This window comes from Gopherus evgoodei, chromosome 4, assembly GCF_007399415.2.
Source record: "Gopherus evgoodei ecotype Sinaloan lineage chromosome 4, rGopEvg1_v1.p, whole genome shotgun sequence".
Lineage (NCBI taxonomy): Eukaryota > Metazoa > Chordata > Testudines > Testudinidae > Gopherus > Gopherus evgoodei.
In genome coordinates this window covers 46,581,641-46,653,729 of record NC_044325.1, presented here as the reverse complement: position 1 = coordinate 46,653,729, position 72,089 = coordinate 46,581,641, and the positions used below count along the sequence as shown (strand labels likewise).

Here is a 72,089-nt window from a genome sequence, read left to right as displayed (position 1 = left end):
ATAATGGCTATTAGCCAAGATCATCGAGGATACAGTTGCATGCTCTGGGTATCCCTAAATATCTGACTGCATGACAGGAGATTGATCACTGGATAATTGTCCTGTTCTGTTCATTCCCTCTGAAACATCTGGCTCCAGCTCCTTTTGGAAGACAGGATAGTGGGCTAGGTGGACCATTGATTTGACCCAGTATGGCCATGAAAACACATCAGTTCTCACCAAGAAGCTTTCTTACACCAACAATCTTCAGTCATGAAAGTTATTCACCTGTATGAAAAAAGTGCCATATAGAGGAGCAAGTTACTTGTCTGATGCTGCTTACTTTTCATGTTTCATTTAATTTTTCTGATAAGTAATATTTTATGACTCAGAGGAAAGTGGGCAGCTGCTGCATCATACATGGCTTCAGCTCAGCCTGTACAATCACTTATCTCTGGAGAAATCTAATGAGTCCTTGCGTATAGAAGAGATGAAAGGGGTACAGAAGCTGAACACCAAGTATATTATTAACAAATAATAGGTTTAACCTGAGAAACCACCCCCAAAATAATATTTACATAATGTGAGCAAAGAGGAGAGAATTAAGGCACTAGTCACATGTATACCTTTGATGTTTGTGAGCTAGGTGTGCTTCATTTAGAGCTTTTTAAGGTGTTAATTTTCGATCCACATCATTTCAGTCAGTTTATCATATGCTTACAGATGTCCATCTATTTTTTAAATGGATACCTGATCGTGCTGTAATATAATAGTACTTGGACCACAATTATTACTAATATTAAGGCCTCTGGCTAACATGGGCAGACTTATTATCCAAATCATAGTGTTTCTTACAAGGTGCGGAGTATCCTCAACTTCTGTTGACTTCAAAAATGTTCAGCATCTTTTCTCTAAGAAGAACAAACAGATGCTACATTTTTAAAGGCTTTTTGCTTCAGATATCTTATGGCCATGAAAGTGTTATACCAATTATATTAGACCAGTAAAAAAAAACCAGCAAGATCTTTTTAAAGGGGATAAGACAAAGATGCCACATTTATTATGATAACAATTTATGACTAATAAGTAATATCTTAATTCTTATACACACACACATTATACCTATTACCTATACACACACACACACACATTCACATTATACCTAATACCTATACACACACACACACACACACTTCCACATTCATCAGGTGTTCTGCAGCTGCTGCATAGTTACCAGTCCTGAAGATAGCTTAAGTTCATGGCTTGATTTTGCAGCTTGGGTTCGTAGCTTGTGGCAGCTAACTGGCCAGGAAAGCTGGGCACAAAGCTGAGCTGGATCTGGGCAGGCACCGATGTTCTTCCATGTTGGCAGCAGAATGTTACCCAGAGTCTCTCATCTCACCCTTCTTTTTTATAGGCTTTTAGTTTGGATTCAAAGTCTATAGGTCTTGCTGTGTCACGCTGCCTCTGGGTTTAGACTGATCACCCATCAATTGCAGGCGTGACTTTCAGCCTTGGACCTGGCTTTGATCTTCCTTCTGTTGTTCTGTTGTCCTTTTCTTTTTAGGGTGGATGCTTCTTACTTTGTTTAGGGCTGTTGTCTAGGTCTTCAGCCATTGGTATTTGAACTTTATCTCATCAAGACAGGCTGGGGCTGGAGATTGATTCCATCATTCATACATACCTCATTCACACATCTAAACTAAACTAATAAGATTACAGCAGGGTTTGCAAAAATGAAGGTTGGAGGAAGCTTTTACAAAATGGAGTGAGTGTTTTAAAATGGGGTTTGAATTACAATATGGAACAGAAGTTACAGTATAGGCAAGTGTAGTGAATGGTGAACAGAAGTTACATTAATAAAGTGAACAATTGAAAACAATTTCATTTATCAGTTCTACATTGTCCCCCTTTTGACCCTTCAATCCAGGGGCATTGAATGGGTCACACTTTCTGTAATTGTTTTAAGGCAGAACCAACATAACAGTTAGGATTACTAATAGGACAATGAGGGGATGAAAAATTATGTTTAGAACTGCTGACCAGGTGGGCTGCTTCTACAACACTTTGCCCCTTGATTTATGACGATTACAGTAGTTGTTGACATTGTAGGACAAGGTGATCTGTTGCAAATAAACCAAATAATTATAACTAGGTGAATATAACTAAACCTATTACAATTGACTAAACACCAGATATAACCTACACATTAATGAAAACAATTATAGTTATAATAATTGGGAATACAAGAAAACCATTACAATCATTGGGTACATTGACAAATAAAATGAGGACCAAGTTTGATGCTGCAATAGCCATTAAACAATAAAAGTTACTGAGTTCAGGACCTCCTTAAGCACACACAACAAATAAGATTTTGTAGGAGGACCACAGTTGTTATGCAAAGTTAAGCTGATTTGGACCTAAACTAACATTTTGTTGCTAAAATGTTGCAGAATCCCCTATTTTTAACAGTTGTTTTCAAGAGGTTTCTGGGGACCTGAAAGATGGGGCCTTACAATTATGGGCCAAGGTCTTACAGGTTATGGGGGCCCAAGAACTACCCTTTAGGGCTTGGGGGAGTAGAACCAGAGTGCATAGAGGAAAGTGTGGAATTAACAGTATAAGCAAATGTAACTAACAATACAAATGTATCAATAACAAAAATTAACAACAAAATGATTATTAGATAACTTAACAAAAAATAAACCTGATGCACTGGGGACCAAAGTTTTTTGGACACAAGTGGTGATTGCTAAGTTGGATGAACTTGGGGGAAGTAGAGAGAGGAAAAGACTTTTGTCCTGTTTAGTGTAGTATTTCTTTTCTTTCTTTTTTTTTTCTGGACCCAATGCTAGCACAGGACACCACTAGAGACAGACACAGAACATGCAACACAGAACACTGAACACAGACTTTGTCGCGACACTATAACCATGGTATTTTATAACTCTTCAGCTGGTACCAGCTCTCCTGATGTTCTGGTTCAGAGCCTGAAAAATAGAAGCTTAGAAACAAATTAGCACAGTGCCCCCACATGGCAGACCCTGCTCAGTCTTTGCCACAGTGTGTTTGGTACTTGGGGCTGCACAAATGCTAATTAAGTGGTGCATTTCTTTGAGTTTAAATTTTTTATTTTAAAATCCCCAGCCACCTTGCCATGGCCTGGAGGTTTGAGGCAGAAGCAGGCACTGTTGTTACTGTTGCAATGGCATTTTGGCCCTGGGAGGAGGAATCTACCCAAATATCCCCCTTCCCACTCTCCAGAGGGGTCCCAAAAGTCTGCCCCTTCTGGGGTCTCAAATGTTCCCTTTTTTTTTCTTCTTCTTTTTACAGACTGTTAGGTGGAGGTAGCTGTTATTACAAGCCTCCCACAGCAGCCAGATCCCTGCAGCGTCTCTTTTTGTTGCATTTGGGGGTTTACATATGAGGATATATTAGGCCAACCTATCCTCTAGGTCCGAAATGGTGCAGATATCTGCAAGGGCTTGTTCAGTCCAAGGACTGTGCCCATATCTTTGAAGGGTTTGTTGAAAAGGCGTTATCTCTTTTATAAAAGATGAGGTAGAAGCTACTTTTGACTTCATTTCTTCCTCTAGGACTGTTTTCCTTTGCCTTTTCTTAAACATTTTTAATTTTGTTCAGCAAGCAGCACTGTCTGGTCCCTGAGACCCTCTTGTTGCCCCTGATTTGATTTTTTTTTTCTTTCTTTCTGCTACCTATGCGGAGGCCAGCAGGTTTTGTTAACAAATTTTTTTTTTTCTACTACCTCTTTGGAGGCCAGCAGATTTTGTTAACAATTTTATGTTTTCTGCTACCTACGCGGAGGCCAGCAGGTTTTGTTAACAATTTTAAGAGCTCTTTATTTTCCTGCTACCCACACAGGGGCCAGCAGGTTTTGGTTAACCAAGAATAGAACCGTGCTCTGTAGAGCCGGTTGTGTGCACACAGATTGGTTTACAATAAGTGAGGCAAAAATACCAATGATCCCCCTTTCGCTATTCTCCACCAAAATGTTATACCAATTATATTAGACCAGTAAAAAAAAAACCAGCAGGATCTTTTTAAAGGGGATAAGACAAAGATGCCACATTTATTATGATAACAATTTATGACTAATAACTAATATCTTAATTCTTATACACACACACATTATACCTATTACCTATACACACACACACACACACACATTCACATTATACCTAATACCTATACACACACATTCACACACACACTTCCACATTCATCAGGTGTTCTGCAGCTGCTGCATAGTTACCAGTCCTGAAGATAGCTTAAGTTCATGGCTTGATTTTGCAGCTTGGGTTCGTAGCTTGTGGCAGCTAACTGGCCAGGAAAGCTGGGCACAAAGCTGAGCTGGATCTGGGCAGGCACCGATGTTCTTCCATGTTGGCAGCAGAATGTTACCCAGAGTCTCTCATCTCACCCTTCTTTTTTATAGGCTTTTAGTTTGGATTCAAAGTCTATAGGTCTTGCTGTGTCACGCTGCCTCTGGGTTTAGATTGATCACCCATCAATTGCACGCGTGACTTTCAGCCTTGGACCTGGCTTTGATCTTCCTTCTGTTGTTCTGTTGTCCTTTTCTTTTTAGGGTGGATGCTTCTTACTTTGTTTAGGGCTGTTGTCTAGGTCTTCAGCCGTTGGTATTTGAACTTTATCTCATCAGGACAGGCTGGGGCTGGAGGTTGATTCCATCATTCATACATACCTCATTCACACATCTAAACTAAACTAATAAGATTACAGCAGGGTTTGCAAAAATGAAGGTTGGAGGAAGCTTTTACAAAATGGAGTGAGTGTTTTAAAATGGGGTTTGAATTACAATATGGAACAGAAGTTACAGTATAGGCTAGTGTAGTGAATGGTGAACAGATGTTACATTAATAAAGTGAACAATTGAAAACAATTTCATTTATCAGTTCTACAAAAGTAGGATTTAAAAAGCAATGATTAGCAAAAAATGCTTTTAAATGAGATCACTGAGTGACAGGAAAGCAAATAATGACATGAAAATATTTTGAACAAGATGCTTCAGCATATTAACAAGGGATCATTTCCCAGAGAAGTAAAGTAACAGGGAAGTTACATTCATTATTAGTGCTATTCATGAACTGAACAGAACAAGAGATTCTATGGTGTTACAGAATTAAGTTGAGGCACTGAACTGAAATGTTGCCTAAATATAATTATTTTTACTCTATAGGGAACTGTCAGTATCAAACAAAACAACCTTGTAACCTCTCTACTGTACAGCAAACAGGAACTAATATTCAAGTCTTTCTGTAATAGTAGTTTCAGAGAGGAAGAATGACTGTGTGGTTAAGGCTCTAGGCTAGGATTCAGGCGATGTGAGCTCAATTTCTGACACTACCATGACTTTGTGTTGATTGTGGGCAAGTAGATTAACTTCTCATTTCCCTTATCTGAGAAATAGAATAATAATTCCCTACCTTAAAACAGGGAAATGAGGATAAATTCATTAATGTTGATGGAAGCCCTATGATGTCTTTTGATGACAGTAGACTGATTGAGCAATGAATGAAATGGATATAGAAAGATTCCAATGTTAACTCTGAAGGATTTAGCTCTGACACATTAGATCATGCCTTAGTGTGCTCCTGTGTTATATTTTGAAATTTTTGCCTTATCTCATTCACATATCCCCACTGAGGTGTTTACCAGCGTGAATTGGAGTTTATTAAGCAAATGTATAACATTATATGTGAAATATTTCATTGACTTACACTAATGGTAGATCTGGCCCAGAGATATTTAGCTCTTGCATATTTGGCAGGAGTCACCAGGTGGTTCTGTTACACAGTCTTCTTACAAGTTTTTTTCTTAGCATGCAATCAAATCTCTGAAGAAATACTGCATTGGTGTTAGTTTTGTTACCCAATATTCCTTTGAGAGAAGCTGTGGTAGACAGATTGCTCTCTGCTTCATTCTCTATATTTGGAGACCATTCTTGTGAGAGTAGCTTCCTTTGTATAATTAAATAGTGTGGCTGGGTCAAAGTGGAATAATTTCAGTGGGAAAGACTGAAACACACCCCAGATTAGAATATCCAACAGTCCGGTGGCTTGGGCACTAACCTAGGATGTGGGAGAGCTGGGTTCAGGTACTCGCTCCATGGCAGTGATTTGAACTTGCATTGCAGGTGAATGCCATAAGCACTGGGCATTTAGATATAAGGGCAGCTGCACCACTACCATTTTGTAAATGGTGCTTAAGGCCTGATTTACAAAAAAAATTGTGTCCACATCCCGAGCAACATAGTTAAGCCAACCTAACCCCCAGAGTTGACAGTAGTAGGTCAACAGAAGGATTCTTTGATTGATCTAGCTACTGCCTTCCAGTGAGATAGATTACCTACGCCAATGGGAGAACTGTCAGCACAGGTAGTGTTCACATTAAAGTGCACAGAGGCACAGCTGCAGCTGCGCCACAGCAACATTTCAAGTGTAAGCAAACCCTAAGTCTCCTTGGGAAGCTAGCCTGAAACACTTAAATGTTTTGGAAATATTGAAGCAGTTTTTTTAACCAAAACAACCCAGATCAACATGAATTTATGAACTGTGATATTGGGCCAAATCTGCGTTTTTTAGCAAAAAGTTTGTCAAAAAAAGTTTCATCCAGCTCTATCAGTAACACAATGTTTTAATAACAACTGGCAGTGAGAGGGGGGTAAGAAATAGATTACACCACATACCCCCAACCTTGCCATAATACGCTAGTTAATTTTTTGGACACTACTTTGGAAGTTGCTTGTGACAACTATTGTCATCTCATGCCAAATATTGGATGACACTATATATGGCTGTTATGTATGAGATGAGTTATAGTTGTATGTTACATTTACAATAGGTAGAATAAATAGGCTGCTTGTCTACATTGCTGCACTTCTTTTTCAAAACTGAGTTTTAGAAATCTTTTCACCAGTAATGGGAAGCTGTGAAACTAGTTAATGTTGGACTACTAATTGAATGTGACATAAGAAAGGGACAGCTCAGTATTAAACAAACTAAAGATCCCACACAAGGAAACGACTGCAGAAATTAAAGATACGACTTGTAGTCAACATGAAACAAAACTCATTGGAGCATCCTGATCTGCCCTTAGTAAATGACAGCTATCTAGATAATTCTTAGAGCACTATTACATTCTCTACAACTGAAATGCAATTTTTGCAGCTGGAAAAATATTAAAGCAGAGCAGCACAGAAAGTTGAGCTATAAAAGAACAATATGTCCCATTCCCAACTTAGAAGCCTGATTTTCCGCCTTCTTACACCAGTTTTACTGCACTAATTTCACTGACTTCAGCAGAATTACTCCGTTGACACTGCTGTAAAGACAATTAGAATCTGGCACTAGATCGCTTGCCACAAAATTTGTTCTTGTGCTGCTCTCAATTATATTTGTATGTGCTTGCATGTTATTCAAAGAATAAATGTAACAGTTCTAATACCTTCATCATTCCATGCTTTCATTTAGCCTGCCTTTAATTTACAGCCTTGTCGTCAGAATATGATTACTGCATTATGAAACTGATTTTTCTGCTGCCATTTTGCATGACCTGTCTGGGAGCTGAGATGTAAATTAAGACTTCATGTAATTAAGGCTGCTTTTGCCTTGATCAGATTTAACTTTCTTCTGCAAGAGATTTCATTAACTTTGATTCATTGTTATTTTATCTCATTACTTCAGTTAAAGTAGTGTGGAAACTTTTCCTGGTTTTATTACACATTTATACCAAAGAACTAATTCTCAAGATTTAACATGACAAGGTGACAGATGTTTCATTCCCTGTAAAGTGTCAGCTTCCAGTATATAAATAACTATGTCTAAGTGTAAGAAATAGACTTCTACACATTTATCTAGTGTGCCAGTTTGCTGAGCATTTGCTCTCAAAAAACAAGTTTATTCAATTATATTCCACATAAAACATATACACAAGGCTTGTCTAACATTAGAAGACATAACACTTTAACTACACCAGTATAATTAAAGCAGTACAAGCCCCAGAGTGCGGATGCAGTATACTCATATAAAGGTAATTTATAGTAATATAGGCACCCCCATATAGGAAGGGAAATAAGCTATACTGGTGTAAAGGCACATTTTAACTAATATAACTACATACATGCTGGGGTTGTACCACTAACTATTAAATGGTTAAAAAACGTATGCAGAGTTAAGGTTGTCCAGTCATAGTTTGTACCATTCCAGAATGTTAAGTTCAGCAAAACTCAAGCTTCGGGGAAAAAAAACAGGAAATACAGAGTTAAGGTAAACCCCCATGCAGCCTTAATTCTGCCCTCTTTGAGCAGTGCCCCACAACACCCATACTCACACTCTGCCTTTTCTCTGTAATGGACTGACACAACCTGCATACACTGTACACTCTCAGACCCTTCTCCCCCAGCAGGAAACCACCCTAGAAAGAAGAGTAAGAAGTGGCTACAAGGTAAATAATAATTCCCTGTACGTCCTGGGATTTTTTCTATTACATGATTCTCTAATGAGATTTATTCTGAGCTAAAGTTTTCTATCCCTTGAAAGATAATATTTTTCTGACACTACTAGTCCCAATTTGATTATGTTTCTGGGGAATCTTTGTTAACTTCAGTAAAGGTACTAATACATAAGTTCAGACTTAGAGATATCCATCCTTTAGTTTTCTCCTTTTATAGAAAAAATACCATCCTAGTGCTATGCATCTACACACAAATCTGTCATGGTACATAGACTTTATTTCGTATACTGTTTTTATGATGGGGCTAAAAGGGTGAAAATATTTAGTTTTCACAACTGTTTATTTGGACACTCAGTAATTCATGGAAAGTTTGGGATTTATTTTTAAAATGGCTGTTTACATTTAAGTTAGTTTTTCTGTTTAATCTGTTATAAGAAGAGAATTATATTTTTCTCTGTAGTTGCTCTTGCCAGTTAATTTCATGGCACACCAAGAATGTAGCTATGGAATTTCTCCAACAGACAGAAGGTGAATTACTTTAAATGGTGATCATATTTGTTTCTGATCATTAATGGCATAATAACCAGTAAGGAAAATGGAGGGGGGAAATAGCTGTGTTTTCTAAATGGAAATGAATTGTACTCAAATACTATAAGGCTTGATTCAGATCTTACTTACACCAGTGTAAGTCAGGGATAAAATGCAACAACTTCAATAATTACACCAGTCCTTTGCGTAACTAGGATCTAAATCAGACCTATTATTCAGCTACTGCCCTCTTGAGGTTTACCAATGATAGTGCCCCAATTGAAATAACCCCACTGATCAAGTGTTGCAATGCTTGTCTTTGCACTTTAAAAGGAGTCTAAATCACTCCTACAATGACGTACTTTATGTTTCATGAACTTTCCCATGGACTTCTATGGGACTACTTATGGCAAGTAAAATTAAGCAAGTGTATAGTCTTTGCAGGATTAGAGTCCAAGTCTGTACATCTCAAAAGTCCTATTTTGATAAACTGGCATGTTGAGATGCAGTGCCTTTTCCAATGCTAACATAACATTTTGCTAAAAAATATGATCAAGTCAGAACAGTGGTGTCTAGGGATAACAAATTAGGAATATGACAAAATAAGAGCACCCAGATTAATTTTACTCAGGTCTGCTATTCCAAGTTACTTCCAGTTCTACCTAAAGGGGAAGTCATGTGGTCTAGAAAGGGAAGCAGACAAGAGTCATATGCTGAGGTATTTTTCCCTTATCAATAATTACATCACAGTTTATTAAAATTATATCTAAAGTCTATTTATCAATACTTGTTATGCTATTTAATTAGTGTGTATATTTCATTCACCTACAATGGTGAAGCTGGACTGACATATTTATAGGACTTTTCACTTCCTGGTTCTCATGTACTTATAGACAGAGATCAAGTTACGCCAGAGCCTGCTTTACCCACTATGAACCCCAAAGACAACTTCACTTCATTGTGACAATGTAGTTGGATAGATTGAGGCACTAGACTATCCAGCACTGGGAGCAAAGGTTTTTCGGTTGGCTGGGCAGCAACTGTGGAACATTTAGCTAGACTGAGCTCCAGAATTATATTACCTTTCAATGAGAGATAGGCACCTAACTCCTTTCTGTGCCTTTGAAAATCTTCCCCTTGTCTTTATTGAAAAGGTGTAGTGTATCTCCCAGAATTAATGTTGTTAAAAGTAATCATTAAAACAAAAAAACTCTCCACACACAAAGTCACAGATTTGAAATGGGAGTTGAGAGCACTCAGCAGCACCCCACAGTAGGGCCTCAGTGCCTCATGATTGGGCTCAGAGTGTTACCCCCAAAAATCAGACTCCAGGTATCCCTACAATGGCCTGCCTATATTCATAACTTGATCCTCAATTTGTCTGTTTTTGGTAGGTAAAATGGGAAATAGTTTTACCAGGAGGTTTCCCTCCAACCTGTGGAGAACTCCCCAGAACAGACTACTGTTAAACCTTGGGAGGACACAGATATAGCCTTCCACTCAAAGGACTGACACTCATGCAGTAATTCTTTGAAAACAAAAATATTCTTTATTGAACACAATATTTCCTAGTACAGTAACTCTAAAACATAATATTATGAAAACAAACATAGCAGATCATTCACTCTAGCACCTTCCCCTCAGTCTGACTCAAGCCTCTCAGCTCTCTGCTTTATATACAAATTTTGGCTTGTTCTGATCGGTTATCTTTACAATCCTAAACATTTCCACCAAGCCCTCTATCTGTCAGTCAAAGACAGACCTGATTGAAGACCTGTGATATGCTTACCTGACCCCTTCCTTTAGGTTTTGGAGTGACCTTTGTCTCACCTCAGCCTGCCTGCTTGCTCTTGGCCGAATTTCTCCCAGACCTCCATTTTGGATTTCTCTGACTGCTTGCAACTGCCAGCTTGTTATCGCTGACCATAACCACCCAAAACTATCTTAATTATTAAACCTTTATAATTAATAAACCATTCAATAGCTAAGAATACCCTAACTCTATGATTCGCTGTCCCACTCTATTATTTTAAACAAGTTTAATTTCAATCTCTCTCTGTTTCAGCTAGTGGTGACATAATAGTGCTCTCAGTGCTATATTTCTTACAAAGGCAGAGCAGCTGAAAAATCTCTTGTATCAAGAGGATCTGATTCAGAGTCCATTGCAGTCTATGATAGTCTTTCCATTGACTTCAGTGGGATTTGGATCAGGCCTACAGTTGTGCTGTATAGCAGTTAGCCTATACAAGGGGTACCTCTGCTTGGTAATGAAATATCTTCGCAAAAAAAGGAGTTGAAAGTAGTGGTTGAGCTAATGAGTCTTTGAGAACCTTAAAAGACTATCTCCTTAGATCTACTGTAGTTATTAAATGTATATCTGAATCCATGTTAATCATTCCCGTGTACTCTGTTCCTCCTACTCACACCCCTGGTCCCTAGGACACAGAGAGGCATCAAAGCCACTTTGGGTGTGTCTTCACTGTGCAATTAACCACAGACCTTACCTAGATTTTAGCTCCAGCTCCCTTGTGAAGTTCAGCCCTGGCAGAAGCTGGCAGAGTCTCTCCCCTCCACTTGCCATTCTTACAGGAGGGGAGGAGGGTGCAAAGAGCCCTGTGAGGCTTTGCTCCCTCCTGTGAGAAAAACAGAGAGAACAGCACCTCTGCTTCTCCCCACTCCACCCTGCAGCACCCAGCATGGGAAGGGGCAGACAGAGGTGGAGAGCCCCTGGAACTACCCCCTCAGCATGGAAAAGGGAAGACAAAAGTGGACCTGCTGCAGCCCCAGGAGAGGATGACCCTACAAGGAGCAGAGAGTAAGGCTGGGAGAGGGGGACCTGAACTGATGGTGGGGGATGAGAAGTGCTGCAGGGCTCGAGGGGGAGAGGCCTTGAAGGCAGCAGGAGGGAAGAATACACTATAATAAAATAAATTATTTTTAGCTATTTGGACAATTATGAGGTTTTTATAAAAAGAAACTAAAATCATTTATTGTTATTACTAAATTATGTATATATTATGTAATTATCAAATTTATACAAAGAAAGAAAAGTTATTTTAAATTATTTTTGAAGTGTTTTCAATGTGACTGCATGGATTTAAGAAATATTTCAGAATTATAAATACAATTAAAGAACTGAAATATATAAAACCCTAAAAGCTGGTTGATCTTTTAACGATATTCTTGCATGTAAAATATTTGCAGCTCACATACATCTTTACTGAAAAATTAATGGAAAGTTTGATACATAGCGAGTACACTTTGTGTTCCTTGGATGTTCATTTTCCAGCTCCATTTTATAACCCTTATATGATATATTTCTAAATATGTGTGACTTACATTTTTCCATCATATTTTAAACTTTACCATACCATAGAGCTCTCCATGGAGTACTTATGTTATACATACACAAAAAATGAAGTAGTACCCTGTGAAATGGGTCTGCTCACCACAGGAACACCTCCTCATGGCCTGGCATAGCATAGCATCTCTCTCCCCTTGAATCCCCCTCCCCATGACTCCATCTCTCTGTTGGTCCTTCATCACAAACTTGGCCTCCTGGCTAGGTCACAATTTATTCCTCCCCTTCCAGAGTAACAGAAAGCCCAATATAAGATAGTCCAATGTCCTCACCGCAAGTCTTTGGCCCCAACTTCAGGCTTATGCCATTTTGCCAGTAGCTGGTATGGTAACTTAGGCCCCCCTACTACACTGGGGTCTAGTCCAGACCTCTACAACCAGCACAGTCCCACTCCTTCCTACTTTTCATACCCAGTCTGTCTCAGGAGCTTCTTTTCCAGAGATTCTCTAGGTTGACCCTTCTTTTAGGGATAGAATCCCTGAGCTTATCATTTCCACTCTCCCAGTTTCTGCCTCATCACTTCTCTGTTCCCAGAGCATGACTACAGACTCTCTCCCTACAGCCCAATTTTAGGACAAACTTACTTTCTTTATACTTACCAGCCTGCTCCTGCCCAGCTGGACTGCATGATCAGTTAAGCCTGGCTCGAAAGTGAGTGGCCTGCTACTTAGGATGAGCCCAAATAAAACAAAGATTTACCATTTTGTATCTTCTCCATTCTAATTCTCCTTAAATAGGTTTGTGTACCTCCAATATAGACTACCTCGAGGTGCAGACAGATAACAACCAGGCTCTCAGGCCCACGTTAACCCCTCATGGCCTATGTGGGGTACACATCTCATCGCATACCCCTTTTTCCCACCAGCATGGATGCCTTCCTTTCATTCCATCTCCATTTTTGAAGAAATACTTTTGAGGGGACATCCATCCAATAAATGAGACATCATTAACAGAAGCATTACAATTATATGAAAGTGAGTGGCCTGCTACTTAGGATGAGCCCAAATAAAACAAAGATTTACCATTTTGTATCTTCTCCATTCTAATTCTCCTTAAATAGGTTTGTGTACCTCCAATATAGACTGAGGGATGGTCTACCCTACGGGGGAAAATCGATCTTAGATACGCAACTTCAGCTACGTGAATAACGTAGCTGAAGTCGAAGTATCTAAGATCGAATTACTCACCGTCCTCAGGGCGCGGGATCGATGTCCTCAGTTCCCCCTGTCGATTCCGCAACTCCGTTCGGGTTGGTGGAGTTACGGAATCGATATAAGCGCGTTCAGGGATCGATATATCGCGTCTAGATGAGACACGATATATCGATCCCCGAGCAATCGATTGCTACCCGCCAATATGGCGGGTAGTGAAGACATACCCACAGTCTCCATCTGAGCAGCCAGAGAGAGGCACGTGTGCATTAAAGGTTGACTTTTCAACCTGAAATTATCATGCACATCTTGCCAGAAAAGTAGAGGGGAGTTAAAAAGTCAGAAGAGACTAAAAACTGTGGTTTGATAATGTTTTATAGGGCCCGTGATTTTTTAGGATCTGACGATTATTTTTGATCTCTTGAGGTTGGGAATACGGCAACTGACAGGGAAAGAATCCTGGAGTAGCTCAGCACAAAGTAGCATGAGATACACCCCAGACATATACAAGCAGGTGCAGAAACAGTGAGGACACAGTAAAGCAGGTGCAGCTTTTCTTATACCAATATAATAAAAACCAGCAGGATCTTATTAAGAGGGATAAGGCAAAGATGCCACATTTATTGTAAATATAATAATAAAGCAAAAGATAAAAGCAAACAATGTTGTTTAACTACTTATTCCTATCACTACTTATTCCTTACACACACACACACACACACACACACACACACACACACGCGCGCGCAATCATTCGTTCAGGTTCTGTATAGGTGTTATAGTTACCAGCCTAGACATTGCTCATGCCAAGTTACTGGCCCGGTATCTTGGTCATAAGGATGGAGCTGAGTCTGTGTCAGATGCACCTGATGCTCCTGGAGGTTGGCTGCAGAACCAGAGGCTCAAAGTCCTCAGTTTTTAGAGTCCATTTTTATAGGAATTAATTCCTATGTTAGTTTATGGGAACCGTTTCATCCTGCTGTTATTGGCTCAATCAGCAGTTGGCACATTCCTGGTGGCTCCACACTGTTTAAAGTGGCACATTCCTTTCAGGTGTTTGGGGTGGATCCCAGTTTACCCTCCGGGGGGTGTTTGGTGGTCTACTTGACACATTCTTTGGCCGATGGATCCTTTCTAGGCTGGCACCTCCCTAACCATTCACGTACATCAAACATTCATCAACACACATTCCATATCTTAACCATATTTTAATTTACTGTCTCCACCACTTTTGGGGTGTGGGTTAATTCCTATGAGATTCCCGGCCCTGTAATGACAGAGGGTGGAAGTCTGTTTGTTTACATTGTATCAATTACAGTTTAAGGCTAGCATAGTGTTTACTTCAAGAACAAAGTCAATTAACTTGTTTGTAAGTTTTACATAGTAATAGAGTATCTTTCACAGGACAGATACAATCAGTGTTTTCTGCAGACAAGAGCTTACAAGTTTTAACTTAAGAATGTAAAAGATTTTTGTATTTGGTGAACCTGGGGGGATTTTTGTACTTGATGAACCTGGGGGGTCACTGTCACTTGGGGGAATCACTGTTAGTACCTTCTTTAATATCCCTACACTTTGCTGCGGGAATGCTCACACCTGAATGCCTGTCACTCAGGTTAACTGCAATGTAGACAGAGCCTTGTCACCATTGCTTCAACTCTGAGGCTGCAGAAGCTCCCAAAGCTCCTGCATCTCCACTCCACACTATCCTGTTGAAAGGATATGAATGATGGAGGTGATGAGTACAATTAAAAGCATTTCAGCTGTTCCCAAAAGAAAGGAAAGAAAGGACAGTGGACCGTTTGTGCAGAAAATGCACATTTAAGACAGCCTTTGCATGAGAGCCCACTTTATCCTTTAGTTGGGTATCAGAGAGTACTTGGCTTGACTTAAATTGTGATTATTTATTGTGAGTAAAAAGCAGACAATAGAACTGGACTGGGGTTTTGTTTCTGTGGGTATTTGTGGTATACATAATGTATAAGATAAATCAAATGTGTTTCATCTTGTGCTAGCAATATTAGCTTCAAAATGTAACTTTGGTTGCATTCTAATTGCCCTGAGGAATAATGAACAGAACATGTTCTGCTAAACTTTCTTTACTATGCAACTGAAAACTGTAAGACTAGTCTGAGTTCCAACTTGGTATGGTTTTGGTAGGGTGACCAGATGTCTCGTTTTTAAAGGGACAATCCCATTTTTTGGGACTTTTTCTGATATGGGCACCTAATACCACCCAACCCCTATCCCTTTTTTTCACAGTTGCTATCTGGTAACGCTAGGTTTTGGTCAGTCCCATTGTTTAACCACTTTGACAAGGTAACAAACCTTGTGGATAAGGGGAAGCGGTAGACGTGGTATATCTTGACTCTGGTAAAGCTTTTGATACTGTCTCACATGACCGTCTCATAACCAAACTAGGAAATGTAACCTAGATGGACCTAGTATAAGGTGGGTGCAAAACTGGTTGGAAAACCATTCCCAGAGAGTAGTTATCAGTGGTTCACAGTCATGCTGGAAGGGCATAATGAGTGGGGTCCTGCAGGGATCAGTTCTGGGTCTGGTTCCTGTCAATATCTTCATCAATGATTTAGATAATGATATAGAAAGTACACTTATAATGTTTGTGGATGATACCAATCTGGGAGGGATTGCAAGTGCTTTGGAGGATAGGATTAAAATTCAAAATGATCTGGACAAACTGGAGAAATGGTCTGAAGTAAATAGGATAAAATTCAATAAGGACAAATGCAAAGTAGTCCATTTAGGAAGGAACAATCATTTGCACACATACAAAATGGGAAATGATTGCCTAGGAAGGATTACTATGGAAAGGGATCTGGGGGTCATACTGGACCATAAGCTAAATATGAGTCAACAGTGTAACGCTGTTGCAAAAAAAGCAACCATCATTCTGGGATGTATTAGCAGGAGTGTTGTAAGTAAGACACGAGAAGTAGTTCTTCCGCTCTACTCCATGTTGATTAGGCCTCAACTGGAGTATTGTATCCAGTTCTTGGTACCACATTTCAGGATAGATTTGAACAAATTGGAGAGAGTCCATAGAAGAGCAACAAAAATTATTAAAGGTCTAGAAAACATGACCTAGGAGGGAAGATTGAAAAAATTGGGTTTGTTTAGTCTGGGAAAGAGAACACTGAGAGGGGACATGATAGCAGTTTTCAAGTACATAAAAGGCTGTTACAAAGAGGAGGGAGAAAAATTGTTCTTCTTAACCTCTGAGGATAGCACAAGAAGCAATGGGCTTAAATTGCAGCAGGGAAGTTTTATGTTGGACATTAGGAAAAACTCCCTAACTGTCAGGGTGGTTAAGCACTGGAATAAATTGCCTAGGGAGGTTGTGGAATCTCTATCATTGGAGATTTTTAAGAGCAGGTTAGACAAACATCTCTCAGGAATGGTCTAGATAAGGGGTTCTCAACCTTTTACTTTCTGAGCCCCCCATCCCACCCCACTATGCTATAAAAACTCCTGAGCCCAGCTGTGCCACAGCCACTGTTTTTCTGTGTATGAAAGCCAGGGCCAGTGTTAGGGGGTAGCCAGGGGCAGCTCCAGGCATCAGCATGCCAAGCGTGTGCTTGGGGCAGCAAGCCACTGGAGGGCACTCTGCCTGTCGCCGCAAGGGCGGCAGGCAGGCTGCCTTTGGCGGCTTGCCTGCGGAGGGTCCGCTGGTCCCGCAGCTTTGGCGGACCTCCCGCAGGCGTGCCTGTGGAGGGTCCGCTGGTCCCGCGGCTCCATCGTGAGGTCCGCTGAAGCCACGGGACCAGCGGACCCTCCGCAGGCAAGCCGCCGAAGGCAGCCAGCCTGCCTGCCATGTTTGGGTTGGCAAAATGCCTAGAGCCGCCCCTGGGAGTAGCAAGCAGTGCAATTGCCTGGGGCCCCATGCCTTAGGGGGCACTGTGAAGCTAAATTGCTCAGGCTTAAGCTTCAGCCGCAGGTGGTGGGGCTCAGAGCCCCAGGCTACAGTCCCACCTGGTAGGACTCCAGCTTTCTGCCCTGGACTCTAGCGAGTCTAACGCCAGCCATGTTTGGCAGATCTCCTGAAACCTGCTCACACCCGCCCCCCAGCGGTCCCTGGACCTCTGGTTGAGAACCACTGATCTCGATAATACCTAGTCCTGCCTTGAGTGCAGGGGACTAGACTAGATGACCTCTTGAGGTCCCTTCCAGTCCTATGATTCTATGATTCTATCATTGTCATGTATCAAAAAGTGAAACACTTACTTCCTTTTCCTCCTCCTGTGAGAGTTTGGAACTTAGTTTGAAACCTGAATTTAGACACACACACTTGTTACAGTTGTGCAGACACAAAACTGCTAGGTTAGCGTGGATAATCTTTTAAATATTGTATACAGATATTGAGAAATGAGAAGGCAGATTATAAACATGTTTAAAATAGGTCAAAATTAGGCTGACCGTATTGCTTGATATTGTGAGCTCCTCTGGGATTAAAGTAATCACTCCACGTGACTCTTTGACTGCCAAAATGGTGGATTTCCACAAGTGACTAGCCTTCACTTTTCTTTTGGACAAGCAGGATTGAATTCACCACTGTGTTCCCAGATCGATGATAATCATGTTCCCGCAACAAAATAGCTTTCAGGGTTATTCACTGTTCTTTTAACTTTGTGTTATGCAGGAAGTAATGTTTTGACCACCTATCAACCTGTCATCTGTTTTCTGGAAAGGGTTCAATGGTGAGCCCTTTTATATATTTTCATTATTTCATCCCAGAGCTATTTTATCGCTGTTAAATATCAACAGTGCTACATAACACTTAACCAGGCTACATCATTAGCCAGGTATGACAGCCTGCTGAATGAGAATAGCTTGCAATCAGCAACTCCTTAAAATCTTCTACATGCTTCAATTAACCTTTCACTCTCTTCCACATGTGCTTCCAATGCTGATGTATGCAGCAAATAAAGTTCACTCTCAGTAGGGTGGCATATTCATAAGGTCATGGACAATAAGTGCTTAAAATGTTCACATTAAATTAGAACTGATTTTGAACTAGCTAGCGCATGCAGAGAGAGAAAAGTGAGCTACATGCTATCCTGTGCTGATGGTCCAAACTCTGCAAGTCTGATCTCACAGGATCTGACTCTGATCTCACACGCTAATTTGGTGCCAGTGTAAGTCTATTGTCTCACTTACAGGGGCGGCTCTAGACATTTCACCGCCCCAAGCACGGCGTCATGGTGCAGGGGGCGCTCTGCCATTCGCCGGTCCCGCAGCTCCAGCGGACCTCCCGCAGGTGCCCCTGCTCACTTACTCTAGTGAAAGTATGAGAAGAAAGAGTGGAGTTGACAATGACTGCAAGGAGGGGGAAAGGGATATGGGCTATGAGGAGAGTAGATCTACAGGGAACTCACAGAGAATTCCTACTCACACACACAGAGCTGCCTCGTTTCCATCCTCCCCAGGCAGCCTGGCTTGAAAGCAAGAGGTGCTGCATCTAGCTAATCCCCCTGTACTTTTGCCTTGCTCCCCCAGCAATGGGGCTGAGAGGTAAAAGGTGAAAAGAAGTAACTTCCAAGCAGACTTCCACCCCATCCTGTAGAGAGTTTCAAAGCTCTGTGTATTTGGCAGAGCTGTAACCAGGCATTTTAGCGTCCTGGGCAAGAAAACATATTTGCACCCCCCTACTGGTTTTTTTAGATTATGTGAGTTAGGATATTATAGAGCAGTGGTTTTCAAACTGCTTGTCATGAACCAGCACTGGGTCACGGAACGTAAGGCACTGGGTCATGGCGGCTCTGGTCAGCACTGCCAGCTGGGCCATTAAAAGTTCTGTCGGCGGTGCTGCCTGGCTAAGGCAGGCTAGTCCCTACCTGTTCCAACACCACTCTGCACCTTGGAAGCGGCCAGCAGCAGGTCCAGCTCCTAAGCAGGTGGGCCATGGGGCTCCACGCATTGCCCCTGCCCCGAGCACCAGCTCCGCATTCCTATTGGCCAGGAGAGCCACGAGGTGGTGCCTGTTGGCGAGAGCCTCACAGAGGTGCTTGCGTGCCTCCGCGTAGGAGCCACACCTGCTGTTGGCAACTTCCGGGATGCAGTGCAGTCCACAGTGCCAGGATAGGCAGGAAGCCTGCCTTAGCACCCCCGCTGCACTGCTGACTGGGAGCTGCCCGAGGTAAGCCCACACCCCAACCCCTTGCCCCAGCTCTGAGTCCCCCTAAACCCAGATCCCCTTCCTGCACCCCAAGCCCCAATCCCGAGCTTCACCCCAGAGCCCTAACCCCCTCCTATCCTCAACCCCTGCCCCAGCCCAGATCCCCCTCCCACACCCTGAACCCCACATTCTTGACCCCACCCTGCAGCCCTCACCTGTGCACCCCAACCCTCTGCCCCAGCCCTGAGCCCCTCCCACACCCCAAACCACTCATCCTCAGCTCCACTGGGTCACAGGCATCAACAATTTTCTTCAACTGGGTCTCCAGTAAAAATGTTTGAAAACCACTGTTATAGAATAATTTTAATGCATTTAATTTTTCATATTGGTACAGTACATAGATAATAAAAGCTACAGTAATCTGTTAGGTGCCACATTAATTTTCACACAATCTTTTAACATTCCTCCTGGGGGCATGAATCAACATTCATGTTGCACTCCCTGTCAGTACCCAGCCTGGGCTGGGGAAGTTAATGATCCAACCAGCGGACCAAATTTGGTGGTGAATCCAGATCACATGCCACCGGAGGCACATTGCGTTTATGCTAAGAGGAAGTATCCTCTTACATAACCTTTAAGTAAACTCATTGATAGGTACTGAATAAAACATGGAATAAAATAATCGTAACAAGGAAGTATGGATACTGCAATGACTTAATAGCAGAAAATATTCAGAAAGACAAAAATTGCATATCTGTTTATAAAAAGTGATTCTGACAGTTTTCCATCACCCCACAGTGAGACTGTGGCTAAAATAAACAGCTGCCTTGGAGAATAAAAGAGACTCAAGAGTAAACAAAGAATGAAATTACCACCAAGGTGGATTATCTAGCAATTGAATTACCAGCATAGCCTCTGGCTCTGCATAAGCAGAAGCCACCCTTTCTCTGGCCTTTATATGATGGAGACAGCCTTTTGGGGGGTGGGGGGCGGGCAAGGAGGGGAGAAGGGGGTTAGGTTGTAGGATTTCTGTTTTTTTACCTTTTGCATTGTGATTTTATTTTTCTAAGAAGAGTACTGATTATCGTTTGCTCCCTGGCACAATATTATGGTTGGTTTATACCTGATCATTTCTCCTGCTCAGTCCTGCCAAGCAAATTGTGATTATGCCCCTTTAAAGGTGAAGGATTATAGCAGCCTTGCTTGTTTGTATAAGACCAGTGTGGGAAGTATCATTCAGTTGGGGAAGCTATGTTTTGACAGCTGAGAAGAGGCATGATGCATCCAGCATCTTGGCAGGGGGTTAGACTAGATCAGTGGTCTCCAGCTGGTCGATCACAATCGACTGGTTGATCCTAGAGGATCTCCCAGTCGATCACGATCTCCAGTGGTGTAGCGTGGCTGCTGCTAAGGCAGACTCCCTTTCTACCCCCAGCCCCACACCACTCCCGGAAGCAGCCAGCACAGGCCCGCAAGTGAGGGAGCAGGGGTCTCCCTCCACGCGCGGCTTTTTGCTGCAAGCACCATGCCTGCAGCTCCCATTAGCCAGGAGAGCTGCATGGGTGGTGCTTGCAGAGAGGGACAGCACATGGAGCCCTGTGCCTCCCCCCCCCAGGGGCCACAGGGGCACATTAGCCCCTTCCAGGAGCGGCATGGGGCTGGGGTAGGCAGGGAGCCTGCCTTAGCCTCGCTGCGCCCACTGCCAACCAGGAGCCACCTGAGGTAAGTGCTGCAGGGCAGGAGGCCACACCCTAATACAGTGGAGGTCACATGCCACCGCATGCCCCCACCCAGTCCGGGTCCTGGGCCACCTCCCATCTCCCCCTCAACACCTTCAGCACCCTCAGACCAGCCCTCAGAGCACCCACAGCTCCCCAGTCCAAGTTTTACTTAGGGGTGTAGAGTAAAAGTCATGGACAGGACCTATCCATGACTTTTACTAAAAATACCCATGACTAAAATGTAGCCTTAACTATAGGCATAGCTGTAGTGATGCCAAGTAAAAGGATTAAAGTTAGAAAAGGTTGCAAGCAAATAAAGGTGAAAACATGCATCTAAGTCTAAAAGTTCATCTAACAAGGTACAGGCTTTATTCAAAATGATTTCTGTCACTAATCTTCCTTCTTCCCAGCCATGGTGTCCTTCACTCAGTTAGGACCTCCATAGAAGTGCAAGATGCTGGGTTCCCTCGTCTTCCTATCTGAAAGGTTTTTTCTTAAGCAGGTCTCTCACCTACTTTCAGTTTCCAGAGACTTCAACCCCTCCTTGGTGGAAGGACCCATCTTTCTCAGCTTGCAAGAGCTCTATTCCCTTGTGTCTGGCTAGTGATGGATGCCAAAGATGGCATCTGTCTTTGCTTATATCTTCCAAAGTTCAATTACCTCATTTCAAGTCAAGATGACCTCATGCTATTTTTCCCTTCCTAAACTTTTCCCATCTCCTTATATGTAAGAGGGCTTCCATTGTTTTGATTCCACCATGCTTAATTTACACACAGGAGGACAAGAAAACAGCTGCCTTCTTCCCAGTCTGAGGGGAACAGGTTTCTTAGTTGGCCACAGATTTTAAAGCATTATAACAGTAAGTATGCATATTTCCTCATATAGCATTATTACATAAAAAATCATCACCAATGTGTCATTAGCTTTCAGAAAAGACCTGACTCTATGCACTTTTATAATAGCCGGTTGGTTGAGTTGCTTATCACTTGAGGTTCAGCCCCCCCATCTTTATAGCCCAGTAAATCTCCTTACCTTTGATAGTGCCTTATCTGTTACTGTAGAGTAGTTTAGTTGTTAGTTCGTTCTTTCCCAACTCTCCCCATAAAAAAAAATTCTGCTTTCCACCTCCTCAATCTACCCATTAGTTTGTAGTCTAATTTTCTTTTCCCACTCCTGCCCTTCCCAACCAGGGAGCTTTCCTTAACCCTTAGGCCCAGCTCTCCTGGGGCTCAAGAAGTGTGTATGCTGCCAGAACACCTTCCCAGTAACAGACAGTCACCTGCAGTGCATTTGCTGCCTGAGTGAAGGATACGTCCTGCAGAAGTGTGCTTACTGTCACAACCTCACTCCCAGGGCCAGAAAAGACAGGGACATTTGGTTGCGACTTCTCCTCATGGAGAATCAGTACTTCCAGCTTCGGACTCTGGCCCGAATACTTCCCCTCCATGATCCTCATGCTCCAGTAGGTCGAGTGCTATCAATCCATTTGCCATGTCCTTCCAAAATCCATAGGTAAATGGAAAGGAGTGGGCACCTGACCAAGAGCCAATGGAATGGCTAAAACTTTTTAAATTGGGAACACTTCCCTTTGTCTGTTCTGTGGTGGTTCTCCAGAAAGAGGGGACAGAGCAGACACAGGGCTGGGACTATGCTGTAAAAAGCTTTTTTTTCAGGTATGAAATCATCAGATCATACCTAAAACCTACTCATAAATCAGAAAATGTCTAGAAAGATGCAATTAGGTTGATTTCTGATTGGCTTGTGGACTTCTCTGTGCTAACCCCTAATGCTTTTGTTTGTACGTTAAGCTGGACCTCAAGGTTATTCTTGATATTTAATTTTTGTAAGTGGGTTTTTTTTTAATCTAGCAAAAGCCTAAGTTCCAGATGTATTTTCTTTTGTTTTTAATAAATTTACCCTTTTTAGAACAGGATTGGATTTGGGTGTCCTAAGAGGTTTGTGCATATGTTGTTTAAATTAGCTAGGGGCAACAGCTGATTTCCTTTTTTTCTCAGCTCTTCCCCAGGGGTGGTGGTGAAAGGGCTTGAGGGTACCCCACAGGAAGGAATTCCAAAGTGCGCCTTCCTGGGTTCCAAGGTGTTTTGCATTTGGGTGGTGGCAGCATCTACCCATCCAAGGTCAGAGAGAAGCTGTAACCTTGGGAGTTTAATACAAGTCTGGAGTGACCAGTATTAATTTTTAAAATCCTTGCAGGCTCCCACCTTCTGCACTCGAAGTGCCAGAGTGGGAAATCAGCCTTGATAGTGTCTTAGAGATGACCCATTCAAGCAAGAGGGAGTTGTCACCCCACCCAAGTCAGGTGGCAAGATAGCGCAAGGTTCTATTGTCTATCTTACTACTTAAAGATAGAAAAGAAACCGAACAACAATGCAGGAGTTTATTTCAGTTCACAGGCAGGGCAAAGGGCTGTTTTCAATATAACAAAGTGTAGGGAAAAGTACTCTGGATCCATTCACTGAGGAAAATCCCTGGCAAAAGGGAGTGCTTTCATGAACATTTGGATCTTGGCTCTTGAGAAAACAGCCACCTCTGCAAGACTGAACTTTGAGGGGGAAACCTATGTTCTTAGATAGGAAAGGTAACTATTGATAAGTGTTGACCAGATTTGCATTTGATGATTTTGTTTTTTATTGTAACCACTTGTTTCCACCATTCTCTCTTGTTCCTAGTTAAATCTTTATCCTTTCCTAAAAAAAATGTTTGTTTGTAATGCTTACAAGGTTGACAAGAGCATTGGTTTAAGGTAAAACTGGTAAACTGTGGCAAGCTGAACCTTTGGGTGCAAAGGATCTAGAAATTCTGTGAGTAACCAGTGTCAGGGGCTGGATATCACAGGGGAACGATTCAAAGGGATTCAGGGATTGGAGTGCACCTATCGTTAACTTGCAAGGCAAAGGAAGGGCTGGTGTAGCCCAGATGAGAGTGCATGAGTGGCTGAAGAGTGTCAGGAAGCTGACACCCAGCTCCACAAGGAAGACACCCTTTTGCTGGAGGCAGGAATAAGAAGTTCACTCAATCCTGGGTACCCGGAGAACCTGTCACAATTCATGCTACCTAAATAGTCAGTGATTTGAGCCCTTTCTGTATGTCTAGAAACCAAGATGAAAGTTTGATGGCTACAGTAGCAAAACTATACAATTGTGTAAATATACAAAATATGTGACGTTATTCTGACTTTCAATATCTCCATCTTTAGTACCACATCTGCTTTTTAGACAAAACAGTTTATCAGATGCAAATGTATTCTACCAACAGTTTAAGTAAATACCAAAACAGTGAGAGAAAAGGTATGCTTTATTTGAGCTTCTTTTGGCCCGGATATAATCTCATTTAGATAAAAGAAAATTAAGGAAATAAAACTAAGCTATTGATTTCATCAAGTTTTACAGAATTTACAGACAAACAGGAGAAAACTCATGCCTATCTCACGAGCATATAACTGGATTTCTAGGTCAAAATTATCCCTCTTCCTTCAGTCATTGCACAACATGTTCTTATTATCCACTACCAAATTTTACATTTTTGCTTGTCAAAATAGCATCAGCAATGTAAACAACTGTTCCATATGTAAACTTTAAACAGTAATTGTGAACACATTAAGTTACAAAAAAAATCAAGAACAGATTATCACCAAATTTATTACAATTATGGCATATAATGCATAATACTGTTTCAACAAAAATTTGCAACCTACTGAATTTATAACAAAAAGGAAGCAGAAACAAAAAAGCATATGTGTAGTGCCACACATCAGAGTATTATTATTATAAGGCTATAACAAAAAAATCTATGTATCCTAGGGAAAAAGTATATTTTACTGGCTAAGACAAATCAAGACTACATTTCTAATCACTTCACAACTGTAGTGTAGGGTTTTTCTTAGAACAATCTAAAATGTATCAGATATTATTCTCCTTTGCCTTGAGTATATTCATGTATGTTAGTGTTTGATAGTACAAACTGTAATAGGGTGCAATTATTGGCAGAGATTCAACATGTGGATTGTCAGGTTTACACTTTGGACAAGAACTGATTTTTTTTTAATTATGCTCAAATTCTTTAAAAGGAAAGGAGGAAAACAATCTGTTACCAAAAAAAGCAAAAGTAAAAAATAAATATAAAAAAAGTCAATACTTGAAAGAGAATTTTTTTTCTAAATAATCACCACACAAACACAACCGATTATTGAAGAAATTAAACGTTCTAGACTAAGTCAGAAAGAGTGAGTTTATATTATTTATTTTATATGCTTTTTCTGTATCTTTGTTTGCTTTTTGTTCAAATTAGTAAAGAGAAATAGTCACAAGGCAATCTAGAAAGCTCAGTGCCACTACGATTTCCTTTGTAATGTTTAACATGTCTTTGTAGTGCAAGGCAGAGTCACATTCTCAACCCTTTAAAAAAATTTATCACATTTCAAAGTTAGCATCAATGGTCTAAAAATAATATATATATAAATCATCATGGTAACCAAAAAGACTCTTTCTTTGTCCCCTAATTATATTTCATTAAGACATTTGCTGTAACAAATGCTTTCTGAAAACTACACCACTCTGAAATCTAGTTAGGCAGCCTTTGCATATCACAGCATTCTGTTGCAGACACATTGAAAAAGATAAAGGAAAAAGAAAGCTGAAATAATAGTTCAGCTTGTCAATGTCTGTAAAGTGTTGCTCATTTTTAGGCAGCACTGGAGACGGCAAGTTTCTTCAGATGATCCATAAAGACTTGCAAGCTGACATCATCAGTTCAGAATGGTGCTCCAGACTCCTCCAAGAGAAAGTAAAAATAAGGAGAATTCATTAGATTATATTAATTATGAAGCAAGTGTAGTTGGAAAAAACAATTATTCCACAGTATGTTCTGTAAAATAATCATTTAATATTGTTAAAAGGGCGTTACAAACATCATGACAAAAATGCAAATTGTAGGGTTACATATATTTAATATATTTGCATAAATTCAAGTATAAACCATCACAACTATTTTCCTTCCCATCTTAACAGATTCTGCAACAAGACAATGTGGGGAAGCCTAAAGTTTTAGATAGTGACAATATTGAATATACATTTTATAGAGGAAAATAAAAGTCATGCCATATTTCCTACACTGTTCCTATCTTAGTGCACTAAATAAGAAAAGAAAGAAGACAGAGAAATGCCTGTTACTACCACCATTAAATTAACTATCATTTAACACACACACCCAAAATATAATGGGAAACACAAGATAGCAAACTGCCCAGGGCCTGATCCATGCCCTCTGAAGTCAAGGGGTATGTCTACACATCGGCATTCACGTAGCTCCAATGTATAGATATAGCTAGCTTGGGTACTGAAGCAGTGAAGCCCGGGCAGCACTAGCTTCCGTATGAGTAATACATTCCAGGTGGGCTAGTACAGTCCATGCTGAAGCCCAAGCTGCCATGTCTTCATTGTTGCTCAGGGCATGTCAAAATAAGCTGTAATTACACCCCAGGATTCCAATATAGACATACCCAAATGGAAAAGTCTTTCCATAGACTTCAATGCATGCTGGCTCAGAGCTAAGCAGCAGTTCCATTCCGCGGTTCTTAAAACCAGTAATGATATCTAAAGGTCATACACTACGGAGTCAGGGATCAAAAAGATGTCATCTCCCCATTTTTTTCTCTTTGCTCTCTGACCTCAGGGAACAACTTGAAGAATTCCAAGAAGCTCCCTATGATGTGCTCATGGCAAAATACAAGCTTTAAGAGGATGAAATGAAAAAAATGAGTGTGGATATTAAAGAGACAGATTTGCTTGGACTCACTTGGGAGAGAGCCTTAGACAGCTAAGAAGTCAAGGAAACAGATAGTATATTTTCAACATTTTAGTGTGAGTGCTACTTTTAAAAACACATACAAGTGATTCTCTGATTTCATACCAGATCAGCCCATACTAAGCAATGAGCCCACCATTAGAAAACAAAGGGCAAATTATTCAAGTTCCAGGTAAAAAGGCCAAAACCTGTAGTACATAAAGAAAAACAACAGACTTGGCAGCCCTGCAAACATTATGTAATTAAAGCTCACAAGACCTCTTTTAAGAAGGTCAGTGTCATTATCCACATTTTACAGAGGAGCAGGAGGAGCACCTCATAAACACCAGCAAATCTGTCTCATTGTCCTCCCTCAAATCCCTTCTTAAACCCCTCCTTTACTGTGATGACTACAAAAAACTCGACAATGGTTAGGCTGTGGTTGTGCTGAGACCACAGTCTCTCATGCTGACCTATACTGTCTTTGTGTACTCCCACATCTATCTGTCTGTCCATCTATTATATTTTTCCTTACAAACTGTAAGCTCTTTGAAGCAGGGACCATCTTTTTGTTCTGTGTTTGCACAGTGCCTAGCACATTGGGGTCCTAGTCCAAGGCTGTGGCCCCTAGGCACTACAGAAATGCAAATAATAATACAGATAAAGAAGACAGACAGAGCACAGAGTTTAAGGGCCACATTTTCAAACATGCTCACTATTTTGGGGTACCTATCTTTGCATGCCCACCTTGACACAACTAAGACTTCATTTCAGAGAGACATCCATAACTCCAACTAAAGTCAGTGAGCTGAATGGGTGTTCGTGACACTTTTCATGAACAGGAAACAGGTGTCTAAAGTAGGGCACTAAAATTAATAGACTTTTTTTAGAACTGGCCAAAGCCGCAAAGTGATCAGTGGCAGAGTCGGGTTTAGTAGTTTAGTCTGAATTCGACTCTCCTTGTGCAAGGAGCAGTAACAGGATTATAAATAGACTGTCATCGAGGAATCAGAGTGTGACTCACCACTCCACAATTTTTACATTGGAAGAGAGCTCAACATCACCTAATAATTCCCCACCAATGTAGCTGAAGACCATCTAGAGAGTAGTTCAGTAAACAACAAATCGAACACTTTGTCTACTGAGAATTCTGGGCTCTGTAGTTTACCAATGAGAAAACTAGCAAGGCTTCACTGTATGAAACTGAGAAGTACATTGAAAATTAGCTTTGTTTTTGCACAGGCCACACAAAGATATAATTTCTATTCATTTAAAAACCTAGCATTGTAGCATGCAACATATACAACATTTAAATTTAACACAGGCAGACATATTGATGCCAAGAAGTTTGGAATTACTAGAGACTTAAGACATTGTAAACAGCCTTTTCTCTTAAAACTGTAAAATGCCCGATCACCACCAAAGAAAAAGTACAGTTGAAAGCAGTGTCAAGCACAGTTAGATATTATATTGTATCAAGTTCAAAATGAATTATTACAATAGTTTAAAAAGTAATTTGAAATATACTTTCAAGTAAATACAATGGAACTCTCTATTGAAATTTAAGTTCTTTTTTTCTGAATATGTTTTAAATAGAGTAAATGCACATACAGGGCCAAAGTCTGAAAAATCTTCACTTACAATATGATAATTAAAGGGTAAACTATATGACTCATTGTCTCCTGAAACATGGTTTCAATGGTGTGCAGGTGCCCTCTTCAGGACAATGTGGAATATCAAATTTTACTGGTGATTTTCACCAATTCAGACATCAGCCAGAAATACATGAAACAACCCAAATAACTCAGGGAAAGGTAAAGAGCAAAATTAGTTAAGTTTAAAATTTAGTTTAAAATTGCAAAAAAATGGTATATATCATGTGATAAATGGACGACTTTATTTGGTTGACATCTGTTTGCACAAGCTACTGAAAGCTAACCTTGCAGGAGTTCATGCAGAAATTATATAAAACAGTGCCAAAGGGAATGTGAAAAATTATATTTTTACTTTGCAGCTGAGTCTCTGTCAATAACATTGGTAGGGGAAGCTTACCTTTTTCTTTCTAAATAAAGAAGAGTCTAATTTGTCCAGCCTGAAATACAGCTACTTAGTTTTTAAATTGGGTCAAAGTTTGGTTTTGGTTACATTATACATTTAATGAGATATCAAAATATTTCTCCAGTGCTTCAGACTGAATATGCCCTTCATCAGACTACTTGGCAAAAGCTTCCACTGTTTTGGTATCAACAACAGAAGTGTGTACAAACCTAATGTACATTTTTATTTGACAATGCCACTAATTTAGCATTTATGCACAGTGATATTTCTTTTCCTTTTATGAAGTTCAAAGCTGGAAGGGAGGGTAGGAGATTGGGATGCAGAGCTGTTATGGCAGCAACAGAGTCAGGAAAGTGAATTGCTGTAGGTAGCCCTACTTCCTGAATTTCTGTATATTTAATAAGCTTTCTTCCTGGAGATAGGACTTGAAAAGCTAATTTTCCTGGTTACTCAATGGCAGCCTGGACTAGGGGAAACCTAGGCATCAATAAAATAGTGGTGCACTGCCCTGCCCTTGTTAAACCTTAATCTCAAAGTCTAGCACTTTATAGGACAGTTTTCTGACACTTTTTGGTGATCAATTCCTGAACTATATTGCTGAGATGAATACCAGATTTTCTGGATGCAAAAAAATTCTTTGCCCAAGGATTAGTGCCCTCTCATTCTTTACAGTGAAAAGAATTTGAAGACAGTCTTTGATTTGGGAAGACATCTCAACTCAAGCCTAAGAGACATTTCCAAGCAGCAAACTGGACCAATTTTTTTCAGGGGAAATAAAGCAGCCATGAATACTGTATTTTTTCACATTTTGTATTAACTGTGGACATTACTGCCAGTATGCAGCTAATATTACACTGTGTCTAAAGCTGGGAAACTGAACATAGAGAAAAAAAATACTCCTTCAAGCATATTCACCAATGAAATAAGCTTAGCACAATGTTTTGTATGCTTACCTGTCCCCAGGCATACATGTTGTTGTGAGTCTGAGAGGGATTGACTTTAGAAAGCAGGAAGCGGGCCTTTGAAAACATAAACCAAAGGGGAAATAAATCACTACATTTAAAACAAAAGAAATCTTATAGCCACAGAATTTAACCTTTATTATCTGAAGCAAAACATGCATGGTTGTCATTTTCTTAGTATTTTCTTTTTGGTAACGTTAAGTTTTTGCAGGGAAAAGTGAGTAAGCTCTAAGTGACGGTAAATGTGAACCGAAATATAAAGATCCCTGGATTCCATAGCTACAACACACAAATAATCTGAGACGTTTCAAAGTTGTGGAAAATTTAATTAAAATAAAAAATCTAGTAAAATAAATGTAAATAATAGAATACTAAGAAAAGTTTCAAAATCCAAAAACTAATGCAAGAATAATAGTGTCTAAAAAAGGGACTCAAACATTAAGTAACAAATTACTTCTATATACTTATTTCTGTCAGAATTTCAACCTCCTAATTGCTAAGTCACCATTTATATATCTATCCACTAAATCTGTTTTAATAATTGAATGAATGTTTATAATATCTTTAATTTAAACATTAATGATACCTCATTTCTTAAACCTATGTACACAGTTCACTGTACCTGGCTTCCTCCATGCTCTGTATCAATGTATCGGGGCATTGGGAATCTGGAATGGAGAATTTCCTGGGCATCATCTATTGGAGCTTGTAAAAGATGTCGGAAATTTTCATATTCTGGCATGTCTTGGTAGCCTGACTTGCGCCACTGAGGCTATGGTCTAGAGAATAAAAAATTTAAAAGGCATATCACCATCATCATCTGTATTATCATAGTGCCTGGGATCCCCAGTCGTGGACCAGGACACTATTGTGCAAGTGCTGTACAAACAACAGAACGAAAAGACAGTTAGTCCATTCTCACAATACAGTTGATATAAATGGACTTTCAGAGGGGAATGTTCCAATGCTCACCTCTACCTCCACCATTCTTGCCCTCTTGCTAGACTTTGCTCCCTCCAGCTATTAATACCTATTAACTTATAAAATTGACTCTCTAAACCACAGATCTAACAAAATGTGTATGTAAAAAAGCAGGTATATAATCTTTTACCTGTGTAGCCACTGTCCTTGCCCATACTTTTCCCCACCTTTGTCTGTCAGGCAGAGGTGAAAGTAAGCCGGTACGCCGTGCTTGAATGGACCGGCTTCTGCAGCAGTGATTTAAAGGACTCAGGGCTCCAGCCACTGCAGGGAGTCCCGGGCCCTTTAAATCACTGCTGGAGCTCCGGCAGCCAGGCTCGGGCAGGGATTTAAAGGTCCTGGAGCTCCAGCCCCTGCAGGGAGGCCTGGGCCCTTTAAAGCGCCGCCCGAGCCCCGCTGCCAGAGCTCCGGCAGCAATTTAAAGGGCCTGGGGCTCCTCGCAGTGGCCGAGCCCGGGCCCTTTAAATCCCCACCCGAGCCCTGCCGCCACTACCCTAGCTGTTCTACATAAAAATTCAGCATGCTGATATCATGTAGGACAAGTTTTAGCGTGAAGTGTGTGGAAGAAAATAAACTTTAGTCCCCCCTTGAAAAACAGCATTTATAATGGAAATAGCAAATAATACCAGATGCCACTATATTAAATCAAATTAGGCCATAATCCTCCAAACGTTTACATACATGTTTAATTTTATGCATGAAAGTAGTTCTATTGGGTTCTACTCACGTACACACAGTTGAAATACTGTAGTAAATGCTTGCAGAATTAGAGCCTTAGTTTGGTAACAGAACATTTCTACAATGAGCAGGATGTATTCATAAGAATGACTGGATCTTACCTCTCCATGATAAATAAGGATCTGGAAAAAGGTGTCCATGAGAAGAATGCGATCTGGCAAAATGCTGCTGCTATCAAGAAGAACAGGCTAAGATAAAGGGAAAAAAATTCAGTTGAATATGCAGAACAGAGTAATCCAAGTATTTTACAAGCCTTTTTGAACAGATCACCAACTTTTAGGAAATGCTTTTCTTTAAAATTACTACTAGTTCTGCATCGTTACTTCTCAAAATTACACAGCTGTAACTCTCATAATTTCATTTTAAAATTAGACTGCTTGATTCCAAATACACAATATTTCATGAACATGTAATGTAAAAAAGTAAATACAGAAGTCAAGAGCTGGGAGAATTCTTTCATCACTGTGCCTTTGCCTTGTCTTTCAAACACCTCCATTTTGTCAATACCACGTCACCAGGCCCGCGGACAGCAATTCCGGGCCCCAGGGCAGAACAGTCAATGGGCCCCCTAGAAAGGAATGGCTGAAGTTTGATTCGTGCAGGGTGCGCTGGAGCCAGGCCCCACGCTGCTGCTGGCCCGGCGTTGCCACATGGGCGTAGAGCTACCACATGCGGTGGCTGGTATACACACGCACAAGCTGCAGACACGGTCTGCCTCACATTTGGGGAGTGCTGCACCTGTGCTGCTGGGCACGCTCTTCCAGCATGGCCATGGCTTCCACATGCCTGCCCGGCTGCCTTCACCACTGCCAGTACCACCCACCGTATAGAAGCCCTGCAGCTCACTTGAGCGATTTAAAAAACCCAGGGCTCCCAGCCACCTCCGCTACCTAAGCACCTGGGCAATTCCCCCCTTTGTCCCCTTCTCCTCCCCAGCCTTGAAACTGTTTTTCCTAGTAATTGTGTAAAATCCTTCACACCTATTAAAAAGTAAAACCTAGTGTTAAAAATAGGTTTACACCATGGGGAAAATCCTGATATCATTGGAATCAAAGGCAAAACTCCCATTTGACTTGAAAGGGGCCAGAATTTCATCCCATGTGTCTTGGTTTGGAATAACATCATACAAAAAAGTGAGTTATGCTCTCAAGGCTATTGGGCATAATCAGATCTCATTGTTCACATAACTGCCTTGCTCACAATTTTCTGTTTTATATAAAATATATCACACACACACACACACACACTCTTTCACAGGCGATGATGCATAAGGTTGTTTTAATACCTACATAAATATCTGCAACATGGCCATGAATACAAAATCCCACATCTAGTGCACTTTTGCCCTATAGTTGAATTAAATATTGTCATACCTCTGGAGGTCCACTGAAAGAGTAGGCATAGAGGATTGGTTGAATCATGATAAGTGACTGGGTTAGATCTTGACGCATGAAATGATGTCGATAGTATGAACTCTCATCAGGGCTGTTGTTAAAGACTTGCAAGAAAGGGGATCTCCTTAAGTGAAACATAAACTGCAAAACAAAAAGTCCAACAGGGTTGGACAAATAAAATTGGAAAAAAATCTGTTTCCAGTAAGATTATCACACTACTGGGTAGTGCAACATTAGAAATGTACCACTCACAAAACTGCATTTCAAACAATTTAACATTGCACTTTTCTATGAAAATAAAATAAAGTCACTCTCAAAATGGGTAGGCACTAAAAGGAGAGTTTAACATCTCTTCTCTCCCCTATATTTATACCTAACACAGAATATTCTATACTGTTATAATCTTTACGGAAACAGCATGTGTAAATTAACTGTACAGTTTTTAGGAGTTAGTGTACTATGTTTTAAACACAGAAACTGGGCAAAAAGCAGTTTTACTATGAGAAGGAATACAGTTATAATCAAGTGCAAATTTGGACCTTTTAAAAGTTTGGACCTGGAAAGCCCAAACCCTTTTATAGCTGGACCAATATTTCTTCAGCACAGCCAGTTTACACTGAAAGTGCTTTGAGGTCAATGGAAAGTCCAGATGCAATAGGGTTTAACAGTGTTCTGGAAATGGTTATTTACTAAATGCACAATTCCTTTTAACCTCAACTGCATTAAACTAACAAAATGTCAGAGAAATGTTTCCTCTCATCAGTTTAAATATTTTTAAGTAGTAAATGAAAGACATCACAAGAGCAATCCTGTATAACATGAAATTTAAAATATTAGTGAATTTTTTTTTAAATACCTGTCCCCAAAATCTATTTAATATTATTATTTGTATTACGATAGTACATAGAGGCCTCATCTAAGAACGGCCCTCTATTATGCTAGGCACTGTATAAACACACTGTAAGAAACAGTCCATGCCCAGAAGAGCCCTAAAGAGACAAGAAGAAAAAGGGTGGGAAGGGAAAAAGAGACACAGAAAGGTGAAGTGACTTGCCCAAGGTCACACAGCAAGTTAGTGGCTAAGCTGGGAAGAGAACCCAGGTCTTCTGATTCTGAGTCCCAATCCAATGTCCTATCCCCTCCACTACCTCCTAAATCCATGCTTTTCCCCTACTTATTTACTTTTTACCTTTAACACCTTCTTTCTACTCACCTGTGGATAAAGTGAGAAGGTTTCTGAAAATCTGAAGGAGCCTGGATCATCTTTGTGATATTCTCCAAATTTTTGACACTGAAGGAAAAGAAAAATGAATCTAAATTAGTATGGCAGCTTTGTTTATGCCACTATTCTATTTTCAAATATTTCATTTTTATAATCAATATTTTTTCCTTCCCCAAGTTTCCTTTACTGTAGAAATGTGGTCCAGGATGAAACATGATACAAACGCTCTTCTTGGTAAGTAATTTCCGTCCATGTTGGGTTGTGGAGTTGTTTTTTCAAATCCCCAAAGAGGAATTACAAAATTAAATGTTCCCAGAAAAAAATCATTACGACAGTTGTAAATAAATATCACTTACATGTGGGAGGCAAACTTAATAGAACACTGAATAAAGTACTCGCTGAAAATATTTCACCCACCTCCAGTCACAGTACAGTAAGACTGGCATTACTAACAGACAGCTTAGAAAATTACCACACATTTTAACTTTGACAAAGGATTTCTCTAAGGATGCATTTATTTGGTGCTTGCATAAGGAGTTAGTGAAGCTAGAAATAGTTTTGCAACTTATCTAGATGTAGTTTAATAGTATACAGGCATTTAGACAATCCATAAGAAACCAATTGGGAGGAGAGAGGCAAAAGAAGGGGAGTTTCAGATGGCTGTATCCACAGCCATCTTAGCCACTGAAGATACAGACTGTATTTAAGCATATACACTTCTCAGTATACTCCCCAAGTGTAATCAATTTCTTTTCATGTCTTATGTGTCCATCCTAACTGTGGTAAGCTACACTTCAACTTTCTCGGTTGCAAAATTAGGCTGAAATGCATATTTTTCTTCTTTCTCTCCACCCCCACCCAGCTTGACATTTCCACTCCCCAGAGCCAGATCTTTAATCTTATTTTAAACTTCTTGATACTCGGCTGCTTCAGAGCAGTGACTCTGTGCTGAGAGTTGAACACATACTATCTAAAAATCTAACTATACTATACTAACTAAAATCATAACTACTTTAATTAATAGGAAATTTTCATTAGCGATGCATTCTTGGTGGTGGTGGTGATGAAGTATTCAGTCTCTCTGTATATAGCATTTACAGCTTACCACTGGACATATAAATTACTTTAACAATGTAAACTTGGAGAGAAAAACCTGATTTAACACTTTTAGTATGGTCTTCTTACCAGTCGTATCAGCTGTCTGTCCAGCCACCTAAGTACATCAGGTCCTTCTTCTGTCTCTGCCCTATAAACTGCCAATCTGGCCATAAGAATGGCAGCTGCCTCTTGGTCAAAAGAAGCAGCAATGTTTTGGATCTGTGTCTGAGCATCTGCCCAGCTGTAAAAGAAAAGCAATCATTTTTACCGTATCTAAAGGAAAAACATCCAGACTCAGGATATTCTATTAAAATTAAGGTAAACAGCCTAGCTGTAGCAATTTCATAACAAGACAAGCCCCTGTTGGAATTCCAAGATCTTAGTTCAGCTGGACTCTTTACTTCCCAATTGCCGCTTCTCTTCAGAATTCTCCTAATTTTGAATCCAAATGCAGCTCCACCCACAAAAACATAATGTAATGTCACTATTATTATAAGTCATTTACATCAAAAATGCTGAATTACGAAAGGAAGGTTACAGAAAATGTTAAATTGAAAATTAATCACATTCTGATTCCTAAAATAATAACTGCCTTATGCCTCTCATTCTGGCTCTGTGTGTCATTCTGTGCCCTAATTTTGGGCCCCTGCAGATAGTGAGGAATGAGTGTACTGTGTGCATGCAATGTCTGCTCTACTGAGTACTGAGAAGCTGTTAATTAAATATAATGTAATAAGTGTAAGTCAACCTGGGACTCATGCTAACAGTGACTGCCAACACCTCCTTTGTTAAGGGGAATCTACAACGAAATTAAACATGCAATAATCTGCCCAATACTAAAGAAAACATCACTCAGTGTTGCAAACAGCCTTCTTAATGTCTAACTCCATTTTCTAAGCAAACTAATTGCGACGCTAATTAAACCTATGAAACTGCAGGTGAGGGTTTTGGTGGTGGAGGAGCAATTGTATATAACAACCTTCTGATAGATCTAACATTCATAGATTTTTAGATCATAAGGGACCATTATGATCATCTAGTCTAACCACCTGCAAAACACAGGCCATAGAATTTCGCCCAGAGACTCTTGCTTCATCTACAAGGATTTGAGTCATTTCCATTCAGCCCTGCAACTTCTTGGAAATCGGATGCCTTATAGCTCTTCATCCAGAAGACATACATAGCGTCAGAGGCACAATCCTTGCCATGTGCACTGTATATCCAAAAGCACTCAATTGGTTAAATAACTGAATAATTCTATTTGAAATGCAACAGATGTGTATCACACTATTGCTAAATTAATTCATCATAATTAAAGCTTACTTTCTGGCAACTGTGGTTACTCTGATACGTCTCTGTCCACTTGAATGCTGGTACTGAGTCACAAACTGGATTGCACCACGTCCACCTTGAGGAATTGGAGCATTGTGCTGTGTTTAAAAAAAAAATTAACAAAATCTCATTAAGATTCTGTAATATAATCATCATATTAGGATTCCTATCGCTGCCAAAATCCATTCTGAAATTAGAAATTATATGAAAGAAGCTACTTTAATAAATATAATATGCTCAGCAAATGTCTAGTGGATAAAAAATGTAAGCCAGTAAACTCTCCGTCAATCCTGAGCTACAGATTTAAGTCCAAAATTTGTCTAACTTTAAAATTACAGTAATCTAATGGAGAAAGTCCTACATTACAAAAAATCATCATACCAGCTGCAAGGTTTTAAAGAGACACTGTTGATTTGAAAAATCCAATTTCTGTATAATTGTTTTTAAACCTACCAACACCACCCAAGATTACTGTAATGGAAAGACGTTAGAGAAAAAGCAATATGCTTTTTTCCTTTTTGTTCATTTTGTATACTTGATAGCTTTTGGTGTGTAGTGATAGGATTAATACGCTTCACCTAACGTAGGTGCGAGCTGGGGGAAAGATCTGGAAAGAGGATGTATTGTCAACTCACGATTTTATTGCAAGTGTCACAATATTGGGTGGTTCTACTTAAAGTCACAGGTTCCAGGTTTGTGTGATTACATGAAAGTCTCAGCTATCATTAGGGAAAAAAAGGTTCTAAACTTCATGTGTACTGTGAAACGCTTAAAAAATGTGACCCAATTGCACCGTAAAGGCTCAAAAACCAAATGGCAAACTCAAAGAACCCAAAACATTTTTAATTCATAATTTTTAGCTAATCTCACGATTTTTGGGAATATGGTTCATAATTTTGTTTTTTAACATTTGGAGTTTGCAATACTGAAGATTTCCTCCTTAAATTCCTGAGAGGAAACTATTGTAAAATATATAAGTTCAATATTATTTTGAAACTAGTTAAACTACCCAAATATTTGCATTCCTGAAAGATATAAGGAAGTAACTTTAGTGTTGCTTGTAAATGTTACCATTGTAAAGCACAATATGGTGAATCAATGTCTGATATGAGTAATTTCTTAATGGTACAGTGAAACCCCGCTATAACGCAATGTTTGGGATCCAAAAAATTCCATCATGATAAATGTGGGGTCGCGATATAGCGGGGTTTCAAGCCAGTCAGTTTAAGTCTGTGGTCCCCAATGCGGTGCATTGATGTGCGTCGCCTAGTGCCCCTAGTGCCCAGCAGGGGAGAGGAGCCGCGGCCCCCCGCCTGCCGGGGACAGAGAACTCCGAGGCTGCGGGCGCCGGTGCTCTCTGTCCCTGGCAGGTGCAGGGCCGTGGCTTCTCTCCAGCTTCAAGAGGAGCTGTGGCCCCGCACCTGCCGGGGAAAGAAAGCACTGGCGCCCGCAGCCTCGGAGTTCTCTGTCCCCGACAGGCACGGGGCCGCAGCTTCTCTCCCCTGCCATGGTGTTGGGGACCACTGGTATTATGCCTTAAAGGGGTGCCAACCTATGATCACGTTGTACGCGATTTCGCATTATGGCAGGGCGCGTTATTGTGAGGTTTAAAAGAGTTAAAGCAATTCTATTTTTAAAGATTAAAAACAACTGATAATAAAATAACAAATGATGTACAATTATTTGTCATTGTCCCTTAAACCAGAAGTAGTGAAAATGCTTAACAATAATTTACAGCACGTCATAGAAACTGGAATTCTGATGCAAACTAAAATTTCAAAGCCCAGATTAGTAGAGTCACAGTAGAGTATATAACTGAGTGAGATACAGAGTTCTGTAAGCTTGAAAGCTTGTCTCTCTCTCACCAACAGAAATTGATCTGATAAAAGATATTACCTCTCCCACCTTGTGTCTCTAATATCCTGGGATCAATACAGCATCTAACTAGTAAAGTATGACTCTTATACCTCTGAAACAAGTATCCATCACTTTAGTTTTCAAAATATGCCTGACATTAAGTGGATACTGAGAAGTGTTAGTTTATTAAATCTCAGAGGGGTAGCCATGTTAGTCTGGATCTGTAAAAGCAGCAAAGAGTCCTGTGGCACCCTATAGACTAACAGATGTTTTGTAGCATGAGCTTTCGTGGGTGAATACCCACTTCACCCACAAAAGCTCATGCTACAAAATGACTGTTAGTCTATAAGGTGCCACAGGATTCTTTGCTGAGTTTATTAAATCGTCATTTTACACAGTCTTCTGTGTAAGGTTGACTTTTAAAACTATGTTAGCAATTGTTAAATCCCAAAACAATAGATATGATTTACAAAAGATTATATACAAGCACGTATAGAATGATCACTGGCTAATGCTGATTTTATGTTAACTTTCCCCCATATCACAGTATCTACTGATATGCTAAACTCCTTATTATTTCTATGAAACTTTTTGTGACAATCATATTTCAGTAGAAAAGGAATGCAATACGATCAGTGCTGCAAACATCTGGGTTAAATCTATGTTTCAACTCTACTGTACAAAACAACGTAGCATACCAGATATTAATGTATATAGATTAAACAACATGAAATGGGGGAAATACACTGAAAACATCATACTCTGCAACTGAAGGGGAAAAAATAGCAGTTTGCCTTTTTCTACAAATTAGGATTTCTCAAATGAACGGCAGTACAAACCTAACAGAAATAGAAGTAAACCATAAATAGAAGACTACCTTGTTAAATGTAAGTGAAGCATACGATACATCTCTAACATACTATAAATTTCTTGGGGGTCGCTGTCTAGTGAAAATTCACAAAGAGGAAGGCAAATTATATCTAATTCATCTTAATGAAGGCAGATATCATCCTAATTTTAAAAACAGAGGCTTAACATTTTATTTATGTGACCCCTTTCATGTTGAAGGATCCCCTGAGTGCTTTACCAACTATACATGAAACATTTCACCTACCACTGAAATGCAGCAAAAAATGAGGTATAATGACGAAGCTGTTCAATAAGAAAAGCAATATTACACCACAGTTTCAGACAAGAAGGGAAGAATATGTATCCATCTGCTAATGCAGAGAGAGTAAGTGGGCAGAATGTAATTATTCTAATAATTATGTAGGACACTGGCACTTTTTGCAAGAGTGTAAAAAAAATTAGGTCCACAGGAACTTTAATAGGTAAATCTAAAGTGAATGTAAATCATCAATCACTGAGCAGGTCTCTTTTCAATTTTTATTTCACAAAAGCTGTCTGTCATATCTATTCTTCCAATGCTTATAACCACTTACTGAATCTAAAAGATTTTCATACCTTCTCATTTGAATTAATCTTAGTTTTAAAAATGAGGATTGCTACAAGTCTTGCTCAGAACTTATTTTGCATCTCTGTTCTCTCCTACTATATCTGGGTGCAAGATACAGATTGTCATGTTTGAAATCTTTGCCACAATGGCTTGAGGAAACAGCGTCCTCCCTCTTCAGAGATGAACGGAATAAAACTTTCGTTTTCTTCAAGTGTGAAGCATTTCCAGTTAATCCATAACACTTCCGATAATTAACAATTTAAATATGCTTTAGGAATAACAAACGTAGATTTTTAAAACCCCTATCTAGACTGAAAGAATAACCAGCAGTTTAATAGTAGAATTTCATACAAAGGACCACATTTTCAAAGTTATGTGGGGGTAGCCATTTGTGTACATCTAATTTATACATGTAAATCAGATGTTTGCTCATGCAGATAGCAAGTAATTGGCCAATTTAGGTACATAAATCCCTGATTTATATGCATACATCAAGTATTTGTTTATGTTAGGCACGTACAAATGGATGTGCACAATTGAAGGTGCCTACATTTTAACGTCTGATCTATAACATTCAATCTGACAACCAAAACAATCCATATTTTAAAACAGAAATACAGTACAGAAAAATACATTCACTTACTACTAAAGAACTGCATTATTTTCCAAACTCTCAACATCTATTTGGTAATGCAGAGCTCTTACAATTGCTGTTTGTTACATATGGGTATTTTGAGTCAATATTACTAAGGATTTTAAAGAGAACATTGTACTTTTGCCTATTAAAAAAAATAAGGAATTATTTTTTCTCTCTCTTCTCAGGAGGTACAGAATAGATTTCTCTGCAAATTGAAATAAGTCTTTATTCATCTGGAGCAGAACCCTTTGCCTTCACCTAAAGAGAGAGACAAACCTAAAATATCAGCAATTTATTCCAGGAAGTACCACTCTGGTTTCTGTTCACAAATGTACTGGAAAATCAAAACATGGGACTGCTTAATTCAATCCAACAATGCATATTAAAGAATGTTTACAATAATCTGAAAAATTGCTAAAATATTTATAAAGATCAGAGATTTGTTTTGGTGTTTTGTTTTTATTTTTGTTTTGTTTTGGGTTTTTTTTTTTTTTTTTTACTAATTTAAAAAAAATGCACAACAATGTAAAGCTGCGTATTCATATATCTGGTTAGAAGCAATGTACAATGTAACTATCCAATTTTTCCTCCAACTACAGTATACCAATTCTTCTCTCATCACCAGAGTATCTGTTTATTGAAGCTTACAATTATCTAGGTTTAGAGAGAGAAAGATATAGATATTTATAGATATATATAAATAAAAGTAAACACTTTACAACTAATAAACACTTATTTGTTTTTCTATCTTCTGATATCCGTCATTCAGTAAATGGATCGCTGCTGGTGTACGTAATGTATCATTTATAAACAAAGTCAACTCATCTTGACTGAGGATGGTAATAGATTGTGTGGGAATGGTTGAGGGAGTAGTAAAAATAAAATACAGTATTCAAGATTTACATAAAAATAAAACCACTTTGTTTTGAGTTTATTACAAATGGAGTGAAACTCTACCTGATTGACCACCTCAAAATACAGCGCAAGAGTTGTATTGGGATTAAGGCCACAGATCTTCCATTGACATGTGCCTCCTGTTCCTATCTCCTGTAAATAAATTATATAGAATAATTTTTAAAACAGGAATATTTTGTTGTTGTTCACTAATATACCTATAGAGCAATTAAAAAATGCTGCACTTCTTGCATCTGATCACTATAGGCCACTGTTTCCACTATTTCCTCTGTGTTATGGATCCTCAAGGCTCCTTCTGCTGGCTTCTAGAGGCAGAGAGGCTGCCAACATGAGCAGCAGCTGCAGGCCAGTTCCCTCAGAAAGAGCAGAAGAACAGGAACACACAGTTGGGGGCAGAAGAAATCAAAACAAATCCACATGGAAGGCAATAAGGGACACTCCCAAGATGGCACAGACAGAGTATGGAAGGATAGACATCACAGGGAGGGAATGGAAAGGGAAAAAGAAGGTGGTATTCCTCCATCACAAAGGTGGCAGCAGGAAAGTCAGATAGAGGTAACAGGCTACCAAACTTCCTCTAAGAAAGAGGCCAGAGGTATAACTGTAGGGGAACAAGGTTGGCTTAGGAGACAGATGGTGATTATGCAAGGGAGGTTCTTGGGGCTAGATAGAAGCTACCATTGGGTGAAATAAACTCCTACATACTGGATACTTATCAAACTTCCTAAATGTTGAATTCCCCGTCACTGGTTTAATACTTATTTTTGCTATATACCTCTACCTTGGGAGCCAAAAAAATCTTACCACGTTATATGTGAAACCATGTTATAGCAAACTTGCTTTGATCCACCGGAGTGCGCAGCCCCGCCCTCCAGAGCACTGCTTTACCACCTTATATCTGAATTCATGTTATACTGGGTCACGTTATATCAAGATAGAGATGTATTTGTAGTTGGGTGGTGCATGTTTTTGTGTGTTTTTACATTATATCATATTGATAGACTATCACATATTGATGCAACGTCATTATACAACATAAATGGGTCACAGGATGTAGGGCTTCATGGTACTGTTGTCTTATGACAGAGCAGAGAACACAGTGAAAAGACTACCTCACTGTTGGTGTCCATCCAAAACCAGAGAATTAAAATACATCCAATATATTTAAAAAACCTAACCACCTAAATTCACCAGACTCTGTATATAGCCCTCTGATGACTGAGGGCCTTGAGGCGTGAGTCAGGAGCATATCTGAAAAACTGTTCATGAACAAATTTTAAAATGCTGTTAACGATTTATACAGGGGCTTTGATCCAATAATTAAGTAGTACCAGTACATTTCTTTACAATTCCATAAAACCTAGGTCTTATTTTCTGGCAATTCAAAATTGCACTCACTTACAACAAACATACTTACATTTTCTGACACACAAGGTCCTTTGGAATTGAGAGAGACACAGGGTCCAATAGCTCCTGAAATCTTGATTTCTCTTGAGGTCTTTATATTTAAAAGAAAAACAGGTCACATATTGAGCTATGCTTACTCATACATTCAACACCGATAAAATAACATTTATTTTTCTTTTAACTAGGCATTCAGTGTTTCATCCACACCTTTAAAAGAGGTTATAAATATGTAGGATGTTCAGTACATTTATAATTCTTTCAGCAAGCAAAGCCAACTGCTGTTGCAAACATGCCTAAGTCTAAGGAGTGAACTCTGCTACATGTGTAGTTTTCTAAGTCTGAAATTGTATCGTTTATGAATTATAGCATATAAAAAACACCGGCTACTACTTAGACCTCTGAGTGCCCCAGAAAGCACATTATGGGTGATGTCTACATCACACAACTAAAGGCATTTTCTACTGTAGATACAATCGTTAAAATATTCATGATCTGAGGCTCAGATGAGGGGCTGTGGGATGGGCCATATGATTGTACAAATATCATATTACTATTCTGTATCTCCTAAACATGCTTTGGTAAAAGCAACATCTAATAATTTAAATGATTCTAATACAGTTGTACTGTACAACAGTGTCCTGAAAGAGTTGGGTTTCTCTATTTATCCTTGCCAGTTTCTTCAGCCAAATTCATAGCTAAGTTCGCACAAAACTAGAAGGCCAGATCATTACTTCCAGTAATAAAATCCTCCTGAGGGGGGCTTTGGGAAAGGAAATACCCAGGAGCAGGCCCTCTCAGAGGTCCTGAGAGGCCCACGCCACTTCCAGCTTTTGAGGCCCCTAGCCATAATAAAAATAGAAAATGACGATACATGAAAACAAAATAAGGCACCAAAAAAAGAGTGAGATATAATTTGAATATTTTTTTATTTAACAAATGCTTTTCTAGCCTTTTTCTGTGCAAATGTACTAATTATTGAGGGAAAATCTAGCTTTTGTGCAATGTCACAGTTGATATTAAGCACAGAGCCCATTCAAACGCTCTTGTCCCATAGCTGAACGGTGATAGTTCTTTACCTGAGTCAACACGTTGAAGGTGTGTTCACTTGAAGCCACTGATACAGGCAAACTGACAAAAATACGCAATGCAACTGTGATATTAGGAAACATCCCACAGAGTCCAAGTTCAAGTATTTCTTGAAGCAATTCCTTTGACTTGCAATCCAATTTAAAGTTCATGGAATATATTTGTTTGACTACAATGACCTCCTCATTGAGATCTTTTGAGATTTCTTTGTTGTGCTGTTGCTGAAATTGTTCAGCTGCAAAAAATAGATCTTCATTACTCAGTCTGCTGAACTACCAATGAAACCCAAAAAGGGTACAAATTAGTCACTGTGACTCAAATCAACGTGTAAGACCTGATTGAATAGAGTCGATGGTGACAAGGAAGACATTGACCCTGTAATGCTGCTCGACATCAGATTCAGTAGGTAAATTGCGATCGGTGGAGAACTCAGATGAAATGCCAATATTCTCTGCTACTAATTTGGATTCAGTCAGGATCACATCCCATTGTTCACAAATCAGCTGAATGTCATTGATAAGACTTTCAATGTTATCCCTCTCAACATTAAGTGTAGCATTGCGTGCTTCAATTACCAGATTAGTTTGGTGGATCATTATAAATAGCTTCATTCACAAAGATGACATCAGAATGCATTCAAATGTGGACATGTGCTTCTGAATGGACTGAAGTTCAGTTCGAGCTTGAGCAATGAGACTGAGAGATTCAAGCTCATTTAAAGTCTTTCTCACTGAATTCAAATGCTGTGCAACTGGTTGACAACCATCAAGCCATGCAGACCATCTAGTTTTGGATATCCCATGCAGTGAAACAGGAAGATATTGCTTCAGACTTTCCCACCTTTGCGGACTGCTACTGATGAGATTGTACATTTGCTGAACAGTTCCAAAGTAAATAATTGCCTCCTTGCATGAGTCAGCACAGTCAACACCTACAAGGTTTAGTGCGTGGTTTCCACAACTGGAGAAAATATAGTTTGAATTATGCTCAAGCAGAACTGCGTGTACACCTTTGTACTTCCCAGCCATATTAGATCCATTGTCATAGGCTTGACCAATGCAGACTTGAAAATCTAACTTAAAACCTTCTAGAATTGCTAGTACTCAAGCAGCAATTTCTTTTCCAGTTTTTCTTGTGAAATCATCAAACAAAATAAACCTTTCTTCAAGTGAAAATTTTGAGCTATCTACAATCTTAACATACTGAATAACCATAGTAATCTGTTGCCTGCGAGAACAATCAGCAGTGATTTAAAAATATTTGGCATTTCGAATCTCATCAAGAATTGTTGTTCGTACGGCTGACCCACATAGCTCAATAAACTCGTTCTGTATGCGTGTGGAGAGATAATAGACTTGCATGCGCTTTTGACTCTCTTGCGATTCTCGAACACTATTTACGTACTCTGATAAAAGTGGGTCGTATCTGCTGAGGAGCTCAACTATGCCTAGAAAGTTTCCATTTGCACGATCACCAATACTGGAACCAAAGAAAGCCAATCATCGCTCAGAAAGAAAGAGGATGACATTCAGGATGCGCTCAAGAAGTTCCTTCCAGTTATTAGTTTCTGTACAGAGTTCAGTCAAGAGTAAATTCTCAACTGAACTTTCAGTTGGTGCTGCCCGACTGGCTGATTTCCATGTAACGTAGTTTTTTTTCTGTGATGTTAAACTCTCATGTGATGATATTCGGTCTTTCAACTTCCTCCAACATCTGTTGATGCTCCATCCTGATTGATCAGAGAGAATTAATGCATTTGCAGCACTTTTGTCCAAAATGAAGCGGGGTGCACAGTCCTGCATCCGACGAAGTGGGTATTCACCCACAAAAGCTCATGCTCCAAAACGTCAGTTAGTCTATAAGGTGCCACAGGACTCTTTGCTGCTAGTACTGAGATTGTTTTTCCATATTCCAGCATAACCAGTCTCTTGTGCACATCTCACCACTTGGAAGAGTTTTTGTCAGCAGACGAGTAGGGAAAGCATGATCATCAGCATCTCGTGGAATGTTACTTGAAATTTCAAAACAATTAATTTGAAGAAAAGATTGCATTTGGGCAGCATTGCTCTTGTCAATAATTCCAATGTCAGTCACAGTCAAACCTGTAGTACTCATGAATTGCTCTTGCTCGGTAAGATCTACATCTTCCTGTTGCTGTTGAGTTTCTTGATCATACACAGGCTCTTCTTCTGCACCTGTTACTGTTAGCACATCTCCTTCTTGAATCTAGGCCTACAGACTATGAAAGCCAATGACGATGGCCAAGCTACCAAGCTAGGGCTCAACCAACCAACCGTCACATCTATTAGCTACCATATGAAGATAATAATGAGGAATCTCACACATAAATAATGCCTTAGTCAACTAGACATAAAACTATAAACACTAAATTGTAACAATTGTCTATCTTTCAACACGCACTTGATCCAGCACCAGCCACTAGTCATGGTTCATTTATATAATCAGCTGATCTGAGGGGACACGTTCATCATAGTCTAATCTTGTGCCATCAGAACCAATATATTATTATATTGATAATATATTACATTTGTATTAATATTTATCAATAATATATTATACCTATATTATATTATACTTTTATTAATATTTATGAACATTTTTAATTCTTTAATGATAAAATCTGTATCAGTTAACAAAAAAGTTATGTCTTTTACCAAATCAAATCTCTTATTTGCTTAAATTTGCAGATCTAAGCTGAGAGTGTGTGTCACATTTTGGTCTGATAGCAATGCACATAAAAATAAGTTGCGAAACTTATCAAATGCCAAAAAATTAACACAAGTCTAAATTTGAGGCCCCCTTTGAGCTTGAGACCCAGGCCAAATGGCCCTCCTTGTCCGTCCGTCCGTCCCCCCCCCACCCCCCGACTGGACCTGCCCATGAGAACCTCATCATTTTCCTGATGGGGCAGGTCCCCCCCTGCCACAAGAAAAAGCCCTCGGACCCCACAATTGACTCTCAAGGATCTGTGGGAGGCCAGCGTGCATGTACAACGATGGCCCTTGTACCTCCACACCAACTCTGGGCCCTGGCAGCACACCTCTGTTGAAGGCATGCTACCAGGAACTCTCCCTAGTCACAGTTGCTCCCAGGTTTCTGAGCCATACATAAAGGAGGGGACAAACAAGCACTGAAAGGTACCAAACAATCATCTGACCTTTTGAATTTCCACTACAGCAGACCACATTAGTTTTCACATTAGTTAAAATTTGCTTCACGCTTCCTCACATTAGCGTACCTAGTATATTATTTTGTTTCTTCTGATATATAACAAAATCTCTCAGGACAATTATCCATGCATATATCTGAATTTAGGATACAGATTCTACTTTTCATTGGATCCTAGCCTCTACTGTACAGGTGCAATAGCGGGAGGAAGGCTGGGAAGAAAGAATATAGAAAGTATTTTATCCCACTGCTAGCAACAGAAAAGGATCTCTCCTTAATGCTCAAAATGTGCTAGGAGGGCTAACTACCATGCTTGCCCACACATTGTAGCCCCCAAGGAGGCATGTTGTGCTGGATACGCGTAGCCTCAGATGATTAGCAGGTATGTGGGATTAAGGATAGTTTTGCTGAAATAAGAGAAACAGGATCCCAAACACTCTTGCCTCAAGACCTTATTTTTATGGTACAGTAATAAATCCCTAAAAATAAAGGTTTAAAATGGAAAGTTACTGAACTGCTACTACAAGCAATGCAAAGACAACACTAGAATTAATATGTTAGAACTTCTGAATTTCTAACTTATGCATGAGTTAGAGTCTGACCACATCTGCAGTGGTACCTAAGGGGAAGTGGAAGGAGAGAATACAACACCAGACCCTAATAATATTCATATTAAATTTTGACTCTTACCTTTATTTCTAAAGTGCCACCAAATCCCATTTTAAATTGCCCTTGCATATCTTTGGTAAATACTCTCTGAAAGGTTTGTTTGAATAAGGATGTATTGAAAGAGTCTCCCATTACCATGTAGCCTCTGGATGAAAGACCAAAAAAATACCAAGATAAAACACACAGAAACACAACTTAAAAGCATCTGAACTACTTATTATGCATTCATTTAGCAAACAGGATATACTTAACTTACCTCTCAAAGAACTACCAAAGAATATATCTTCACTGAAATTAGACACCTATGGCTGGCCTGTGCCAGCTGACTTGGGCTCGGGGGTTTGAGTTGCGGAGCTGTTTAATCGTACTGTAGACTTCCCTGAGGGTGCTAGAGCCTGGGCTCCAGCCCAAGCTGGGAAGTCTATACTACAATTAAACAGCCCCAAAGCCTGAGCCCACGGGCCTGCTGCGGGTTTCTAACTGCAGTGTAGATATATCTTCAGAGTTCAAAGTAAAAACAGTTCATTCTGAAACACTCAAACATTTTTTTCAAAATCACCTTAACAGGGACTACTTTCAATTATCTCATTATAAAGCACAATGGGGAACTTTGTAAACAAGTTTCTTACAAGATCAGCACGTCAAGGTCATCAGACCCTTAATACAAAACAAAAGCTTCAACTGGAGAAAACATTGCACTGGAGTTTATCATTACAGCTAGTTTTTAACCCTGCCTTATGGAAATGCATCCGTTGATTAACTTATCCTAATATTCTGATACTATCCCATATAATTTTGCCTCTGTCAGATAAGTAATTATTTCAAACCTGAATCTATTCTCATAAAACACATTTTGTGTGTTAGCTCAGCAGTGCTCAGTGACGATGAAATTACTGTGATTACAGATTGCAGTGCAACTACTCATACTAAACAGTGAAGGACTTTTAAATCTATCTGATTAGCATTTAAGGAATGAGCGTAAAAACACAATTAATGTTGATCCCCAGTAGTGCTCACAGTGTACAAATATAAGGCATCCATGTTTTATAATACATTTGATAAAAAGTTTTGTGTTAAGTTCTGGCCTCCAATTTTCCCTTTATAAATTAACTAGTTTCTGGCAGTCATCACAGTAGAAGTGGGTCTTCAGGAGTTATTTAAATATGAAGAAAACAAATATGGGGATCAGCTCAGAAAGAACAACCCTATGCCTAGCAGGCAACACAGCAGTAGATAGTGAAACAAGTAGACAAAACAGGATGTCAAGGCTGGTATTGTTGGAGAGGCCAGCGTGGGATGGGGCATTGCAGAAAGAGACAGAGGATGGGGCAGAATTACATAGCACCTTGACTCCAAGTACAAGAAGCTTGAACTTGATGTAACAGAGGAACAAGAGCTAGAAGTGGGATTCAAAGAGGGGTTGACATGATCACATTAAGGCATGGAAAATAATCTTAGCAACAGAATTTTGTACTAACTGTAGAGGGGTAGGTAACATGAGAGTCCAGGAGACCACAAAGCAAGAGGTTACAGTAATCAATATGGGAAATTATGAAAGCCTGAGGGAATTTTAGCTGTCAGGACTGAAAAGATGGATCTTAGAAAAGTTGTGCAGCAAGAAGTGGCAGGATTTGGACATGTGAGAGGCAGTGCAGATAGATTAACCCCATGCTATGGCCTTGAATGACAGAAAGGGTGAAGGTGGTGTCCATAGTGAGACAGAATGGGGGAGAGCAGAGAGTTTCACCAGAAAGATCAGTATTTGTTTTGACCATGGTAAGATTTACTGGTGATACCATCCAGGAGATGTCAGAGATATGACTGAATGGAGACAAGTCAAGAGTGAAGAATTTGAGAGTCATCAACACAGAGACTGTAGCTGAAATCTGCATGAGTGAATCAGAATGTCCAGAGAAAGGGTAAGCAAGAAGATGAAGGCACCAAGGACAGATCTCAGTGATATCCCCATGGGCAGTGGGAAAAGAAGGAAGACAACAGCCCACTCCTTCTCCACCCTCCCTCCACAAACCATTCAGAACAGCTAGAGAAGGAGAAGAATCAGGAGAGGGCAGTAATATGAAAGGTGAAGGAAGGCAAGACACTCAAGTAGGGTATGACCCACAGTGCAAGGCAGTAGAGAGGTCAAGGATGATAAGGAAGGACTAAAGAACTGAAGATGTGGCCAAATGAGGGCTGTTTGAATCCTTGATGAAAGTAGTTTCATCAGAGTGAAATGAGAGGAAGTTGGACTAGAATCAATACAAAATATAACACACTGTTCTGAAAAATCTTACTTTATTACCCAACACAACATCAATAGTAAAGAGAATGTTTTCAGGGAGGTCAAAAACACACTATACACAGTACATCATGCACCAAGTTATAAATCTTGAAGAGATTCAAGACACTCAAAAAAATGACATCTAACGAAGTAAGGTTTCCCCCTCAATCAAAGGACAAAAGGAAGAACAAAAATGTAAAAGAAATAAAAGATCACTGTGAAAAAGTTGTGTGCTTGAGCATTACTGAAGCTCAAGATACATATATGGAAAATAAAAATAGATTATTTGGCAACAGTACATAGGCTAAATATTTTAAAAAGACATTCACACTATTTAAGCTCCAAATATTTAATGTTAAAAATAATGAGAATAAACATCCTCATAATTAAACCCAAAATTATGATGGTAAATTCTTCTCAGGCTCACAATAATTTGGGTCTATATGCAAACTACCCACAATCACAGTATACAGACATGGAGTCGTGATTTTTTCTTCTATCGTTTGGAACTAAAACAAAGCCATTAGTATTCTTTGTAATGTAATGAGCACAATATTTGAAATACTTTAAAAAGAAAGTGCACCTTCATACACTACTTTAAACAAATTAGACACATACCCAGTATAGTTGGGACAGCACTTCATCTCCAGAAGACCAGTCTGATCTAGTGCACATGCATATATGTCAATAACATGACCAGTTGTAGCAGCACGATTAGCCAGAGCTTCAAAATGCTAAATACAAGATTAAAATGCATTTATAACAATATGCAAACTGAACTCGTCATACTTAAAACAGAAGCTCTAAGAATTCTTGTACAACAGCTAAATTAAATTGTATCCATATTATACTCTAACATTGGCTAAAAGATTTTTTTTGAGAAGTAAAAACTAGGTGAGAAAGGTCTAGAATTTTTTCTGACTATTCCCTGCTTTTCCCAGCCAGTTTAAAAGGTAATTTGTGGTAGGTTGTTCAAGGAGGCAGTCTACTTAAAAATCAGTGCTACCATTCTAGATCACTGTGCATTAAGGCTCTGATCCAACTCCTACTGAAGTCAGTGGAAACACTCCCAGTAACTTCAGTTGGAGTTGAATCAGGTTCTCACTCAATGTACTGAAAATCCTTATGAAATTTTGAAAGATATGTAGTTATTCAAGGAACATTCAACAACAACAACAAAAATGTTTGTAGGTTCTATATCACTTTATTCATATAGGAATATCAAATGTCTTATTCTAATTATCTGTCAAATAAAAAAAATTTACATCGCTCTTCCCCATATATTGTTAAGTCTTACCTTAGTAGCCTTTTTAACATAATTGGCATTGTCTTTTTCAATGTCGTGCCATGATCTTATAGGTAACTTCAGTTCATCCCCTACAACCATCCCAGGTCCTTGAGTGCCTGGTCCTCCAATGAACATCAATATATGTGCACCAGTGTTAGGGAAAGTACACTGTAGGACACAAAGAAAATCTCAGAGAGCAACTCTTTCTGCTATAAACAATTACTACATAATATTAACAGAGGAAACAACTACGAATTTGTGTCTGTTGTATTGCTTGGACTATAGTAAACAATTAGAATTTCTTTTTCAAAATTCTGAGTAGTAGTTTAACTTAAAATACCATTCTTGCCTCACTAAAACTAGTGTTTTTAACTTTTAAGACAGTTCTACATATATCTGAGGTCTGATCCTCTGAGGGTCACCACTCTACTGACTTCAACTGAGCTAAGATAATTTACACAAATTGAGGATCTGGTTCATGGTGTTTTGGGCATTTCCCCTTCCCTACTAGTTATTACTAGAAATAGCTGAAGGGGGGGCGGAGGGGAGGAGACTATCTTAACTTTCAAGATTTTATCTGCTTCCTTATTCTGAAATCACAACCTCCTCTTACTGCCATTATGTCAACTTGTTACTGAAATGGTTGTCCTCCCAAAATAATGATGTAATATGGAAAATAAACTGCAGAAACAAATGGAATCTTTAAATGGAAAACTTCCTGTTTCCATGCAAGTGTCTTGGGAGATATAAATATAAGAGAGGGGCAAATATTAGATATTGGCAGAATTGTTCTAAATAAAATGTTTTTTTCAGTTGACTTTTGTGCCTCTGTGAAACTAGTGGCTAGAAAACAAGTAGCTAGTTTCTACTCGAGAGGTGTTCACCACACAACTGGCAGTCATGCTGGCACTCTCAGCAGAGAACTGAATGAGTATGGAGACTGAACTAGTTTCTCCTCCTGAGAGGTGGACTCTCCTGGAAGCTGCATAAAAGCAAGGGGAAGCTTGCAGTTTGTTGCCCAAACTCCACCTCTTCTATAGCTAAACAGAGGACTGTCATCACCAGAGCAACAAACCTGGCAATTTTCACTAGTACTGAATTCACTTCCTTAAATTAAAGTTTGTTCCAGTTGGTGTCAATACATCTTTAATGACATAACAAGGAACAATAAAAGTTAAAAGGACCCTGGGCCTGGGAGATGCCAAAATAGAATAATCTCAAAAATGGATTTTCATCATAGAAAAAAAGCAACAGTTCCCCAAATCTTTTAAAGCTAAGCTGGGATATAAAACATGCTCACTCAACTTTCTGCTATGTTCTTTTTTAAAAAGCCATCAAATATGTGCATGCACATGAAACATCTCAGTTAAACGTAACCAAAATGAGACCCTTCCCATGCTATACAGATTAGTTGGGGAGAAAAAAAAACACATCATAAAGAAACCTTCTAGGTTACTCCTGCAAGGAAATACAACCTTTAAAGGGAAGTAAAATTATGTAAATTAAATCCCATTAACAAAGAAAGAGCACAAGGATAGGGGAGAACATAGGCAAGATTTCACATGCCCAGCAGTGAACCATCAGCATCTTGATAAGCTGCCTTCACTACTTTTAACTGATATCATCATCTGAACATATGACTACAAAGACTGCAAAGTAACATTACAGGTAGAGAAGGCTGCGCTGTTTAGAGACTTGAAAGAAGGAGCTAAGACAAGTATGCTGCCACAGTACCATTGGCTTTCAGTATCCAAAGTAAAGGGACAATCCTTAAAGAGAAGGGAATGGGAAGAACAGACTACTGGCTAAGGGTAAAAAATTGCAGAAAATAGTGTTAAATAGTAAAGAGTTATAAGCAAACAGAAGTCACAAAAATCAAAATGGGAAAGAGTTAAAATAGGAAGGGAATAAAAACAACTAAAATAGAAATTAAGAAAAAGGCTAAGAAATTACAAAACACTGAAGAATTGAACAAAAATAAGTATTAAAAGAAAAAGATTGTAACAAGTAGCAGAGTCAGAGCAAACAGGCATGATTTAAACAACTAAAAGACAAAGGGTAATAAAATAACAGGGTAAATAGTCAAGAACTAAGAAAAAATGCATTTTAAAAATCTTGGGCTGCATCCCTTTTCCTTCTCCCTCTTTGCTTAATACACTTTCAATACAGATTTGCAGCTCTTTGATCGGGATGGTATTCTTGCTTTGTAGAGTGTCCCGCACACTTTTGGGAACAATATAAATATTAAGTTAATATAGTAATAAAAGATTGTGGACTTTCCTTTAATCTAGACAAGAAGGCAAAAAGTCATCAACTAAACAACCATAAAGTACAGTAGTAATGTAATTGTGTTGAATATAAAAAAAGAATGAAAAGCATGCACTCAGATTAAAGAGAGGAAAATTCAGGATATGTCATGTTTGTCTCGTCTGAACACAAGACTAATAAACATGAATTACAGAGACTGTTATGTTATGTTTTGATTGCAGCATCCACCATAGAAAGTTTTATGAGGACAATGATCTAGTGACATTTAAAACAATTTTGGTGTAAAACTATTACCTCAAGGAGTCCTACAGCTATAGAAAGAGGCCACTCCAGAGGAACGCAAAGGTCTTTTCCCTTGAGGAACAGGCCAAGGATCCCGTTGTAATTCACCCAAAAGATCAGTAAGATTCATATCAATTTTTCTGCACTGGCTTTAGGAATCTCAAATACAGATAAATGGCATTATGTTAGCTTTAGGATTCTTTTTGGCTATACAACCTTTTAAAAGATAATCAGGACTACTAATTCATTGGCAATGTGTTAGATTGCAATGACAAAAATCCAAATCTGGGTTCAGACCACAGTCTCTTGCTCAATAGGCTGGCAAGGTCTGGAAGCACTACATACACGGTATGCTCAGCCTGCGGAGACAGGAAGCTCCACATGGAGCACTGCAGCTAGAAACAACGCCATGAGACAAAAACAAATCAGGTCACCATGGGAATCTGAGACAGACACTAAAGAGAAGAGGATAATCTTGGAGGGAAGACAAATGAAATGTGAAGGGGTAAAATTTTCAGAATTGTCCAGGAATCTAAATCCCAATAAATTATTTGGCAAATAGCCTTTTTTGCCTATCATCATATCTAAGAGAATGAAAGATCAAATTATATATGGATAAACACTTCTGTTGATATATTTTAAAATGTTGGATATATTTGTATACATAGGAAGACAGAAATAGCACTTCTATATATTCTCAAATGTGCTGAAGCACAGTAAGTTTGTTAAAATACATCTTTGGAAGAAGTCATGATAAACATGTCAAAAGCAATGGAAATGGTAGAAGGGCAACAAATATTGATGTCTGTAAGCAAACTACCCTTGTAGAAAGGGATCTTTTAGTAAAATCTTTTTGAAGGGTGAATCAAATGCATTCTTAGATGTGGAATCCCTTCTCCTTTTACTCTAATTCTCCTATACCAACTTTACAGCCTAAGAGCCCATCTACACTACAATGTTAGGTGTTCTAGTTGTCCCTTGAAATGGTTAAAGCAATTAGACTATTAGAGACCCCCACAGAATGACCAATATGTATGGTAAGAGGGGGAGTCTTATCTGGAATAGACTTTCCCCATTCTTTTCCAATGGGAAATGTATTACTGTCACGACTCTTCCAGTCTCAGCTTCCGAAGCTACATTTGCGGTCTCTAAGAACAGCCAAGCTAAAATTCTGCTCCCCAGAAACCTTCTCAGATGGTCCTTAAACCTGAAAAGCCATTTGCATTAAAAGAGTAGGATAACACACAGCACTCAACCTACTAGAGAGGGGTGGGCAACCTACAGCCTGGGGGCCACATCTGGCCCTTCAGACGTTTTAACTCAGCCCTTTAGCTCCAGCTGGGGAGCGGGGCTTGCCCTGCTCCACATGTTCTATGGCTCTGCATGACTCCCAAAAGCAGTGACATGTCCCCCTCTCTGGCTCCTATGCACAGGAGAAGCCAAGGGGCACCACACATTGCCCCCACCTCAAGCACTGCCCCTGCAGTTCCCATTGGCCCAGAACCACAGGCAATGGGGGCTGCAGGAGCGGTACCTGTGGACCGGGCAGCACGCAGAACCACCTGGCCACGCCTCCACATAGGTGCGGGAGGGGGGGACACACCACTGCTTCCAGGAGCTGCTTAAGGTAAGCGCCACCTGCAGTCTGCACCCTTGACCCCCCTCCCGCACCCCAATCCCCAGCCCTGATCGCCCTTCCACACTCCAAACCCCTCGCTCCCAGCCCGGAGCACCCTCCTGCACCCCCAGCTGGAGCCCCCATCCCACACCCCGACCTCCGGCCCCAGCCCAGAGCCTCTTCCTACACCCTGAACTCCTCATTTCTTGCCCCACTCCAGAGCTCACACCCCCCGCTGGAGTTCTCACCCTCTCCAGCACCCCAACCCCCAATTTTATGAGCATTCATGGCCCTTCATACAATTCCCATACCCAGATGTGGCCCTTGGGCCAAAAAGTTTGCCCACCCCTGTACTAGAGCAACAAAGTGCATGACCCTCAATCATACAAGAAAAAAATAATGAGGTAAAGTTTTCTGGTAAAGCAATTTAGCAATGAGTTTGGTTTTTTTAAATAATACCTGTTAGAAGGTGGTGGCTGCTGTACCTGAGGACCCCAGCCTACTTGTGAAACAGATACTTTAGTAAGCCCCAACATTTCCTGTCCAAAAAATATGGAGAAAGAGAGAGAATTTGATTACAGATTATTTTATCATAGAATATCAGGGTAGGAAGGGACCTCAGAGGTCATCTAGTCCAACCCCTTACTCAAAGGAGGACCAATTCCCAGACAGCTTTTTGCCCCAGATCCCTGAATGGTCCCCTCAAGGATTGAACTCACAACCCTGGGTTTAGCAGGCCAATGCTAAGATCACTGAGCTATCTCTCCCCCTTCCAATCATTTTCAGGGTTTGAGGGTTTTTTAATTGTTTTTTTGTCTATTACCTGAAGTTGTTTTGCAGATAGGTCCTTTGTGCCTCTGAAGACATAGCTTTTTGAAATTCCTTCACAACCAAGCTCATGGACCTGCACCATTCTCCCAAATGTAATAAGCCCTACCAAAGCAGTTGGTGGCAGGAGACTTAATGACATTTGCATGGATTCCTTCAAGGCTTGCAAATCTTCATCTTCCATGCATGTGTCCACAACGTAAAGAAATATCAAAGGCATCTGAGGACCACGCTTTAAGAAATAATAACTGAGTGAACAAGCACATTGTGCAATATATAATTGTACAGAAAATAATTAAATTACAAAAATAAACTTTGTTCCAGTTATATTAATTTTAGTAAATATAGAATTTGTCACACTAGCTCAGACCAATGCTATATCCAATTTGGCAACCCCACCTCGGGCAGTGGCCAATACCTAATGCTGCACAGGAGAGTGAACTCGATACCATAATTAACTCTATCCAAAAGTACAATGCTGAATATAAAAGAAAAAATTCCTTCCAGACCTCACCAGATAACATTTCATGATTCAAAATTATTAACCTTACAAGATAAAAAACAAAGTATTACTCAAAGTGCTGCTAGTGATCATTAAATTTATCCAAACTTAGGAAAAAAAACAGAAACAGTATTAGATCTTCTGATCCTGTTACATTTCATTCCATACTTTGTCTCTATAAATTAGCAGTTCCCCTCATTCCTTTTAAATTCCTTCCCCTGTAATTTCAGCAAGTGTTCCCTTTTATCTAGTATTACAAATCTAGCCAAAAAGAGGGGCTGACAAATTTTAACTTTACCTTTCTTAATTTCAATGCCTCACTGCAGTCCCCTCAAACTCCTTCCTTTTCCGGTCTAATTAACCTTAGTTTTCACAGTTTCTTGTTACATGGCTTTTTTCCTCCACTAATCTCTATTAAGACACTCCCATGCCCTACCATGATAAAATGGAGACAGCTAAATTATGTTAGCTATGCCTGCTTGGTTGGCACTCTGTCACTAATAGCACCCAGCCCAGCTTGAGATTGATGAGTCTGCTACACCGTTGGCTAAGGGCCACATAGCTTTTATCTCATGCAATAAAGGCTCACACACTAAGCTTCAGAGGTCCCAAATTCAATCCCACTCACCAACAACCAGGGTCTTTCAGAGTTACAATTAAATAAGAACATCTAAATTATATTAACTGATAGGCCAAAAAATGGTTATCTGGAAACATACCCAGTTTACTGCTCACCACCTCCTAGAAATAAATTGGTTCCAATATCTATCTATGATTATTCAGATATAATCTTCACTTCAAAGACCATTCACTAAAACTTGATCTAAATTATGTTGGCAAGCAATAAAACGATTTTTCCAAAACAAGCACAAGTGAACTCAATTCCTCATGAAGAAACACATCCCAACAGAAGCTTAAATCTCTAGAACATATAGAACTTCCCTCTCTTGTATTGCCCTTAATAATTAGATAATGTTCCTATAATTTTATTATAGTCACTATAATCAAAAATAGTACTCTCCATTTCCAGTGGATGATACTGGTTGAAGGTCTACAATTGAAAACATGTAGATTATTCACTGCATTTTAATCACTACTGAAACAAAACAAAAGTAAAAGAAGCCATATTCTACATAGCTAGCGTCAATCTAATTTAATGTCAAAGATTTTATTGGGTGGTTTTTTTACCTGTACTACATATTCAATACTAGAAAACTGAGGTAAAAGTTCTGCAGGCTGGTTCATCTCTGATATACCAGCATAAGTAGGAGGAAACTGCAAAAGCAAAAAAAAAAACAAAAAACAACACATATTAAGTACACATTTCAAAATTACAAGTTACAGAAAAAACACTGAAAAATAAACATCTGCATATATTATTTGTTTCTATAAAAAACAATAGCTATCACTACTGTAAAAGCTCTCAAGTCTAGTATCTCAGAATGGGCAGACATCCATATGTTGAGCAGCCTGTTGGCAATTCCAATTCACATGTATAATTTTAAGAATGGTGAATTTCATTTCCCTCCTATAAAAGAAGGTCATTCTATAGTCTGAATACTTTGTTTTCTTACCTGATTTCTTTGATAACAAAAATTGCAAGCCCAGAGTTTTGCTCGATAATCCACTTGGCTATAAAAAGAAAATTAGAAAAGTTAATGTATTATGAATAGTTTGTTTTATATTACCAAGGGGCTTTGACACTAAATACATATGTTGTATGTACGACATGGATTCACCCTTTATCTGTTTATCATGCCCTTTTTCCTAATTGTCAAAGAGGTGTGTGCTTCAAACAAGATTTTTCCTCCTCATGATGCATCTTCTCCTCAATGAGCCTGCTGTAAATTCACAATAAAGAATGTATAACTTTGTAATTATGTCAGTAGCAGAAGACTGATGTAATTAACACAGTATAATGGCTATTAGAGAAGAAGGATGATAGTTAAGGCATTGCACTCAGATGTAGGAGGCCAGGTTCTGTCCCAGCTCTAACACAGACTTCCTGTATGGTTTTAGGCAAGTCACTCTATCTGTCTCAGTTCTCAACCTGTAAAATGGGAAAAGTAATACTCCCTTTCTCTTACCCTCCATCTATCCTGTTTAGTTAGGCTCTTGGGTTCAGAGACCGTGTCTTACTATATGTATATACAGTGTCCAGAACAATGGGTTCAGGACTGTCGATGTTACTGTAATACAAATAATAATAATAATGGCTTCACTGCTGGTCCAGACAAAAGGAGAAGTTTGCATGATAAAAGGAAAACTATTCAAAAAAGATTCCTTCGGTACTAACGGGTGGTGGAGAGGGTTAATAGATTTTTTTGAATAAATGTTCTTATTTTCCAAGTATGCCCAAGAGCAAAAGTCCCTAATTGAAGGTAAACCAAATACCTATAATTTCTTAAGTCTTCCTAAAAATTTAAACAGATACGCGCATTTCAAATTACACCAGCTCTGCTATTTGCAGTAACGTAAACCATGTTAGACTATGCAAACAGAAAGGGTATATGCCAACTCTGTCTACCATATCCCAAATCAGCTGATCTTCAGAGGCATTGTTTTCTCAGCCTTCTTTTTGCAAACAGGATATTAATGCAACAGCTTCCACTTAGACATGATAAAAAAATAATTAACTGAGTTTAAACACAACAAATTTCTTTAATAGAGGGACACACCCTAAGACAGCTACATCATATATTCAGTACGTCCAAAATTCAAAAATTTTAGATACAGTTCACCATTTGATTTTTTTAGTATATAGCACCTTTCATCTGAGGATATAAAATTACAGAAGTCAGTTATTATTACTACCCCATAACAATAATAATAAAAGTAAATGGAACTTGTGCTCCCAAGACACATAGGTGCTTTTGAAAATCCCACCCACTGTCTTTAGACAAATAAGTAGTATGTGTTTCCTAGTACTTTTTTTAATCTTATTCCTATCTTCTCCTGACAGCAGCAGTAATAGGGCAGAACAGTTAATGAAAAATGACACTAAAATTTTTGGATCAGATCCTCAGCTGCTGTAAATAGGCATAGCTCTACTGAAGTTAATGAAACTGTGCCAATTCATACATTTTAACACCAGAAGGGACGAGCAGACCATCTCGTCTGACCTCCTGTGTAACACAGGACACAGAATGTTACCACATTAGCCCTGTACTGAGCCCAATCATGTATATTTGACTAAGCATCTCTTCCAAAAAGGCATCCAGTCTTTATGTGAAGACATCAAGAGAGGGAGAATTCATACTAGCTGAGGATCTGACCCTTTGTTTACAAATTTTGTTTAGTCATACTTTTAATTTACATATAAAAAATTTTACATATAAAAAATCTTGAGTGGAATGTAATGCTTCTGATAAGGATAAGCTTCCACTAGACCTGACTTCAGCTATAAGCAAGTACTGTAAGCAGCTTCAAAACATATCACGGAGACCTCTATCCTGACACACCATTTTACAGCTGTTAAAGTCCATCCTTTGTCTCCCAAGATGGGGACGCTGAGTCACATAAAATTGAGCTAACTGATTTTATGATGTGCGCAAAGATCTAGTACAGTAAGGACTAGCTGACAATAATGAATTTATTTTATAAGGAATATAAGTCACATAGGATCCAACTAAACAAAAGATGAAAAGTTGTTACACTAACTCACCTCTTCATATTTATTTTCTAGAGATAAAAAAATTTAAAACTGTATCTACTATCTCATAGACTCATAGACTCTAGGACTGGAAGGGACCTCGAGAGGTCATCAAGTCCAGTCCCCTGCCCTCATGGCAGGACCAAATACTGTCTAGACCATCCCTAATAGACATTTATCTAACCTACTCTTAAATATCTCCAGAGATGGAGATTCCACAACTTCCCTAGGCAATTTATTCCAGTGTTTAACTACCCTGACAGTTAGGAACTTTTTCCTAATGTCCAACCTAAATCTCCCTTGCTGCAGTTTAAGTCCATTGCTTCTTGTTCTTTCATTGGAGGCTAAGGTGAACAAGTTTTCTCCCTCCTCCTGATGACACCCTTTTAGATACCTGAAAACTGCTATCATGTCCCCTCTCAGTCTTCTCTTTTCCAAACTAAACAAACCCAATTCCTTCAGCCTTCCTTCATAGGTCATGTTCTCAAGACCTTTCATCATTCTTGTTGCTCTTCTCTGGACCCTCTCCAATTTCTCCACATCTTTCTTGAAATGCGGTGCCAGAACTGGACACAATACTCCAGTGAGGCCTAACCCAGCGCAGAGTAAAGCGGAAGAATGACTTCTCGTGTCTTGTTTACAACACACCTGTTAATGCATCCCAGAATCACGTTTGCTTTTTTTGCAACAGTATCACACTGTTGACTCATATTAAGCTTGTGGTCCACTATGACCCCTAAATCTCTTTCTGCCATACTCCTTCCTAGACAGTCCCTTCCCATTCTGTATGTGCGAAACTGATTGTTCCTTCCTAAGTGGAGCACTTTGCATTTATCTTTATTAAACTTCATCCTGTTTACTTCAGACCATTTCTCCAATTTGTCCAGACCATTTTGAATTTTGACCCTGTCCTCCAAAGCAGTTGCAATCCCTCCCAGTTTGGTATTGTCCACAAAGTCTCATGTGACTTGCAGTTACAGAAAACTTCAGACTCTTATAACCTGATTCAAACTAAAGTTAACATAAATCAATTTAATTAACTGGATAATTTTTTGTCAATGTCTTCCGTCAAAACAACTATGAGCTGGATCCTGAAATCCTTAGTGGTCGGTCTGGGCCCTACACTTGTGCCTAGAGTATGCAACATTTTATAAATAACATAATTTATGCACGAGATGCAGTATTTTCAAACCAGCATTATGAAGGAAAGTCTTGAATAAAAAATGTAAGTATTTTATATATATTAAATATTAAAGTATTATCTAAGTTATTTATTATGATTACCATAAGGGATTCAGAACTGCACGACAGGTGGTCCTACTGCACAGAACTGGCTCATACTGAATGGGAGGCAAATCAGGACGCTCTTTCAGTGGTGTAAAGAGGGAAGCCACTGGGACTACCATTCTTGTGGCTTCAAGGCGACTTGAAGGCCAAACATTCCAGCTGAATCTAACTCCATCTCTGTCTTCATTCTGCTGGATGAATTCCAGGAAGGTTGCCATTGTTAACCTCTTTTCTTATTTCTGAAATAAAAAAGTATAAATTAACAGGATATACGTGGGTTATATTTTAAAAGAAAAGAATCACAATCAGAAACAAAAGCTTTAATTACAAGCAATATTTACTGGTTAAACACATGATAAAATGCCACATATGCTGAAATGTTTTGTATTCAGTTTAAAAGCTTTCATAAATTCCCTAAAACTTCTATAATTCTAAATGAGTTGTACAGAATTCCAAGAGGAAATGAAGAAAATAAAACTCTCGGGATGCAGCAACATCATGAAAAGTGCCAAATGTTTGCAGAGTTTGCAAAGTTAAAATAAATGTACTGCACTGAGAGATCATTTTAAACTCATGGTTTTACATTTTCTGTTTTGATCAAAAATTTATAGGAAGGTGCTAAGAGCACAAAGAATATTAAGAGACATAACACACCAACATTTTTTTTTAAATAATGCACACTACTGAGCCCATCCACAAATATAAATGTGCAATCATGGAGTGTTCTACTATGGTTAGGGAAGTGCATGTTCTGGGACAATAAGGTCGCATAAGCTTGTTAGGGAATAGTGTTATAGGTGGTGCATGTAGTACCATCTTATACTTAAGGCTGCCCAAATCTTTCTATTACCAGACCTGGTTTTCGGTTGCTTATAATTTTGCCAAACTTAAATTCAACCCAAACAGTTTCTCCTGGCAGGTGTCTGCTTCAGGTTGAATTTTTTACGTTTCAGCTAAAATAGTTTATTTCAAACAACAAGGCCAGCGGAAAATATGTTCTTTTATTCATGTTAAAATATTCTTACAACTGTTTCGTTCACTAGAAACTCTGGTACCTCAAAGCTTAGCAGCAAGAGCTTGAAATTTGGCACAGGATGGGCACCCTAGTACTAAGGATGTATAGTTTGCTATTCCTGTGAATATCTGTCCAAATTTGGCCAAGTTATAAGCCTCCACAAAATCTCAGTTCACATATCCTCAGTAAAGATTTGTTAGAGTACAGCAGCAAAAAGCTGAGAGCTCTTCTGCACAAAGTATGCTCCATCCCAACAGAGCACCTGCATGCTGACCCACTAAGGATTTTCCCTGCAATTGCTACTGCTGGGTGGGCACCACTGTGGCACCACACACCGAAACTGAAAGCAAGGACTCTCTCTTCTGTGTTCTCAATGCTCCCCTTGGTTGCACCTAGGCAATGAGAAGGACACAATCTGACTCTAATGCAGAAGGGTAAGGAATAGGAGGAGGGGGAGAGGATACAACAGGGGGTTGGGAGGACAGGAAAAGGAGCTCAGGGAGACAAGGGATAGCAGACGGAGGAGGGAAGATGGAGAGTCGCCATAAAATGGATGAGGACAGAAACAGGGACAGAAAACCATTGGAAGGAAGTGGGGGGTGGGGACACTGGACAACAGAGCAGAATTTAGGCAGTAGGGATGGGACGGGCAGAGGTCCAGGGATAGCAGCAGGGGAGGGGCCAGGGAGCAGTTGAGGGGACACAGGCAAAAGGTCAGTAACCACTAGATTACATTCCCTATAGTGGTTAAAATGCGAGTGGACCAGTCTACTCTAGCACTGTCACCACTGATAGCAGTGAGGCTGCACAATGTTAGACTCAACAGCAGAAGAATTCTCTCAAATTTTCAACATAGACAAGTCTATACAATTACAGAACTGAATATATGCAAAAAGAAAACAAACAAACAAAAAGTCCAGGATCAATCCATGTGGATCCAATTGCAGGACTGGAGCCATAGTGTGGCTAGGCCCACAGTTTCATATACTTGCTTAGTCACTCGAGTGATAAGTAAATTACTTACTTTCTAAGTTATAAAAATACTAAGGGTCAGAATCATCCCCATGAGCACAGATGAACAGGAAAGAAGATTTGCCTTGATGGAGAGCAGGCAATGGAACACAGAAGGGGTAGGGGTTCTCAAAGAGGAGGGAAACTTTAAAATATGATCAATACAAACCATCTAAGCGGAGGTTGCCTCAGAAGAGTCTATAAGGATCTAATTCAACAAGGTGCTTGAGTCCATCTGCAGCTTTAAGAACACAAGTAGTCGCATAGATTTCAGTGGGACTACCCACGTGATTAAAACTATTCACTTACTTAGGTACCTTGCTCAACTGCAGCTTAAATCAGCACTTTTCATGGCTAGGCTGGCTCCATACCTATGCTTTAGTGGGTGCTTGAAAGCAGTGAGCAACTCTGAGCATGTCTCCTGGCAAACTTCCCATTGCCAGGGATCTGGCTCTCATTTAGAAAAGTTTTAATGTTTCATATATGGCATATACCACTAGTTTACAGTGTTGTTGTAAGAGTTCAGATAATACTTAAATGGATGTCAAGTTTTTTAGTTCTAAAATATCAGTGGTGAAAATTATCCAGAAGGTAAATGTAGTATCTAGTTTTTTGTTTCATTGTAAAGTGCTATTATTCCATTATTGAGGAACTTAAGAAACAACTGCCAATGAAAACTGACAATTTGAAAATGGCCCACATTAACCATTCCCAAAACTGACTGTGCACATCACAATAAAATTGAGATAGTCTATTTGTCAATGTCTACAGACTGGATCCTTTTCCTTAAACTCTTCCACAGTTGCTACCCTCAACACTGCTCCAGTTCAATGGTGGGAGCACCAGGACAGACTAGCTGCCAGTGTTTTAACAACCATGTCATATAATCCTACTATGAGCAGGTCTACAGGACATGATAATTAAAATGCAGGGAATTGTCAGGAACTCTGTCCACACTAGCACTCCATTCATTGCTACTGATAGTAGAGGTACATCAGCAGTAGTCAGGGTGGGAAATTTTAAGAAAAGTAGCCTAGTGTAGACATGGCTATGAGGTAGAGAGGGAAAGTGTAGTTTGGGGGAGCACACAAAAACTAGGATGTATGTGGGGGAAAGAACAGAGAGAGGAGAAAAATAAGTCAGTTAAGGAGTGAGGGATAGGCTGATACTTAAAAAGAACTAAAAAAAAAGCCTTCTCCCCTAATATTTCAGGATCCATCACTGTAATGTTGGGAAATAGATAGGTGGGCATGGGTGAGAGTAAAAGAGAGAATGTCACCCAAATGAAAAATAAATAAATAGGCAATGTGAATGAAGAAACAATGATTTCTGGCATAACCATGGAATCAAATTTGAAGGGAACCGTTTCTTTTGTTAAAATGGTTACCGAACAGAGATAGGAAATGGCAGCTCATTATGAGAGGAGCACTATTTCAGACACGATACATGAAGTTTTAAACAAAAAAAGGGGTAAATAGAGAGATGGCAAAGTTTGCAGATGATACAAAATTACTCAAGATAGTTAAGTCCAAAGCAGACTGTGAAGAGTTACAAAGGGATCTCACAAAATTGGGCGACTGGGCAACAAAATGGCAGATGAAATTCAGTGCTGATAAATGCAAAATAATACACAATGGAGATTATAATCCCAACTATACATGTAAAATGATGGGGTCTAAAGAAGCTGTTACCACTCAAGAAAGAGACTTTTGAGTCATTGTGGATAATTCTCTGAAAACATCCGTTCATTGTGTAGCTACAGTCAAAAAGATAACAAAATGTTAAGAACCATTAGGAAAGGGATAGATAATAAAACAGTAAATATCATAATACACTATATAAATCCATGCTACACCCAGACCTTGAATAGCGTGTGCACTATGGTTGCCCCATCTCAAAACAGATATATTAAAATTGGAAAAGGTACAGAAAAGAGCAACAAAAATTATGTGGGGGATGGAACAGCTTCCATCTGAGTACAGATTAAAAAGACTGGGATTGTTCAGTTTGGAAAAGATGACTGAGGGAGGGATATGATAGAGGTCTGTAAAATCATGAATAAGGCTGCAAATCATTCACGAAGATCACAGCTTCTGTGACTTTCCACGTCCTCCGTGAATTTTGCAGAACCTGTGGCCCTGCTGCTGCTCCAGGTGGAGGGCAGCCCAGGGGCCAGCCGCACTGGCCACTGCTCTGGCAGCTCCAGGTTGCTGGTCCCCAGCGATGCCCTGGAGCAGCAGTCTGGGACCAGCGGCGGGGCCCCGGGCTGCCCTCTGCCTGGAGCAGCAGCAGGGCCACAGGCTAACCCCCACCCGAAGCAGCAACGGCAGCGGGGCCAAGGGACACCCAGACCAGCGGCAGCAGTGAGGGGGCCACAGGCTGCCCCCCATCCGGAGTGCCAGCACGGCCACAGGCTACCACCCCCACAGCAGTGGCAGGGGGCCCTGGGCCGCCACCACCCTCTCCAGAGGCAGGTGGGCCCCAGGCTGCTCCGCACTCCCCCCCCACAGCAGGGGGCCTCGAGCTGCCCCCCTCAGCAGAAGCGTCACCCTGTGCTGCCCATACCCCCGCAGCAGTCTTCAGGAGCACCCCCCTCCCAGCATGTAAGATTTAGTCTTACTAAAATAGTACAAATCACGGATAGGTCTCTGGGCCCTGACTTTTTGTTTATTGCACATGACATGTCCATGACTTTTACTAAAAATACCTGTGACTAAAATGTAGCCTTAATCATGAGTGGTGTGGAGAAAGTGAATAGAGAAGTGGTATTTACCCTTTCATGTAACATAAGACCCAGAGGCCACCTGATGAAGTTAATAGGCAGTAGCTTCAAAACAAACAAAAGGAAGTACTTCTTCAGACAATGCACAACCTGTGGCACTCATTGCTAGGGTATGTTGTGAAGGCCAAAACTATAACTGGAGTTCAGAAAAGAATTAGATAAGTTAATGGAGGATATGTTCATCAATGGCTATTAGCCAAGACGGTGATGGACACAACCCCATGTTCTAGATGCCCAGAGTTTCTGACTTCCAGATGCTGGGACTGTTCATTCCCCCTGAAACATCTGGCATTGGCCACTGTCAGAAGACAGGCTACTGGGCTAGAAGGACCACTGGTCTGACCAGTATGGCCATTCTTGTGTTCTAATGTAAAAATAGCCCATCAACTCCAGCTCTACTCAAGACATAAGTAAAAATCTGAAATTAAGACCAATTATTTCCAAGCTAACTCCCTTTTTCTGTATGGTATCTTTTGAAGTCTTATTTCCCCTTCATTTCGCCCCTACTTTGAAGTGGCTCTATATAGTCTTATTTTTATCCCCTTATTACTTGGTTACGTGCTCTAGAGAGGGCAAGGTACGCAAACTCTGTATGGTGACTCATAAAAATTAAGAGCATGCAATGTATACAAAGCCCCATAATGCGCAACAAGTTAAATGCAGTTGCATTTCTAAGATAGCACATGCTTCTTGTTTAGATTCAGGAAACATGTTCATGCTAAATTTTCCTCCCTTTCTTTCCATCCTTTCCTTCCCTTCCAAGACCTGACTTGGTCTATGTATCACAGTTTAAGTTATCAAAATAGGATATAGCTTTTTAAGACATGGGTTTTGCAGTTGAGTTATTGTAATTATACGTACAACTTTCTCACTAAAACAAAGACATGATGCTAGACTTGGAGGGCTTAATTCGGTAAACCCTTACTTATGTAAATTACCCTTGACCATGTAAGTAGTCTCATTGGTCACTGAATATAGCCATCATGTCAACTGTAGAATATAAAACGAGTCTACATATATTTTCTTTAAAAATTTTCCCTCTATGAATATCTAAAATCGGTAACAAATCGTCATTTCCCTCACTCCACTTGCCACGCGCCCCAACTACAAAACCAAAGAAGTGGATATTTTTAACTCCCGTCAACTCTCTGATCTCATCCTCTAATTCGAGGTAGTAGGTCACCTTTTCTTTGTGAGCTTGCTCCAAACTCCCTGCATTGTTCTCCCATCGCACTGTGACATCGACCACCACTACCACATCTCCCTTTATGAATATATCTGGTTTTCTCAATTCGCCTTTGCTATTTCTCAAATGGGGTTCAGCCATTGCTTTCCAACCTAATTTAGTTACCTTATCTATTACTGCCGAAACCACTCTATTATGTCGTTTTATTCTTACCTCCTTTGTTTTATAACATTGGCCAGAAATGTGTGGAATAGTCTCTCAAACCTTGCCACACCACCTATAAAGAGCGTTTACTCCACCCCACCTCTCGCTAACATTTCCCTCGTAGGATAGATATTCGCTCTAACTTGCAGTGCCGCTATATATACGCAGACTTAATTTTATCTGAATTTTTAAAAATCGAATTACTAATTCTATCATTCTTAAAATATTTAATCCCTATTCCTTGACATCTCATCTCAGACCATCTTAAAAACTCCTCTTCTCTCCATTTTCTAGGGTGAGGAGTTACTGCGCTAAATATCAATATTTTATCGATAAGATTTTCTCCCACATACAAATAGGATAAATCTACCCAATTGTCTCTAGAAACAATATGACGCCTCCATTTGCGAATTAACATATTAGGAATCTGTATACTAAATTCAGTAAGACCTAACCCTCCATCTCTTCCTCTAGAATAAAATAATCCGTCAGTAGTACATTGCGGTAAATGTATAATCTCCTTCACTATCTTCCTAACTAAAATATCCAAATCATCTAAACACTAGCACTTTCTAGGATCTTGCCCTTAGTATGTACCAAATATGTTTGTTATATTTCACAAAGATATCCCATAACTGTACAGTTTTAAAACATATGCCGTTAAGTAATCATTCTGGAAACAGCTGTTGGTTTGCTGATTGATGCAAACAGGCAGTATGTATTTTTTTCAACACAGGTTCATTCTTTTAATATCCCCTCCTTTATTACAGCACTTGCAAATACCTTTAAATATTTCTAAACCGCTTTCAGAAACTCAATTTATATCAAAATAAAATCTACTCAACTGCAGTAGAAGACCTGAACCCTACCAGTACCCTAAAGAGAAACATCTTGTTTTTGTAAGGGTCCCAGTGGGGCAGCAATCATACTTCAATACCATAAAAATATTATAATATAGTACATACCTATTTTAAAATAAAATTAAACTAGTAAGCTTGAAATTGTAGCAATCACGCTTTAATCAGCCTATTAGGTCATTATTAACTTTATTTCTGATTTGGTTATTTTCTTTCTAATTTTTACACCAAAAGAAAAAAACAGACAAATTTGTTCCAATTCCAAAATGTTTAAATTAGGGGAAATAGTTGGCACAGATCAGAATTAACTATAAATTGTCAAAATGACAGAATTTAACCAGATAGTAATAAATAGCAGCAGCTTCATTAATTTCTCTCTTGTCTGTGATTTTCTTCCTGAACACAGCAGTACTCCAGACCTGCTTCCCAAGTCCTGTCCATTAAGGACTGGTTTTAAAAGCAGAGTAAGTTATAGCCCATGTAAGGTGGGGAAGACTTTTGCTGCATATTGGCTTACCTACAAGCAGTTTTTGTACTGCTATGCCTGTAGCTATTTAGGAGCTGCTATGGTCCCTCCAATCCCTTAGTGTGGGCACAGTAATACCAATAAAAGGTGTTTATATCTGATTTCTGAAAAATTACAGATATAAGCTACACCAGTGTTCTCAACCTGCAGCCCATAAGCTGCTTGCGGCCCATTTGATATCCTCAGGGCCATACAGGTAGTATTGGATGCAGCCCACATAGGTTGAAAACCATGGCGCTACACCAATATAAGCATCTTTATACTAGTTAGTATAACCTCATCTATACCAGGGACTTGTACCACTTAAACTATTCTTTGCTGTGTCAGTAAGACAACTCCCCTCCCCAACATAACTGACCATCTCCTCTTATATTGCTGATCCCAGTCCTGCAGAGCAGGCCAGAGTATAACATATTAGCAGACTTGGAGACTGCTGTTCTTGAATGGCCAGCATCCCAAATTCCAGCCTCACAGACACAGGAGGGGACTCTGACACTGCTGAGGCTGAAGCACAGACACTTGGAGGGAGTCATGCAATGGGCTCTCTACACGCATACCCCAGCCCATAGCATAGGGGTGACAGGACTTTAACTCCCTACACCTCCCAAACCTTATGCACTGGGGGTGGACTCCCCACATACCCGCTTCCCCCACCCCATCTACTAACAAGTCAGGGAAAGCTCCTTGCACCACTCCCCACAACCCAGAAACAACTGAACCCACCCTCCTGTGGCCGTGAGGCTGGAATTTGAGATACTGGCCATTCAAGAACAGCAGAGACAACTGGGGTAGGGGCTCCCTGCACCCACTCACACACACACACACACACCCTCCAACCCACAGACAACTGGGGTGGGGGCTAGGGTGACCAGATAGCAAGCGTGAAAAATCAGGACAGGCGGTAGGAGATAATAGGAGCCTATATAAGAAAAGGCCCCAAATATCAGGACTGTCCCTATAAAGTCAGGACATCTGGTCACCCTAGTGGGAGCACCCTGCACCCCCCACTCACACACACACATCGTCCAACCCACAGACAACTGAGGTGGGGGCACCCTGCATACACACGCAGACACACACCCTCCAACTCACAGACAACTAGGGTGGGGGCACCCTGCACCCACTCACTCACACACACACCCTCCAACCCACAGACAACTGAAGTGGAGGCACCCTCCATGCACTCACACACACCCTCCACCTCACAGATAACTGGGGTGGGGTCTCCCTGTACCACCACCACTCCACACACACACAGTCCCCAGCCCACAGACAACTGGGATTGGGGTCTCCCTGCACCACACACAAGCCGCGAGCACCGGGGGTCTCCCTGCAGACACACACACCCCCACCCACAGGCAGCTGGGGAGGGCTCCCTGCAACGCACACAGCCCGAGGGCAGGAGCGCTGAGGGATTCTAGCGCCCTGCACCCCCAAACCGCGGTCCCGGGGTGCTGGGCTCCCGCGCCCCCTTGCTGCCCAGCTCCCCTCCGCGCAGAGTTGTTATTCAGCTGCCTGGCCTCAGCCCCACTCACCTGCCGGCGTCCCAGCTCCAGCCGTCGCCTGACTCACTCAACCAGCAACCCCGCGCTGCCGACGCGACAACATGGCTGATGGGAGAGTCCGTGCCACGTCAAGGGGCAGAGAGCGCGGCGCGGCCGGGGGCCGGGGCTGCGCCCGCCCCGCCATGGGGTCTCCGCGGAGAGGAGAGCAGGCACCCCCGCCTATGGCTCCCCCTGCCGATTCTCCCGGCGCTGCAGGCAGAGCGTCCCGGGGCCGCTAGGGCAGAGTTGACTCCCGTGTTGTGCGCGTGTGTCTGGCCGAACCTCAGGGAACCGGTGCTGTCGCCTAGCACAGGGCTTCTGACATCCTTCTGCTCCGGGGTTATGCCACAACCGGGCATGAGGGACTCCCTGGCTGCATCCGCATCCCAGCCCAAAAACAACTGGGCATGAGGGATTCTCTGTGTCCACACCCCAACCCACAGACTACTGCGGTGTGGAACTCCCTGCACCCACACCCCTAACCCCCCTGACAGCTGTGCACTTGGACTCCGTGCACCCACACCTCACAGACAACTAGGTGTGGGGGACCCCTTTGCATCACACTCCAACCCACAGACAAGGTACAGGGACTCCATTACATCCTTCTGCTATAAAACAAAGGTTTGCTACTGTTTCTCCCAGGTACCTGGCATCTGCCATTCTTCTGCTACACACCGGGGTTCTGATAATAGAACAAGGAGTACCTGTGGCACCTTAGAGACTAACAAATTAATTTGGGCATAAGCTTTTGTGGGCTAAAACCCACTTCATCAGATGCATGCG

The 72,089-nt window shown here is 40.1% G+C and overlaps 1 protein-coding gene across 1 annotated transcript; it reads right to left on the bottom strand.

Moving 5' to 3' along the window:
• Nucleotides 1–24,668: 24,668 nt before the first annotated feature.
• Nucleotides 24,669–71,400, bottom strand: SEC23A (Sec23 homolog A, coat complex II component). Its single transcript, XM_030559223.1, is given in 22 exon segments — nt 24,669–26,163; nt 30,186–30,251; nt 30,817–30,966; nt 32,015–32,101; nt 33,287–33,448; nt 34,521–34,598; nt 35,715–35,868; nt 36,951–37,057; nt 41,867–41,956; nt 43,242–43,322; nt 48,197–48,320; nt 51,075–51,190; nt 51,754–51,912; nt 54,307–54,333; nt 54,335–54,433; nt 54,435–54,453; nt 56,372–56,451; nt 56,736–56,972; nt 58,431–58,517; nt 58,817–58,874; nt 62,179–62,420; nt 71,298–71,400. Coding segments are annotated over 21 exon segments (2,292 nt in total). The 5' UTR covers nt 62,400–62,420; nt 71,298–71,400; the 3' UTR covers nt 24,669–26,073.
• Nucleotides 71,401–72,089: the final 689 nt, after the last annotated feature.